The sequence below is a fragment of the Camellia sinensis genome, chromosome 5 (genome assembly GCF_055761805.1).
Source record: "Camellia sinensis isolate YWXY chromosome 5, ASM5576180v1, whole genome shotgun sequence".
Classification (NCBI taxonomy): Eukaryota; Viridiplantae; Streptophyta; class Magnoliopsida; order Ericales; family Theaceae; genus Camellia; species Camellia sinensis.
Window position 1 is genome coordinate 146271947 of NC_138965.1, and position 72089 is coordinate 146344035.

Here is a 72089-nt window from a genome sequence, read left to right on the forward strand (position 1 = left end):
GAAATAAATTGTCCAAATTAATATCAATTAATATTGAAATAAATTGTGCGATTTATATCAATTAATATTGAAATTAATATTGACACAAATTAATTTATAATGAAATATCACTAAAAAAAATATTTCAATTAATATTGAAATAAATTGTATTTCCATTAATTGACACTATTTAATTTATAATGAAGAAAAAGATTAAAAAAATGAAATAAAACAGAAAAAAAAGTATTGATGCTAATAAACCCATTAATTGACATTAATTAATTTATAATGAAGAAAAAGATTTTAAAAATGAAATAAATGCTAATTAACCCATTAATTGACATTAATTAATTTATAATGAAGAAAAAGATTAAAAAAAAAGGTATTGATGCTAATTAAGCCATTAATTATAATGAAAAAATGAAATAACTTTACACTAATTGATACTATTAATGAAAATAATAATTTTTGTAATACTAATTCTATTAACTTTTATTAATGAAATATTTTTTTTAAAATTAAAATTGAAAAAAAATGGTAAAATAATTATTTTTATATCATATAAGAGCAAAAATGACAATTATATAACAAAAAGTTATTTTACAGCTTATCAACCAAACACTACTCTACTGTTTAAATCCATAATCCCACAGCTACACCAAACAGGTTAGCAGCTTATGTTTAAAGGTATAATCTATAATCTGTTAAGTTATAATCTATAATCACTTTCTCACAACTCTACCAAACGGGGCAATTAAGCACAACTTTTTTTGCAAGGTAGGAAAATTGCCAGCTGCCTTTGAGCCTGGCCAATCGAAGTTCACGGGATCTGCTTCAAGGTTTTAGGGTGTGTTTGGTTTGTGTTTTGAAATATATTTTTGGAAAAAAAATTTCTATAAACATGTTTAGTTATAAATTTTTTCAAAAAAATTTCAAAATTAGTTCTCTCTATTACACATCAATCAATTATTTTTTCTCTCATACACATCAACTCAATTACAACAAAATATCAAATCATCCCAAACTCCAAAACTATTTTCAAAATATACAACAAAACAAATCAAAAAAAAAATTTAAACTCTCTCTCCATTTATTTTTTTTAAAAATTTATCTCAAAACACAAACCAAATACATCCTTAATGTTTTATTTTAATTTTTTAGGCACTCACTCAGGCTTAGTTTGAAAATAAGTTATTTTAATATTTTTTTTTTGTTTTTTTTTTACTAATATGAGATAAAAAAAATTAGTATTTTTATAATGATTTTTTAATTTTTTTATAAAAAGACGTATAAAAAGTAGATAGAAAAAAAAATATTTGCATTTTTTGTATAATTTGTTTTTGTTTTCTTTTAATAAATTTTTGATTTTTAAGCTAAAAAGTAATGTTCTCAAACGAAATATCAATCTATGTAAAATCATGCAAAAAATATAAAAATCGGATATAAAATGAGACACAAAAAATCAATCAAAATTTTTTTATAAAATTTATTTCTAAAAAATCTTGTCTATTTATTTATTTTCGGACAAATTATATCAGTGGTTCTTACATTTTGATACTTATATTATTTTAGTCCTTACAATTTTAATTTACTCAATTTAAGTCTTAATTTTAATTTTGTTGTCACTTTGATCCAATTAATAATATCGTTAAGATTTTTGATAGAAAATTTTCATTAAATTTGTTGAGATTAAATCACTAAATTGATTAATTTTAGAATTTTACTCCTAAAAATATGGCACATGTCGTTCATGCGTATTTATCATAAAAAAGTGCTAATAAATAGAATTAATTAGATTAATTTAAGACAAAATAAAAAATTCAGAATTCAAATCAATCTAAATGAAATTAAAAGAACTAGACAGAAATGCCAACATATAGGAACTTTTTATTTTTTCTGTATATGATTTTATATTTAGTTTTCGTATTCCTAGATTTATTTTTCTATATAACACCTTAATCGTCTACAACAATTTTACCACCTCATTTCTTTCCTTCTTCTTCAACACAAACCATAGAGAGAGAGAGAGAGAGAGAGAGACCAAAAAAAAAATGGAGTCCTCTAAGTTCACCACCCTCCTTCTCATTTCCATGCTCTTCATCTTCTTAACCACCCCAATCCTTGGTTGTGACGACTGTTCAAAACCCTCTCCAAGTTGTGGCGACTGTTCAAAACCCTCTCCAAGTTGTGACCACTGTTCAAAACCCCCTCCAAGTTGTGACCACTGTTTAAAACCCTCTCCAAGTTGTGACCACTGTTCAAAACCCCCTCCAAGTTGTGACCACTGTTTAAAACCCTCTCCAAGTTGTGACCACTGTTCAAAACCCTCTCCAAAACACAAAAAACCCATTACCCTCCCACCCATTGTTAAACCACCCATCAACCTCCCTCCGGTGACTAACCCACTAACCACCACCAAGCCTTGCCCGCCGCCACCGGATGCTCAGACATGCCCAATTGACACACTCAAACTTGGAGCTTGTGTGGATCTTCTTGGTGGGTCGGTCCACATTGGGCTTGGTGGGTTGGTCAACATTGGGCTTGGTGGGTTGGTCCATATTGGGCTCGGCGACCCGGTGGCGGACCATTGTTGCCCTGTGTTGCAAGGGCTGGTGGAGATTGAGGCTGCAGTGTGTTTGTGTACTACTTTGCAGCTTAAGGTTCTTAACCTTAATATTTTTGTTCCACTGGCTCTTCAACTTCTTGTCACTTGTGGGAAGACACCCCCTCCTGGCTTCACTTGCTCTCTCTAGATCTAAGTTAAGTACACTCACTTCTTCTTAAAACCCTAATCTCAAACCCTAATCATGAAATTAAATAATAGCATCAGAATATGGATTAATATTATTGATACTATTATATATCAGCTAATATCAATCAATATATCAATGAATATTAATGTAAAAAATTCAAAATCGTTGTATCAGCCAATATTTAGCACTCTCGCTCTAACCCTATTCTTGTGCTTTTCTAGTTTGATTTTTTTTTCTTCTTCTCTTGTTATTTCAAAGTTAACCCTACACTTTTGCTTTTGTAGGGTTTTTTTTCTCCTGTTATTTTAAGTGGGTAGTTATATACAAACAAAAAGTTTATATAAAATTTTCAATCAGAATAATATGACCTTTTATCTTTATTTCAAAACACGTTACATTACATAATTTCAACATTGTGATTGAATTTTTTGAAAAAAGAATTATTTTTGTAAATCAATTTTCATTTTGAGTTTAGCTTATGCATCCATTCAAAAAAAAAAAAAAAGTTTAGCTTATGGATCCACATGGATGTTACTGTTTAGTATATTTGGATATGAAAGGTTAGTATTTGCTTTTAGCCAAAGGTTAAAGCTACATGCTTTTTCCTATTCATGTTCCCCCTTTTCTTGGTTTAGGAGAAAGCTCGATTTGACTTCTGGATCTTGATCCTCCGTTCTATGATTAGGGCATCATATGAATTTGTCTCAGGACTAACAAATAATTTTTCATGATATACGTCTTTTCAGGTTGCTAGCTTGATGGATGTATGAAGAAATCGACATGAGAGGATGTTGACTCTCTCTTTCTCTCTCTCTCTCTCTCTATATATATATATATATATATATTCTTGATTGGAATTGATGTGTTGATATTTGGTTTTATTGTACACATTTGTTTATGTGAGACTACTATTTTGGATGTGTGTGTCTTTTTTATACTCAAGCTAGAAGGCAATGAAGGATGTCTTTGTGTTTCTCATCATTTGCAATATTCTCTCTCTCTCTCTCTTAAGCATATAACTCTGTGTTCAATTATGCACCAAATGTTTTACATTTTTATCTCTCGAACAGTCTTTTTCAATTAAGTTTTAAGTGTTTTTAACTTTGAACTCCCAACTTGAAAGTCGAAATCATGTACCGTTTGTTTTCATAAATTTAAGGGCCAATTACACTAATAGTTGCTGTAGTTTAAGATTTGTATTATTTTGGTTCTTGATTTTTCAATTATAATGCATTTGATCATAAATTTTGAATCTTATTTCAAATAAAGACAATCGCCCCCAAATCTCTCATATCTAGAGATTTTGTGGGACCATGGCAAAGGCCCTCGAATGAAAATAAAAGGGAATTAAGGGATATGGAATCAGAGGATAGCTCAATCGAGTGTGATTGTATCGATCGATGTTTGTGTGGAAATCTTGGTACACCACAGTTGCAAATGAACGTGGAAATGCAAGCCTCAACTGAGCAATCATCAAAGCAGCACCAAATACCTAATGCATGGAACACACCAACTAGAGTGCTAACTGATCTTGAGCATTGGCCAAAATTGGCCATTGTTTCCCCACTGGCGGCAAATGAAATGATAATGTCAAATAAACTTGGCTCACCCAATGCTGATCAAAGGAGAGAAGTAATTGGTACCAAGCAACGGAAGAGTGTTGAAAATGTGCGAGCTTGTAGTAATGAAGATTTTGTTGAACTACATATGGAAGACACACAATCTGGCAAGGATGAATGTCTTGATGGTGATACAACTACTATATCAAGTAAGCCTCTACAAGCTTGGAGCTCTTTACTTAAAGAAGAGATTAACAAGGTGTCAAAAATGAAGTATAAAATAGGTGCCCATAAGATTGAGAACCTAGTAGATGGCATGTACAATGTCCCTATAGAGATCTCAAAAAAAGGCTTTTCTCATTGGGAAAATGCCTTGGTTGGATACTTCATTGATAAAAGATTCTCTTTCCATTATGTGAAAACTTGGGCAGAGAAACTTTGGGGAAATTTTCTTGAGGATGTTGTCTCCATTGATAATGGGTTTTTTATTTTTAAAGTAAAAAGTGAAGAGGCTATAGAAAAAATTTTGGAAGATGGCCTCTATTACGTTGGGGCTAGATTGATTGTTGTTAAAAAATGGCAACCTGGACTAAAACTAACAAAGTGTGAATTTTCGAGTGTGCCGTTGTGGGTGAAGTTGTATAATGTTCCTTTGGAGCTTTGGACTGAAGAAGGTTTGGGCTACATTGCTAGCATCATGGGAACTCCTCTTTATTTGGATGTGCCTATATTCAAGAGAAGCAGACTTACATTTGTGAGAATATGTATTGAAGTGCCAGCAAATAAAGAGATCCCTAAGTCTTTCAAAATAAATATTGGTTATGGTGACCCCTATGAGATTCATGTTGAGGTTCCATGGAAGCCTCAAAGGTGTGATGGTTGTAAGACTTTTGGTCATGCCACTAATTTGTGTCCTCAGAAGCCAAAGACCTTGAACCCTCCATCTTCCAAACAAGAGTGGAGAGTCAAGGAGACTAACATACAAGTTCCAACCAAATGGAAGTGGTGAAGAAAAAAAGGAGAGATGGTGGGCAAAGTTCAACGATAGTGATAAACAAAGAGGGAGAGATGCAGTGTTTCACCCCATCAATATCTAATGCTTTTGATGTCCTTGAATCATGTGATATGGGAGAGTTGGGAAATGGAGAATTAAATGAAGAGTTGTTGTGTCAAACAAAGAGCCTACAAAGTAGAGGGGCTCCATCTCCAAGTGATCCCATTAATGAGGAGACTACAAAGGAGGATAACAGAAGAATACTCAAGCGAAACTTCATTACTTGAAGAGTGCTAGAGGGAAATTTTGAATCCTTTGTTGTGTTTGGTGTATTTATCGTCTATAGGCTTAGTTTGTTTCTTTTGAGGGAGTAGTTTATTTCTTTGTTTATGTTTGTTCTCCCTACAAAGGATGTGTATTAAACTTCATTGTATATCTATCTTTTTTGGTTATAATATGACTTACTTAACCAAAAAAGAAAAAAGATGTTTTCTTTATAAATGGTCAATTTTAAAGGCAAAGTGGTCATACAAACTTATTTTATGTTGATTAACTTGTATGTTGTTTGAAATGTAATGACCTTTTTTTAAATGAATAATGCTGAAATTTTTTTGGTAACAAAATTCAGTTTGATTTGGTTTTTAGAATCTATTTTCAGAGAAAAAAAATTCTAGGAAATTAAAAATTAAATTGGTGAAAAAAAAATTAAAAACACATCATTTTTATATAATTTTATCTTTTGGAAGGGTAGGAATAATTTTTTAAAATAATTTTTTTCATATTTATTTTCATTCAATTTTTTCAAAAGTAAAATATGGCGACAACTTTGATATCATTATTAAATAAATCCATTACACCAAAAAAATTCAAAACTAAAAGCATTTCATATATTAAACATATCGATTACACATTAAAAGCTTAATAACCATCCATTACATGATAATCATAAAAAAAATATCTATTAACAACAAATATAACCATATATTACATTATAATCATCTAAAAACATCAACAAAAATAACCACATGTTACATGATCATCATCTAAATACATACTATAATTAATTTGATAAAAAAAAATAAAAATAAAATAAAAATATAAAAGATTTATTATTTTTACCCAATTATTAACATGATCCTATTAATAAAAGTATTTATTGAAAAATTGAAAAAACATAAAGTTTAAATTAATAATTCTATTCATGAAACATTATTTAACTAATGACTTATAAAACACATACCAAGTTAAAGAGAAACTCAGGAGGATGGAAGGAGGATGAAAGCCAGTGTTTCGGAGAAGAATAAGAAGAGCTAGAGCATCACCAAACATCTATACAGTGTTTGTTGATGATATACCTGATTCAATGAGTCCTAAAGGACTTTATACTTTGTTCGCTAATTTTGGGGTAGTGAAGGATGTCTTCATACCACACAAGAGGTGAAAAGCAACACCGTCCATGTTTGGTTTTGTTCGATATGACTGCCCTATAGCTGTTGGGGTTGTTGTGAAAAAAGCTAATGGAGTGTGGTGTGAAGACAAGACATTGAAGGTCAAAAAGGCAGATTATGGAAAGGAGCAAGCTGGTAAGGAAAAGGTTCAAGTAAAAGAGGGGCCAAACAGGCCACAAACAGAAGGTGTAGGAAGGTTTATACCTAATGGAAACACAAAAAGAGACACCTATGCTGAGGTGGTCAAAGGGCCAAGTGGTAGAGATGGAAGTGATGTGCGAGTTAAGGCAGAGGAGTATGGAATTAGTTGGTTATATGATAGTGCAATAGCCAAGATGCGAGTGAAATGTAGTTTTGCAGAATTAAAAAAGGAATTTCAGAACAGAGGTTTGGAGGATGTGAAAGTAAGAGAAGGTGGAGGAAGATTTGTGTACATGACTTTCAGGTTAGGAGAGGAAATGAAGACAAAAATGCTAGAGATGGGAGAATGGATTCATGATTGGTGTGAGGTGTGTTAGTTGGAAAAAAGAGTTGAGAGTGGAAAATGAACAATTACTATGGCTTAATTGCTATGGTGTACCTCCCATTCTGTGGAATAGCCAAAACTTCCAGAAAATAGGAAAAGTGTGGGGGGAAAATTGTGGAGATTGATGAAGCCACCTTAAACATGGACTCTCTAAAATGTGGTAGTGTTAGAATCTGTTCCTCTCAGCTAGAGCGAGTGGATAAAATGATTATTCTGGAAAACAAAGGTAGTGTGTACCTAATTCGTGTGGTCGAAGATTGCAGCTGTGGTAATGGAGAACATCTCAACTATTGTAATCATAATGAAAAGCCAAGTTGGAAGGATTCAGTGGAGGAACAACAATAGAGAAGAGCAGAGTGTTGCATTTGGCCATGGCAAGATGGAAGAAGATGAGGACGTGGCATGCAAAGTAGCTGAGGTGGAGGCTCAAGATGCTATGGAAACCAATGAGATGATCAATGCTGGAATGGAGGGATTGGATGATGGGAACACTATTCTCTCCACAACTGTATCCATCATAAATGAATCTAACACAAGGTTTGCGGCTCGAAGAGTTTGACAGACACCATTAACAGATTGTACAAGACTCAAGGGAGGCATGCGTGAAGCGGCATGACAGATCTAAGGTGGGGTCTGATGGGCTTATAAGAAGTTTAGATGAGAATGAATTACTAAGGCCCAATATTAATTTAGAGGTGGTCTTGGATACAGCCCAACTTCTGTCAATGAGACCAATGAACTGTTGACTGGGCTGAGAGGTAGGTTAGTCCATATGGTGAAAGATGGTAAACAACCCACTGAGGTTTTAAGGATTAACCAGATGGAGACCCAAGTGGAGAAAGAATACAACTTAGTAAGCCATGGAAATAATATAAGTAGAGTGTAATCTGATGTGAGTGAGAATGTTGAGCAGCGAAGGAAAGAAAAATGGTATCATTAGAGGAAAAAAAAGGAAGAAAAGGGGTAATTTTTAGAGGAGGATTTCAGAGAGGGGCTTTATTTTGTGAGGTAGTAGCTGCGATTTCAGCTTCGATGCCTGTCAGTAAACCTCTCTGGCATTCAAAGGAAATTAATGAATGAAGCCTAAGATACAATTACGATGGGAAAGGTATTGGGGTTGGATTTTGAAGGAAATGAAGCTGAAGCAATTAACAAGATCATCCAAATGGAAGAAGATGATGAAGCAAGGCTAGTAGGAGAGATGAAAAAAGGAAGTGTTTAAACTAACATTCCAGGGTGAAATTAAGAGAAATTTGCTGCTAAATGAAGATTCTATCATGGAATGTGAGAGGGCTTGGAAGGGTAGAGAAAAGATAAAGAATCAAGGAAGTATTAAAAGAAAAAAAAGGTGGATATGGTTATGCTACAAGAGACAAAAAAATCAGAGGTTAATGATAGATTTGTTAGGTCACTCTGGCCTAATGAATCAATGGAGTTCATGTGGGTGGATGCGGAAGATAGTACGGGTGGTTTTCTTTGCATATGGAATCCAGATGTCTTTGCTTTAAAAGATTGCTGCAGCTCCAGGAGGTTTATTCTACTTGCAGGTATTTTTCATTCTAGCATTGATTGTGTTATTGGTAATATTTATGCTCCTAATGAGGAGGCTGTTAGGAGGCAATTATGGGGGGTGTTGTCTAAATTAAAAGAAAACTTTCCTAAACCATGGTGCTTAGGAGAGGATTTCAATGAAATTACTTCAATTGTTGAGAGAAAAGGTTGTCTAAGGAAAGATAAGGGTATGGCTGAGTTTGGGAGCTTTATTAATGAGTTGGAATTGGTGGACATTTCTATGCTTGGGAGACAATACACATGGGGCAATTCCCAAAGTTGGAGTAGAATTGACAGATTCTTAGTTAACCCAAAATGGTTAGAATGGTTCAAATTCAAGGTGTGGGGGTTACCTAGAATGCTATCTGATCATTGCCCAATTTTATTGAAAGAAGATAAGAGAGATTGGAGACCTAAACCTTTTAGGTTCATAAATGTGTGGGTCCTGCATCCTATGTTCATGAAGGAGCTAAAAAAGGCTTGGGAAGGTTTGAATGTAAGGGGATGGGTAGGGTATATTGTTATGAGTAAGTTAAGATCATTCAAAATGGCTCTGAAAAAATGGAACAGTGAGGTGTTCGAAAATGTGGAATCAAAACTTAAAGAGGTTGAAGATGAGCTGCACAAGTTACACTTAAAGGCAGAATCCACAAACCTTAATGAGATGGAAATCACAAGAAGAAAAGAGGTGTTAGGGTTGGTTTGGTAAATTTGAAAAAGAAAGGAATGGTTGTGGCTACAAAAGTCAAGACTAGATTGGGCATTAAAAGGGGACAAGAACACAAGGTTTTTCCATATAATGGCATCTATGAGGCAAAACAGAAATATGATTAACTCAATGAAGATTGATGAAGTTATTTGTGACGCCCCAAAATTTAAGGACATCATATTAAGATTTAGAATTTAAAATCAATATTGCCACAAGTATTACCAACATCTATTAATGAACAACCCAGAAATTTAAAGTTCTTAAATTACAACTTAGTCTTAGTACATAAAAAATAACACAAATATTAAAAAGAAAACTAGAAAATTTAGAAAATAGCTCATGGAACTTGGGCACTCTTCAAGCTAACCAAGGTTGAATGTCGCCTTGCAAGGCCTTGGTGTTCCCTTCTGTTTCTTCGGTACCTCGCACAAAACGCTAAGGCAACGGGAATGCAAATGGGCGACAAGCTCAATACAATATTACAACCCGAAAATACCCACCCCGATAATAATACTCACAATTAATGAATAATGTGTAGTAACAAAATAACTAGTAGCATTTAATAAGAATAACAAGAATGCTATCAGTTGAAATAATAACAATCGATAATAATAAATAAATAAATAAAATGGCAAACGGAAGCAGTATTTCATCATATGAAAAATGCCCACCTTTCTTTTTAAATTCTCATAGATTTAGTTTATTAGATAAATTTAAGTAACTCTCCACGAAGCACTATTTTCACTCAACCGCTAAGTAATGGCCACGGGCAATTCTGACTCCCCCTTGATCAAATATTCAAATGTTACTTGCTGTAATTACCAATGATGCCCACGCACCAGGGTTACGTACCCGAGTCGTGACATCACGGTCTGCCCTAACGGAACGATCTATGTTGTGACACCCGCACCACCAACCTTATATCGCCTACACCGATAAGAGCCGAAATACCATCCCGTGCCATATTAGGGTTCGCAACTCACTTGTGCAAGATTGTAAACCGGGCTCACCCCCTCACTTTTTATAACGATCCCGATTTTTCCTTCATTGTTTATTGTATTCCGGACTCGGTTCCGTTGATGTGTTATTGTCTTATTCCCGTTTCCGTCCTTTACTCTTTGTATTTGATGTCTTGGGTTGGATTGAGCAGGTTTGAAACAGGTTGGTTGTGTTTGAAAACCAAGGGTTGATGCCTAGATTTTGGCCTTCACGCTCGAGCAGGGCTTTAGACGCTCGAGCGGGCCCTTTGCTTTTGTTTCTCCGCTAGAGCGGGATTTTTCATCTCTCAGTATTTTGTTCTACAGGTCATCGGACGCTCAAGCGTCCACTTTCATGCTCGAGTGGGGACCTTCATCTGCAAAACTTCTGGAAGTGTGCATTCGATGCTCGAGTGGCATTTTTCACGTTCGAGCGTGAGTTTGTGTCAGACGCTCGAGTAGGGAGTTCCACGCTCAAGCAGACCTGTTTGTATATCAATCCGAAAAATAGCTTTTTAGATCACTTTTTTGGGCCATTCTCTCTCTCTAACTTTTCAAAACCCAAACTTGAGAGCTTCTCACTCTAGACTACAATTTCTCTCTACGAAATCATCTAGCTTGAGTGATCTTCTACCATAGTTCCTTTGCATAAAGTGTAGAGCTTGGTGTGGGCTACATATCAATCCGAAAATCTATGGGTTTTGAGCATTTCGAGTTTCATCATCTTCTCCATTTGGTCTCTCCATTTGAGATAGGGATAACTACTCATTTTTATGAGCTTTAACATTGATGTTGGGCACTTTGTATAAATGGTTTGATTTGGGGAGGTTAGGGTTTGAGATTTGAAATATTGAAAAGTGGGGTTTTGTTCTTTTGACCAATACATGTGTGTTTTGGGTCTTAAAAGATGTTATTGATGTTTATTGTTAATATTTGAACCTTTGGGGTCAATGTTGAGAAAGGGGGAGAAAAGCCCTAATTTATTATTATGAATTAGTTTGTATAATTACTTTGGGAAAGTTATGGAAATATGGAATTGGGTTGGAATTAATGAAATCGGCTTATTATGAGATTGAATGGTAGAGTTGAATTTATTAATCACCCACCTTTAAAAATATTGATAATTTATCTGTTGGATGTAATTATTATCTGTTTAGAAATAATTGCTTTGGGCTATCGGTGGAGGATAGTCTTGATTGCTGTAGACACTGCATGATGATTAGGTGAATTAAAACTAATCAATTGAGCATGTCATTGAATATGATGGATGGAATAACACATTGAATATGTGCGTTGCTTGATTATTTTATATGATAAGTGTTTAATACATCGTATATGTATGTTGTTTGGGAGGAGATAGGAGATGTACTCCACGGTTTGCGAGGAGATAGGGGATGAACTCCTAAACCGGATGTTTGGGAGGAGATAGGGGATGGACTCCATTAATACAGCAAATATGTGTATTAATTGAAGTATGGAAGTGTTTTTTATATGAGTTGTTATCTCATTTGAAATTAAAGTATTGTTGATACGAGTTGTTATCTCATTTGAAATTGAAGTATTGTTGGTATGAGTTATTATCTCAATTGAAATTGAAGTATTGTTGTTATGGCATGTTGTCTCATTTAATTGTTTGGCCAGGTTCTGGGCCATGTTTATGAAAGGAATTGGTTAAGTAAAGGAAAGAGGAATGAAACATATACATATTCGGAATGAAACTGACATGTGTTATAAGTTGATTTATATGAGTTAAACATTTATCAAGTGTGAATGTTTTAGTTATTGTTCATATTATGTTTAGCATATCTCTACTGGGCATTGGCTTACCCTATATGGACATCATTTTCAGGTTCAGGTGACATGCCACCTCCAAGGACGTAGCTTGGGAGGTTTAGAGGCTGAGAGATCTTTTTGTGATACCTTTCTGTATTACATGTATATCAAGCCAAGGGCTTATTTTTGTGTAAAGAGAGTTAGGACTCTACTTTTGTTGAGCCCAGGTGTTGACTTGGAAAGTTGTAAGCCTATAGGGCATTTACTTTTGTTGTCAACATGTAATATCTCTTGTAAGAATACTCTGATGCTGGTAATATGATATCTTTTTTTTTTGTACCATGAATGTATGATTATGGGTTTTTTATGTGGGCGTTACAACTTGGTATCAGAGCGTACCGGGTTTCAATACTTTGGGTACATGGGAAGTGGTTAGTACCACAGTGGGTTTGCCTTACTTGTTAGTGACTTAGATTTAAGGTTATGTGCTTATGTGATAACATGTTTATGTGACTACTTGAGTATGGGATTTAGTTTCTAGGATGTTGATTGGATCCTTGGGTTTCTGGGAGTCTTGTTGGAAAGGCAGTTGATCACTGCTGTTTCTAACTGGAACTCTAGCAACTCCTCGGGGCTGTCATTATCCATAAATGAAATTCGTAAGTGCTTATGTGATTATGTGCTTACGTGGAGTGAATTACTATTGTCCCATGTATTAGGATGCGAGTGAAATAGCTTCGGCATATTTGTGAATGTGCTAATGTTTTTGTTACCTTTATTAGGATGTCAGGACGAGGACGTGGTGGTAGGCGAGGTAGGCCTAGGAGGTAGGAGGTGCCTATACCGGATGATATTTCGAAGCAGCATGAGGGTGTTGGCCAGGCCAATGTGGCCGAGCCAATAGGTTAACAGGCCATGGGCGCCTTAGCCTGCGAGATGGCAGGAGCGTTGAGGGAATCCAAGGACATTCTCAGAGCTGAGAATCAGGTCCAGGCCCATGTTGCTGAGGCAGGGCCTTCTTTTCTGAAGAGGGAGTTCTTCCGGTCGAATCCGGACGAGTTTGTGGGAGATTTGAAAGAGCGACTTAAGGCTGATGAGTGGCTTGAGTAGATGATGAAGATGTTTGAGATGCTCGGCATCAAAGACAGGGCTTTGAAGGTGACCTTGGCGTCTTTCCAGTTGAAGAGAGACGCGGGTCAATGGTGGAAGTTTGTTTGGGGGAGTGATGGGAATAAAGCTCCAGGGCCTGATGGTTTCAGTATGATGTGCTTTTAGAAGGGTTAGAAGGTGATGAAAGAAGATATAATGAATTTCATGAAGGAATTCCATAAAAACAGTAGATTGGGTTATGGTATAAACTGCTCTTTTGTCACCCTTATTCCAAAGAGAGACATCTCATCATCCATTATGGAGTATAGACCAATTAGTTTGATCTATTCTGTGCACAAAATCTTACCTAAAGTGTTAGCTAACAGATTGAAACAAGTATTACCAAATGTAATTGATAAAGTCCAATCAGCATTCTTGAGGGGGAGAAACATTTTGGATGGGGTTCTCATTACAAATGAGGTAGTAGATTGGTGGAAGAAATCTAAAAAGAGAGAACTAATCCTTAAACTAGATTTTGAGAAAGCCTATGATTTGATGAATTGGAATTTTCTTCTTCAGATGTTGGCAAACTTTAGGTTTGGACCAAGATGGTCAGATTGGGTAAAGAGTGCATTACCTTACCTAGAGTATCTATTTTAGTGAATGGATCTTTATCTGAAGAGTTTTGTCCTCATAGAGGGTTAAGGCAAGGTGATCCACTTTCACATCTTTTGTTCAATGTTGTAGCTGAAGGGCTTAGTATATTGTTGAATAGAGCAAAGGAATTGGGGATTATCAATGGGGTGGAAGTGGGCAGTGGTGGGTTCTGTGTGTCTCATCTTCAGTACGCAGATGACACAATAATCATGTGCAATGCGTAATGGTCTGATGTGGTTGCTATTAAAAGAATTTTGAGGAGCTTTGAAGTGGTATCTGGGCTTAGGATAAATTTCCACAAAAGTGTGGTATGTGGGGTTGGTGAGGCTGATGATCTAATTCTAGAGTTTGCAACAAAACTTAATTGTTTAAGTAAAAAATTGCCATTCACGTACCTTGGTCTTTCACTTGAAGCTAACCCAAGCAGAAAATATTCTTGGAAACTTGTCATTGACAACTTTAAAAAGAAGCTCTCAGGTTAGAAAAGAAGACTACTGTCATTCGCAAGGAGAGTTGTTCTTATTAAATCTGTTTTGTCCTCTTTGCCAATTTATTACATGTCACTTTTTAAGATTCCTGAAAATGTTGCTAAGGAACTTGATAGCCTGTAAGAAAATTTTCTGTGGAGAGGTTCAGAAGTTAGGAAGAAAATTCATTTAGTAAAATGGAAGGAGATTACAATGGAAAAGCAAAAAGGAGGTCTAGGGATAAGAGATATCAGGCTCACAAACCAGTGCATGCTATTCAAATGGTGGTGCAGGTATGCAATTGAAGATGATGCATTATGAAAAGCAATAGTTTGCTGCAAGTATGGATCTGCTGGAGGGAAATGGTTGTTGTCTACTAATATAGCAGGATATCGGTAACATTATAATCAAATTAATTTTGTATCAGTAAAAATAAACGATGAGAACTATTGCCACAATCACTATCATCACTACCATCACTACCACCATAATTACTACTAACACTATTAGCACTATCACCATCACGACTATTGACACAATTGTCACCACTGTCATCGTCACTACCATCATGACTACTGATACAACCACTATCACTACTACCCTATTGTTACCCTTACCCTTACCCTCACCCCTGCCACTGCTGTTGCTACTATCATCGCTACAATTATAACCACCACCTCCTTCACCATTGTTACCTCATCATTATAATACAAAAATTTGAAGAGAATTTAAAAATAATAAATTTCAAATTTCATCAAATACAAATCAAATGCTAACAACTAAAAGTTAAAGGGAAAATTGCAAATTAGGTTTAATTTTAAAAATTAATTATATATTCATTAAAAAAATTATGATTTTAATAATTAAAATTTACAAACTATATAATGAATTTGAATTTTTTTTCAACCAACACATTGATTGGTTATTTTTGCAAAAGTTAAATGCTTGTCACTTTGTTTTTGGTGGTGGTAAATCAAATTTTAAGAATAGAAAATGATTATTCATTCAATTTTTCAAGACAATCTCAAATATATATATTTCAACCAAACTTAACTCAAAGATTTTTATACATTAAAGATTTGCAAATTTCAAAATAGATTCAAATTTTGTTTATTTACATAATCAATACATCTAAAACAAAATTTTATCAAGTCAAGCTCGAATAAAAACTCTTAAACTGTGTTTAGATTATGAATTTAAATAAAAATTTAAAAAGAAAAAAAGAAAAAGTGAGTAAAATATAAAGAGAAATACAATCACTCTGTTTGTTTTCAGTTTTCAAAATTCATTTTTTTAAAAATTCTACTTTTTCTGTTTCCACAATTTTTTTTTTAATGTTTTAAGTAATTTTTTTAATTTTTAAACAAACTTAACATAAATACACTTAAAAAAGTGTAAAATTTGTTAAAAAAATAATTAAAAAATTCACTAAATACCAAAAATACAAAAAAAAAATGAAAATTCAGTATAGTTTTCATATTTTTGTGCATTTATTAATTTTTAAAATGTTTTTTCACAAATAATTTACTATTTAAATACATCTAAGTAAAATCCATCTAAAAAAAATTAAAAAAAAAATTACTTAAAATCTAAAAAATATTCACTAAAAATAAAAAAAAAAATACGAAAAACTTAATTTTTAGAAAACTGAAACCAAACACATTGAATATAACCATTTTACACTTTTTTTTTTTCTTCTTTTTCTATCAAAATCACAATAGAGCTCCGCATGCCACATTACACTATATCTATAGGATAGGGCATTGACAAAATAAAAATAAAAGACTAACCCTGCATTATCATCTGGAAGTAATGAATTTTCTTTCAGAGTTCATTTTCTCGAGAAAATAGCATGACCTCTATAATCTTTGAATGCCAACCTGATTTAGCCACTAAAACAACGGAAAAAAATATTCTGTATCTGAACTACATCTCAAATGATATAGGGTAGGGGCATTTCATGACCAACCAAAACAATTTTACCCACCACCAACCCTTGAACCCCACAACAAAATGAAAAATATTAAAACATAAAATTGTAAATAAAAGAAAAAAAAATCTTATTCCCCGGGTTGAAACTATATATATGTTACAAAATCCTCGTCAAAAAAAGGATTTTTTGACCTACCTCCTAAAACTCAACAGTGCTAAAATCCACCAACACAACACCGATCAACAAGCGTTTTTTAGCATTGAACTTCCCGAGAGAAACCTAACGCGACTACACTGTTTCAACTTGGCGAGCGCTTCTTGTGTCTTCCCGATCATGAGATCCACATAAATGGCGGTAACAATTGCTTCTGGGGGGTATTGACAATAAAGCTTGAAACACAGACCAATGACGATGAGCCTGCTCGAGCTCTCCCTGCAAAGCAAAAATCGCAGCTTGGTTGCGTAAAGAGTTCCACGTGCCTCTTCGGGGTTGAGAAACATGACATCTTGTGATTCATCAAGCGAAGAGTTCTTTGAAAACCCGCCATTCGACTCCTCATAATCCAAGTTTTTAATTACTCGCCATTGTTCGCAGTCCTCTTTGCTGTATGGTAATTCAACGTTGTTATCACCGGACAAATAGATCAATAATTGCTCAGCGACTTCCTTTGGCCGGTTTAGCAAGCAGAGAGACTCGGCTGCATACACGTTGCCTAGAAAAATGTATATTCTAGAGCATTCTGGAAGTTCTAAGCGACATCGTGCCGTTGACAGTGCCTTCAAAGGATTTCCTAATTCCAACTCGACGTATGCCAAGTCAGCAAGAAGAGCTTGCTTGATCATCAGATTCTCTCTTTCACAAATCTCTTCATAATCCGATATCGAACTCTGTAAGGCGACATTCGGACTGTTTCCATTTCCACTCTTCTGTTCTTTAGCATCCCCGTTTCCATTGATTTGACCCGTGCCGACCATCAGAGTAGATGCCTTGGAATCACCACCAAACCCACTTCTGTAATTAGTATTATTCGACGATGTGACCTCTCCTGATTCGTTTTCCTTCAAGGTGGAACTACGTGGGGAATCAGAATTTGAACACTTCGACTCAGAACGGTTCAACAAGTACAGGGCATTGAACATACACTGCCGGGCAAGTGACAGTGAGAGATTAGACTGTTTATCATCACCCAAAAAGCAATCGTCCATTCCAACAAAATCCACCTTCCCATTACGTGAAACCCCATCTTCCACGGCAAGTTGTCTCCATTTTCCCATTCCGACCACATGAACTTTAACATCAAATCCATTCAATTGGGCAGGACCGGACTTCAAAAGTCCCTTCTCTAAAGCCATTAGACAACATTCAGTGATTCGGAACCACAAGAGAGGCCGGTTGTAGAAAATTAAACTCGCCTTGTGGAAACAACGAGCGGCAAGTATTGGTTTCCCACAAGCCAAGTACTGAACACCACAGTTGTATATGATTTGGAGTGATTTGTCCTGTGAGAAAGTCGAGAGCTTTAACGATTTTTCCTTCCGAAGAGATGAACTATTACTCAAAGCCTCGGAAAAGAAGATCGTTGACGTATGATATTTTCCGAGTCGATAATAGATACACCCTAAATTGTTGTTGTATATGCTTGAAATCCCCATTTCTGTCCGATTACTCGATGCCATCAAGAGCTTGATGGCTTTACGTTAATTTCCACATGCATACTCGAGCTGGGACTTCAAGAGGAGAGCCATGGAAGAATCTTTCCCCCGTGCTACATTCATAGCCATAGCCATCTTAACTTCACGCTTTGCTGCCTTGAGGTTCCTAGTGAGAAGCAAAAGCCGAACCTTGTAAAGTTGCAACTTTAATCTCAGATCACTGGTTGAAATTGAATGATCAGCTGGAGTTCTTGAAAAATCATTGGTCGATACGCCTGATGGTCTTGCTAGGTTCTGTCCGCTCATGTCGATACTTGAAATTAGGCTTTCGAGATTTTCCTCTGATAAAGTTCTAGATAAAGGACATTCTGAGGAATTTGAATTAGCAACTGAATCAGAATTAGGAACATCTGTATCACGACCCCAACCCGCCCCTAGTAGGATGGTGCCGTGATGGCTAGTAATCCGAGATTACCGAAGGCCAACTTTCAAAATTCACACACAATCAGAGTATAGATATAGGGGGCTCACAAGTGCGGAAACAATAATCTAAAATACAGGTGGTCCATAAGAGCAGTGCATAAGTCAAATGAAATGGCATATATCTTTACATAGCTTTACAACATGAATACAAATAGAATGAAGTACGAAAATACATAATTACATCTCGGTAAAAGGCTTCTCAAGCCGACATGTTCAAAATACACGAAATACAAGTCAAGAAAGATAATCTTCAAGATTGCCGATATAAATATTGCCGACATAACATGCATCCAAAACATCTTGCAAAACACACATCTCGGCGTAGCCGACTTCTTGCTTGTTACCTACATATATACATAGAGAGGGTGAGCTTGGATACTCAGTGAATGGTACAAGTAATAAAGGGGTTAAATGAATGATACCCGAGATCTTTTCAAAACAATACATAGTATATCCTTGTCAAAACCATACATAATATAGCTTAGCTTGACTTGAAATAAAACGTCAATCGAACCTTGGTCTTTCAAAACTTACTTTCATACATAACATACGTCAAAACTTAAAACATGTGGTGATGACATCCCGGCAAAACAAAACATAACCTCGGCATCGAGCACACTCGTTCATAGTCCATCGAGTACCTGTGGTTCAACCAAGAAGAAGCGAGAGATCCCCAGCACCATCAGGCACGATATTGTATGTACGGTTCATTTGAAGCTGGTGCGACCAGACGAATCACGCAGGTATCGTATCTTCTTCGTGTGAGACGCGACGAGAATTGAATAATTCTCTGCATTCTTAACTACATGAAATATAGTTGTTGCTTTGCGTTCTTGCTTAAAACTGTTGCATCTATTGTGAATATGTACTTCATTACAGCTTGCTGCATTCACTACAAGAAATTGCACTTTTGGCGACTACTTTTGGCGACGACGTCAATTTTTCATAGGCAAAACTATGTTTTTGGCGACACAGTGATCAATTTCATTGGCAAAAGTAGACCTTTACCGACGCAATTTACAATCGTCGCTAAAAAAGTATAACATTTACTAGGTGCCAAAATTATTGGTTGGCGCCAAAATTTCAAAACTTTTAGCTACGAGGCTTATTTTTTAGCAACACAATAAGCATCGCTATTAGTGTGCTTACTTTTGGCGACGACTAGTTGGCGTGGGCAAAGAGTTAAACATTTAGCGACGATAATACTATTCGTTGGTAAAAACTTTGCTAGTGAAATAAGGTAATTTAGTGATTTGTGTTTTTATTATGACTTTTCAAAGAGTTTTAAATATTCTAGTTATTGAATTGTAAAATTAAAGTGATCATCGAATTAGATCACAAAATGAACTCATCAAGCCCAAACACACTCTTAAGCTGAGATGGCTAATTTGAGATAATCTAAACTTTTCAAAGAATGTTAGATTATTAATTTTAATATATTTGGTTTTATTTTCAGAAACTTGTTTCAGATTTTTTTTTTCCCCTAAAAAACTTTAAAAAAATTTGGTGAAAAAATAAAAAAATACTTATTGTTTTTATATAATTCTATCTTTTAGGTGGTCATAAATAATTTAAAAATATATTTCTAATATTTATAGTTCTCAACTTAGTTTTAACTTTTTTTTTTAAATAATTAAAAATTATTTTATTTTTATTTTTTTTCTTTTGGTGATTTGTCTTTAAAAATTGAGCCTGTCAAAATTTTCTCGTCCTTTCTAGGAGGTAAACCCCTCGTTACTCTCAAAATTTCCCCTTTTAATTTTCACAATGCACAATTTATGTAGTGAATGATATTAAATAAAAAAAAAAAAAAAAAAGCGCCAATGACCAAAAATGTATTACGTACTGTGGCTTCTAATTGGGTTCTAAGAGGAAGTGTCTTTTGGGTGAATACTAAAAGGAAGTTAGAAAGCTGTAAATTAGATAACCTAGAAGAGAAGGGAGAAGAGAGAAGGTTCGAAGGGGAGAGTGGTTCAGCGGCGCCAGATTTCGAAGGGGAACAATCGACGGCGGCAGCGATAGACGGTTCGGCGAGACCGGTTCGGCGGCAGCAACACTTGACAATTCGAGAGTGGTTCGACGGCGAGACTGGTTCTTCTCTTCGATCTGTAAAACATCTCAGGTATGTTCAGATTCCCCCCTCTCTCTCTCTCTCACACACACACACACACACACACACACACACATTCATGTAAAGCACTATGTAAACATTTGGGGTTGTAGTCTCTTATGGTGGAGGATCAACAATTGACGATTGCGATATTTCATACGATCTCATGTTGTATAGGACAACTTCTGAGATTTTTGAATGACATAAGAATATGACTAGATACACTTGGGAATTCAGTAGATTTCATATGCCTTGTGTAAGTGGATCCTAATCATGTTATGGACATAACACAATATGATCTCATCTTGTATAGGAACATCTGTGGGATTTTAGAGTCAAATAAGCATATGATTAGATCACGTGGGAAATTAAACATTGGGTTTCATATACCTTGATTAAGTAGATATTAGTCATGGATGTCTGAAAAGCATTAATTGTAACCATTTATACTAAATCGTAAGTCTGCTGTTGATTCATGAATAACTTTCTGAGATGTGTTACTTTGCAACCGAAGATCATGAATGTGCTTGCGCAGGACAAGGATTGTATAATTTCAGGGTATATTTATTAGAAATCCTGAATTAGAACAGATTAGATATGACTATTCAGTTAGGAAGGTTTATATGGTGTTGGAATATAGTATGAAGTATAGCAGAAAAGAGATAAGTTTTTGCAAAATGCAGTTGATGTCCAGTTTCTGGTCTATGAAATTCAGAATAAGAGAGAAATGTGTGTAATATTCTGATTGCTTTTGGATTGGCTTATCAATCCAGGAAAATCATCCTTAACCATGTTCCATGACATAAAGTTGAAAAGAATATCAGTGTTTCCGATTCAAGTCTACTGCAATACATATTGTTATGGTGCCACAATGATATTGACTGACTTATATAGATTGTTCTGTATCGCTATATCATTAGTGAGAGATATTTTTGAAAGTGTTGAATAATGAACTACAATTTGGATAACTTTTACTACATAATGTTGTGATAAATAACAATGGGATTGGAACCAAACATTGCCTAAAGTTTTTGAAGTCTATTGCTAATCGTTTCCATATCCTAAGATTGATTGACAACCACAAAAAGAATCAAAACCTGACATATTAAAGCTGCACTTGAATCAGCAAAGAACATAAAAAGAAAAGGAGAAGAAAGAAATAAAATTAAAAAGCTACTGTCGTCCTTGTATGCAATAATTGCTCTTTCATTAGTCTGCTATAAATTCTTGAGAAAAAACATCAATATAGTTCAAAATGATGACACAATGTAAATTGTAAGGTGGATGTTTCTGGTCCTTGTACATAGGGTGGTTGCATCCAAGCATAAAAGTGAAGCCACGTGAGAAAACAAATATACCTTAATGATTATCAATGTTCTAATTATCAATGTTCTTCTATTTTCAAATTTTCTTTGCATAGACTGTAACCCTTGTTGTTTGGCTTTAAGAGAAAAGAGTTACCTTTATGAAGTTTATTAAACCTTGCCCTCTAGTGTTACTGCAACAACAAACAACAAAACTAAAGGGCTTTTTTTAATAGCTGTTTTGAAGGATTCAAGTGAAGAAAATGTTTAGGTTGTCTCTCCTTTTATAATTGTTTGGAGAGACAAAGTTTTATTTTAATGATGCATATAAACTACACTAGATGTACAAATTTCATGTTGGCTTTTTGCCAAACAAGGAAATTGTAAAGGTTGAGAGAGGAAGACAATAAGTAGACCATGATTTTGTGTTCACTGGCTGCCCAACTATATAACGATGGCAACTTGTATTTAGTGAGTGAGTCAGTAACTAGTATTAGATTAGAGAGTAGTATATTATAGTATAACTTACCCTAAAACGTTTCTCCATAGTCACAGATCCATACCCACCATAGCTTCCCACCTGCCCTACAGCAACCATTCCAGGTGATGAAGATGAAGATGAAGATGACAATGGAACCGCTGAAAAATCACACACACCACCAAACTAATATTAAAAAAAAAAAAAATTAAAAATATCAAATTACATTTTTTTTTCGATTGTCAAAATTAGTGAGTTAGTTAATTAGTTAGTAGTAAGTTAAATTACTACTTATAAACATTCAATGGTTCACCATAAATTCAAACTCAGAATCTCCCCCAATTTATTTCTTAGAAATCAAGGAGTATAATCACTTGAATGTTTGAAGAAAAAAAAAATAAATAAAACCCAAGGATCTCAACTACTTGACCTAAACTTAAGTTCTTCATAAAACTATCAATTGATCCATATTAAAAATAGAAAAACAGTTTAGTCTTTAGCATAATTTGAACAAAGTGACAAATGTAAAGCAATAAATATATACATATTGTAAGTACATCTACAAAAACATTTTGTTTATGCCCATTATTCAATATTCTACCTAAGTATGTAATATGATAGGGGATGGGTAGTGGCAGAAGAAAGATCGGTCTTTAGGTTTGATGTGTGGGGATAGTTTCTTCGTTCTTCGGTACCTTATTTTTTCTTTTGTTCACATCCCTAGTTATTTTCTTGTTTACTTTAGGCCTTGAGTGTGGGTTTTTAATGGGGTTGATGCTGGATGTCTTACCTGTGGCTCCTTTTGGTTACATAATAGTATATATGTTGAGCAACAGTGGACTTGCTTCTTGTGAGTTAGAATATCTGCAAGGAGACATCAAATGGACCGGAATCTCAATTGAAGGGATGTTCATCCATCATTCATTTCGTGCTGGATTCCATTACCTTCAGGAAGGCTCCTAATATGCTTCATCGTGACATTTCTTCCTTTCAGCTAATGGAAATTTATGTTGATTACAAGGCGAAATTGACCCTTCATGGTCTTGTACAGGTATTGCTTTGGAAGGTTGGTTTTTGGTCTTTACCTTATTTTTAACCATTATCTTACCTCTCAATTTTAGGTTTTCCTCTTTTGTTAGGTTTTCCCCTTTTCTGACATCTGTGGTCGTTAGTTCTTCCTTAACTTCATCTCTGTTAAGATGCTGAGCATTTTTTACTTCCATCCGGTCAGGCTGAGGATCTCTTTCACCGTTTTTTGATTTTCTTAGTGCTCCACCCAAGGTGATACTCTTCTTTGACTCTGGTAATTTCGCTATCAGTAGCGGTTGTCTTAGAGCTCATTTTCCCCAATCAATGGTTTTGTCAAACGTTTAACTATTATGTATTTTTTTTATATTTATTTTGTGCAGTTGTGGAAAGTGTTTGCCTTTTGAGCTTCTCATGTGGCATTGTGCTTGAGTTTATTTGATTATATTTCTATTGTTACTAATGCAGGTAATATTATCGCCAGATGTAGATCCACCAGTTGTCAGAATAATGGATTACAAGTACGACATGTACTCACAAACATTCTTCTGCTTTCTTTTTTTAATGGTGGATGCACTTTGATGCTTCGATAAAATCCTGCTCTGAGATCACGTTGGTATTAATTTCTTGATGGATACATATTACATTCTACTAATATGGGGCTAATCTTTAGGAAATTTCATGGTGCATATTTTATGAAGATTTATGTGATCTTCACATTATTATTGCAATTGACTAATTTACTTTAGGCTACTATTTTGGACAATTGCTTATAGTTAAGGGCATTGAAAAAAAACATTAAATTTAAGGCTTGGGGGTGAGACAACGGTTGAAAATATAGATGTCGAAGTTGATGTTCTATCCCTTACCTATATTTTGTATGTTGCTTATCTGTCTTGTGAATGGTTAGACTTGATGCATATTGATATCTAATTTTACTTCCCTTGCAGTAAATATAGATATGAACTACAAAAGAAGAAAAGGGAACAACAGAAGAAAAGTATTGGTGAATGTCTCCTCTGTTTGTAGTTTGCTGTTTTTCTCTTATTTATGCATTAATGATCAGTTATGAGGAAAGATACTAATAAAATTATGCACCTGAATGATAGCCAACAGGGTGGATTTGAAGGAGCTCAAGATGGGGTAATTAACTTGGCCTTCGAAGCTCGCTTTCACTTATAATCTTCCTATTAAAATTTGCATATTGTTTTCCATTACCTTCTTGTCTTCTAATTTCCCAATGACTGCATCTCCTTTGTAATTCGTGGATGTGCCTTTGAATGTTGAAATGCACATAGAACATGGGAAGTGTAGTTTCAATTAAAAAAGTGTCAAATTTACCAAAACAATCTGATATACTACTGATTGGTATTCGAACTTGCCCAATCTGAAACTTGGGATATTAACATCTTGCTACATTTGGGAATGAGCAATTGTTCTTACTGTTCTTTCTTATTTTTGACTGAAATAAATGGTGGAAATTGGATTTTAATGAATGACATCATTCTGTTTTACCAATTAAAGGTGTACATAGGGAAAATGTAGGCCAACTTTGTGATGTCGTCAGCGTGGATGTTGAATTGTCGATACGTAGCTGTTAAACCTGATCATCCATTGTACTGACACATCATAAGATTGATCACAGTTAGGACCAGCCATGAAATACCCAGTTGGAGGGGAAATATACACCTCAACCTTGTGTCTTTTGTGCACTTGTTTTTATTTATAATTTATTTGTGTTGGTAATCTACCCTTTTATTGGGATGTTTCATTTCATATCTACTGTGTTGAATCGCTTGACTTCTAAACTCATGGGGTAATGTTCAAGTGTATTGTTGACCAGTTGAATTTTATATAAAATATTTTGGATTTACACATATGTTCAATTCAATGTACAAAGTCATGTCAAGGATAGGAGGGTACTATACACCTCTTTTTGGCAGATGATGTAGTTGTGTGTGTGAGATTTGAGTACTTCTATCAGATCTCAAAAAAGAAAAAAAAAAACAAAGAAGAGAACTGTACACCTCACTTCTACTATTGGGCTTACTTATTTATAATTTTTATGTTTCAGCAACCCACCCTTTTATTTGTTTTTTCAAATGTACTACATTGAATACTACACTTCTAATCGTAGGATTTGAAATTTCACTTAATATTTATTATCTATCATAGATTAGTTGAATTTTTATCAACTGTTTTGGATTCAACATAAATGCATTTAATGAATAAAGTACCAGCAATGACTTGATTAGCTTGTAGTGATTTGGGTTCCAGTTCTTTTGAGGTTATGTAACCAATGTTTTTATTAGAATTTGTATATCATGGTTTGGTAAAAATCTTGCATGCTTAAAACCCCTTTCTGCAATGTTGAACACTAAATGAGGTAAATGTTTATTTATTTATTTGTATATGGCTTTATATTTGTAAATTTAACTTTTCTTCCATTTTTTAAGCTTCTCTCCATTTTAATGCACATTTTTGGGGGTCTGTATACAACTTAAAATCTTGTTTTGATAAACAAGTATAGAACTTTTTGTTACTAAATGCATTTCTGTTTATTGTACTCATTTCTATTGATTCGGTTGACAGTTACAACATCGATGTGCGTTTGAAAGCTGCACGGAAGTTTCTGAATGATGGGGACAAGGTGGTTTTGAATTTTTTTTTTTTGTGGTGCCACCATATTCATACTGACACACTAATTTATGAATGATTTTGCATTCCTTTTACTATATTGATATCTAGTCAATTCCTACAGGTTAAGATTATAGTGAACTTGAAGGGCCGTGAAAATGAGTTCAGAAATAATACTAGTGAGCTTATTAGGTGTTTTCAGAATGATGTTGGGGAGGTACTTGTATCTATCTTGTTGTTCAAAATCTTTCATACTTCTATCCCGGTGCCAACGTTTTTAGACATTCAACATAAGTCATAAAAATGAATATCGTACAGTGATAATGAATTTTTAATTGTTGGATTGAAGTGTATAGGAAAATTTATGATCTGAAGTTACTATTTAATTATTTAATGTCATAGTATTCATTGTGAATAATTAGTCAACAATATTTCTGTTCTATTGTACCTATGATTTAGGATCAACTGTGGTATCCTTCTTCCATTTTAGCCTTGGCGATTATGTTTACTTAATGTTTCTAAAACCATAAGAAGTAGAAATCTGCTATATTTGCTATTAGTTCCTTCACTGAACTAGAAGTGCAAGTGCTTGTGCTGCTATATATAGCAGATTTCACCTCTCCACATAAAATCAGATGCTTCAGTCTCTCTTTTGCTTCCTTGGATGTGTAACCAAACAATTAGAGAGGACTTCACCTCTCCACATAAAATTCACAATGGCCAGGATATACAGTTATTGTTTTCTGTATCTATTTCAGTTATAATTTGGTCCATCTGCATCAAAGTTGTGTCCAATGAGCTTGTCTTTTAACCATCATTTGTTTTTGCAGAGTTACAATCGGGGTCTTTTCTTATTTCTCTACTTCCTTCTCATCATAGTTTCAGCAATTACTTCTTTCAAGATTCATCATGATAAGTCACCAATCTCAGGAAAATCCATATTGTATCTGAACAGGCATCAAACTGAAGAGTGGAAAGGTTGGATGCAGGTTAGTCAGTTTTTAAGATGACATGTCTATTTCTTAGAATTGTCTAATTTTTAGAATTGTCTAATTTATTGTTACTGGTTTTCAGTGTAAAAGAAACAATTTATTTCTTTTGTGCTTGTTTCTAGTGTCTTTTGTGATTTGTTTGGAAGTTTGAGCTCTAATCAATATAATTCCCTCCCACTCCTTTCAGTGTTTCTCTACCTGGAAACACTTCCTGTCTTGTCTGCATCGTGTAGTCAATCCTTAGAAAATATATTGGTAGTTGATAAAGAGAAGTAACTTTGAGATGGGAAATTGCAGTTGGAAATGGTTAGAGAGAGAGAGAGAGAGAGAGTCAACAAGTTGCTGAAAGTTTATTTATTACCCTGCTCTATAATTGGAACTAGGAGCAGTTTGTGAAGGGCCCGGGAATGTTGCCTTCAAGTTTAATTGAGGTGGGATGCTGATCAAATCTTTTGGTTATAGGACCTCCAAACTACACTCTGTCTGAAGTCATTAATCCTGTGAATAAATTAAAGCTCTTTCAGCCATAAGAATTTTGTTTTCACTTCCTAATCAGATGAAACATCTAGAATAACTTTTCCATGCTTAAATTCAGCATTAACTTGCCATTCCTTGATGTCCATTCTTTTTTTTTTTCTTCTAATTATCATGCAAGGATTAGCAAAGAACTTGGCTTGAGTAGCTCCTATTAAAATGCCTTTACATGTTGGTCATCTCTTCTGAAATGCCCCCAGGAATGTCAAATAATGCAGCTGGCCTGGAGGTTGCAGATGCACCAAGCTCATCTGAGATGCATGAATCAGATTCGGCTGCTGCAGCTGCTGCTGCTGGTTTGTTGCTGCCGCCACCCTTGTGGTTGATGCTTGCTCGGCTGCTGCTGCAATGTTGCTGTGAGGCGGCTGCTACTAGATGTTGGTCTGCTGGATAAGTTTGTGGATACTTTTCGTGTCGTTTTGCCTATCTTTGTTAGTTTCATGTTTTCATTTTGTTATCTGTTGTTTGTAATGTGGGTTCACAATTTGGATGTATTTGGGTATTTTAGTGAGTTTACCCTTTTAGGTTTTATACACTACTTCTAAAAGCAGTATCAGCAGTGTTTTTTTTGCTTACACATCAACTTTAGGTGATTTCATATCAATGTTATTAGTTTGTAATAGTGGTGCCTGAGGGATGCCTCTTGTAAATCTGTAAATCTTATAAAAATATATAAATTATTTTCAATTGTTTTTGTTGGTAAATGTGTCGCCAAAAGTTTATTTTTGCCCACTCATATTGTGTTGCTAGAAGTGTATTTTTAGCCAATGCCAATTTGTCGTTGCCAAACATAAACCTTTATCGACAACAAATCGTCGGCAATTGGCAATATTTACCGATGTAAATGTGTTGTCAAAAGTTTACTTTTGCCTACTCATATTGTGTTACTAAAAGTGTATTTTTTTGCCAATGCTAATTTTTCGTTGCCAAAAGTGAAGCTTTATCGACAAACAAATCGTAGGCAAATGGCAACATTTACCGACGTAAATGTGTCGCCAAAAGTTTACTTTTGCCGACGCATATTTTGTTGCTAAAAGTATATTTTTTGCCCATGCAAATTTGTGTCGCGAAAAGTGTCACACAATCATCATATTTGAATGACTTTTACCGACGCAAGGTAAATTGCCGACGATGGATGAAGGCTTTTAACGACGACTATGTTCGTCGCTAAAGGCATTACTTTTACCAACGCAATGATAAGTTCGTTGGCAAAAACTTTTACCGACTCACCTTTACCTACGGGTTGCCAACGTAGCTTTGTGTGTCGGCAAAACTTTTTGCCAACGAATTTTCCCTTTTAGCAACATATTTTGTTACGTTGCGAAAAATGCAATTTCTTGTAGTGATTTGCATGACCTTGAGTTACCTTTGGCTTCTTGCATTATCAGTTGCATTTTGCCCCTGCCTGCGGGCATGCCTGCGGGCACATCTCTGTTTATCACGCCTGTTTGTCTAAGTCTTCGGCCTTGTCAAAAATGGGTCGTCTCTGGGCTTTGACATTCACTCCCGTCACTTATGACTTTCGAGTTCTGTCAAAGAGGGGCAACTGTAGACACCCCATTTTTGACCGAACTTAAGACTCAGACGTCACCGATTGAGCGCTTGGTGATGTTGCATATCGTGCTCGTCCAGAGGTTTCAGAGTCTCGGCTGCGAGCCTTGCCTCCGGACTTTCGGACTCTTTTGTGCTTTGCCTCGGTTTGCGAACCAGGCTCTGTTTTCTGTGCTTTCTCTTTCCGAAGGGAGGGAGAGGTCTCGTAGATCATCTCTCAGTGGCCGTGGGCTACGTTTCGTGGTCGTAGGCCATTTTTGCCCGTTTGGAGTCCGGTTCCCGGTTTTTCAGAACCGTTGGCCGTGTGCCTCGGTTCGGGACCGCATAACCACCTCCATTTGCTCCGATTTTTGGTATACTTATTATTTGCTCCCTTTCGAGGGACACTGTGGCCCGGGAAACCGACTTCGTGGTTGAACATCACTCCCGGTGCCTAACAGTCAGTTTTCGGGGCCTCGAGCTGCGCGTTTCGGCCCCCGAACCTTCATTTTGCATCGGTTTGGGCTCATTTTTGGTGGAGACCTTATTTTCACTGTTAGAAAGCTTGTAGGAGGGTGGGAGGCCAGTAATTTTGCTGAAAATCCAACTTCTTTTTGGTCAAAAGTGGTTCAGCATGAATCCGGGAAGGAGAAAAATCTGCGCGGCTTCACCGAAACGGGCGTAACTCTTTGCACAAGAGGAATTAAGATATGAGGCCACCACCATTGGAAAGCTTACTTTCGAGGCTTCATTTTTCACTCAAGAATCTCCTAAGTCCAAGTCCGGGGAGGGGGGAGATGTGGTTGGTTGAAGTCCGGTTGGACCGAATCTGCGCGGCTTCACGGAAAAGGGCATAACGTTTTCTACAGGAGGAATTTTAATGCAAGGTTTGCGCCATTGGAAAGCTAACTTCTGGGGCTTCATCCTAGTGGGTGACCGGCCAATTTTCCCCTTTGACCTGGCCGGCCGGCCACTTACCTGGTGGATGACTTTTTTTCCCATTTTAAACTGGCCGGCCATTTTTGCCCCTGTGAGTGCATTCCAGTCATGTATTTTTTTTTTACACTTCACCCATGTCCGAGGATTTGGCACTTTTGGAGGGAAACTTGACACATTTTCCCTCCATTTCCCCCCCATTTTTCCCCCTCTTTGGCCTATATATCAGCAGCTCCAGCTGCTGGTTTAGGGTTACCAAAATTCCCCTTGAAGCTCCCTTCTTGTATCTCTCTTTCTCTATACTCCCAAGCCCAAAACCTCCAAGTTCCTACACCCTTTTCTTCACTACCACCTAGCACCATACCTCCAACCTCCATTGCAGCAGTTTGAAGTTGTTTTCCAGAGCTAAAGAGTCACCAAACTCAAGCCAAGAGTTGCCTAAAGTTTGGTCTTCAAGGGTAAGCACCATTTTCTCTCTTTTTAGATTATTTTTGCATCCTATCTAAGCCATTCTTTCTTGCTATTTTGGGCTCCGACCCTAACTGGAACTAGGCTTATTTTGAGATATTTTTCATATTTGTTTAAGGGTATTTACCTGTTTGAGGTCCCCTTGTTGCACTTGCTTCATTATCCCTCTTGTATGCATATTCCTTGTGTAGTATTTTTGGCCTACGTTTAGACTGTTTTGAGGCATGTCATAAACTGTAAAGTTGCTTATTTTGAGCCCTTCTTCAACATTGTTGAAGGACTCATTACTGTTTGAGGCTTCCATTTATCAGTTGCCTTTATATCTCTCTTTTGGCCATATTTTTGCATGATTTGTTAGCCTCTTTTGCTTATGTTTTTGGGCTGTGGTCCAAACTTAAAACAGCCTTATTTTGACCCATTCTTTATGTTTCATTAATGGTCTTTCATGATTTGAGGCATCTTTTATATACCTTGTGTTATATCTCTCTTTTTGGCCTCATTTTGCATGGCATCTTAGGCTTGCATGCATACTGTTTTGGGTCCAGCCATCAACTGTAAAATGAATTATTTTTGGCCCCTATTCAACATTGTTGAAGGGCCCCTTTGTGTTTAAGGCCATCAATCACCACTTGCTTCTTTGGCCCTCTTTTGGCCCATTTCTTGCATGAGAGCTTAGCCATACCTGTGTTGGTTTTTGGGGTTTGTTGTAAACTGTAAAAGGTCATATTTTGGGTCCCTCTTCAACATTTTTGAAGGGCCCTAATCTGTTTGGGGTCAGAAGATGTGAGTTTCTTCTTTATCTCACATTTAGGGCCATTTTTGCATGCTAGTTTTGCCCTATTTATGTTTGCTGTTTAGCCTTGCTTAAAACTGTAAACATGCTTATTTTGGGACTGCCTTGAATCTGTCTTCACATGTCATAATCAAATAATGCATGCTTGATGTAGCTACAAGTCATTTCATGTGCTTAATCTTGCATTTCGGGACCATTTCATGCATCGGGTGCTATTTTGCCATCTTTCGGGGCTGTTTTGCATCACTTACTGCCTCTGAAATTTTCATGTTTGCATATCATATTTCATGCCTTGCCATGTCTTGTTAGAGTGGCATTTTGTGCCTTAGGTACGGTCCTCGGTTTGCTTGCATGTGTGCACGTATTCCGAGTTGTCTCATTTTCATCTTATGGCCTCTTATGTGAGTGTGGCTGAGGTCCACTTGTGTTAGTGTAAGTCCATTTGTGCATTGTGTATGCCATTTCATTTCATAGCATTGTGTATGCTAGGTTGTATGTTAGCGCATTGTGTATGCCATGTTATCTCGTGCATCGTGTATGCCATTTCATAGCATTGTGTATGCTAGGTTGTATCTTAATCGCATTTCATGCATGTCATGCATATTGCATTGTGCTTGGGGTAGGAGTTAGTCCGAGCACGGGAAACGAGGTACGTTTCGTACTCCGAGTGACGGAACGTGTCTCAATTCCCCAGTCACCGACACTCTAGATTATCCATGATGGAGTTAGGTTTTTGTTTTGTTTTCATGCGCATTCATTCCATATTGAGTTGTGCAATTCGACTCCTCGGCCATCATGCATTGATATGCGTGATTGGTGGCACAAGGATTGAGGCATGCATACATTTGTGAAAATACATTGCTATGCCCATTTCCTGCTCTCTATTGCAGCAAATCAAAAATTAGCAACCTTCCGGAGCTTGGCACGCTTTCCAAGAAAAATTACAAAACAGAGGCTAATCGGGGCATCCCAGTGGATTTCCGCGCAAGGCAGCCCAGATATGCATCATTCATCAGAGTCAAGGCAGTCCCTGGCTTGCATGCCAGTTTCTAGCTTTCTTAGTTAATTTGTAAATTAATTAGGAATTTGTATATATTTGGACTGTATTATTTATTCGGACCCTCTATGCGAGGGCACAACTGTAATAAGTGTGTGTGTGTGTGTTGTATGTCTTCCAACCCCACGTCTTTCTCTCTTTTATTTACCCGCTTATGATGGTTAGATTAGGGCATGTTTCAATTAGCATACAGTATGATACATGTTTGCATTCATTCATCTGTTTTGCATGCACCGGGCTCGGCGCATCATACTAACTGCATTGTATTTTCAATTCCAAATTGAATACATGTTAGCTGTAGCATTTCATATGCCATGTTTAGAATAGTTGAGCCTGCTATAGTTGCATTTTTGCATGTGTTGCATTAGGCATTTCTGTATAATTAGGATCATGCATGGATTTCTAATTAGCTTCTTTTTTGGCTTGGAGTACTCGGTAAGTTTTATGCTTTAGCATCCTTGCATGCATGTGAGTGACTGTCATGAATAGCATGCTTACCATGAGGCTAATTGCTTATGTGATATAACTGCCTGAATGCCTGTGGGTGAAGGTTGGGTTATTTGGATTGGGACAAATCATCAACTGTGAGTTTTAAGCCCACTAGATAGTGGCAAAACCATCTTTTCTAAGCCCACCCGAGGGTGGCAAAATATGCATTTTAAGCCTACTTGCGAGTAGCAAACCACCTTTCAAAAAACAAACATGAAATGTTTTGTTCCAATTCAGGCGACCCAGTCTATACTTGTATGCTGTGCGCATCACATAGTAATCTAGGCTAATAACTAGAATAAGAACACATAAAGTTTTCAAAACTAGATATCATGGTTAGTAGAGGCCGATCTTTGATCGGGCGAGCGGGGGGTGCGCACGAAGTGACCTTCCCCAATCGTACCCAAGTTCCCGAGTCGAGGCAACTTTGGTGATGACGGACACGTGGCCTTGGGCAAACGAGTCAGGGTTTCCTAAATTTCCCAAAATAAAATATTTAGATGGCAACTCTGTATCTGGCAAAGCAGTCCATGTTTGGCACTTCTTTTCTAAAAATCTGTTTTTCTCAAAACGATTTGCCAGATTTGGACTCTTTGGTTCAGATTGAGAACCGTGACAATTTGAGAGTCCTGAGCTGTAGTGACCCCAAATAAACAGAACGGGGGGACTCGTTCCTCCCAGGGCGTTCGGGGACGTCTACACAAAGCATACTGAATGCACTTCTCAAAACAAGTCTTACATGCATGCAAATGATCTCGGGAAAACATGTTGGAAGTCAAAACACAGTTTTACATGTCAGGAAGACATGCTGGGTACCAACCAGGTCTTTGCCGAGGTCTCACACCTCCTGGCCGAGGTGTGGCTAACTAGGCTTCGGCGTGCGGCTGCATGCCGAGGTGCGCACAAGGCAAACTAAAGGTGTGAGTGATCATGCAAGGTAGGCAAGGTGAGATATGATGCTTGGCCTAAGTGTGTGATCTAGGCAAGAGTGATCTCGGCGACTACACTTAGGAAAGTGAGGTCTGGAGATCTAGGTTTCCACCCGTGAAGAACTTGAAGAACATGAACATGAAGATCATGAAGAACATGAATGCTAAAATCATAACTTCTTTATTACAAAATCTGGGGTTTCATGCTATGAGTTCGAAAACATGGACCCAGGTACCCATACTTGAAAATCATGTGAAAACAAACACAAAAACATGGATCTTGGCATGAGGTTTCGGATCAAAACATGACTTTTCTTGAAGAACACATGAATGCTATTTTCTCTTTCTAAAACCGAACTTCAAAGCAATGCATGGCTTACAAATCATATTTAATCGTGCAATGCAATAACATAAACATAAAGAACGACAAGAGCAGATCAAGGATCTAACCTTAGAACACGGATCTAACGGTTCGACCTCTAGGAATCAAGCTTAGAAATCTACTCTCCCTCAAGAACTCTTCTTCCTCTCTTAGAGCTTCTCACTCCTCTTCAAAACAAGTATAGAAACAAATGATGGGTTTCTCTCTCTGCCGGCTGACTTAACACTCAGCTCGGATACGTGGCAATGGCTGGTTGGTTTTCCCCAAAAAGGTGATAGATTGATAAGACAAGGCTATGACAAAGTGTATCTAACAAGCTACTCAGTAAGGCACTCCAGCAAGTGATGACATCGGCTAAGTACAAAGCTTCGGCAACTAAGGTGACAATGACCTCGGCTAGGAAGGACAACACTTGACTAAGCTGTGCCACACCCTGGCCTAGATGTGCCACACCTCGGTCTAGGTCATACCACTCCAGGACAAGATCACTTGGGTGCAAAAGTAACATCTCGGCCTAGATAATACACATCTCGGCCTTGGTGATGAACACCTCGGCCTAGATAATGACATCTCGCCCAATATGTCAAGGCGAAGGGGGAGGTCAAACAAAGGGGTTCCAAGATAGTTCTAGACTGAAGATGACCTCGGCTTGGAATGATCTAGGCTTAACATAACTTAGGCTTGACATCAAGGAAGAAACAAAGCATGCAAGCAATATTTATGCAACCAAGACAAGATTCATGAATGCAACTTAACAAGACAAGGTTATGTAAATGAACATGAACTTGACCATTAAATGAATATGGGGCGTTACAGCATCTTAACATGGCAAAACATACAAATGCATGCAAGCATGACTAGGACATAAAATGTGGGTTGTTACATCCTTCCCCCCTTAAAGAAGTTTGGTCCCCAAACTTCACTTACCTTGTTCCCAAAATGACTCCGGATGTCAAGTTCTCATCTCTTCTTATCTTCCTTAGCTTTTACCTTGGGACAATCCTTAATGCGATGACCCATCTCACCGCATCCGAAACATGCTCTAGTTGCCCGAAGACAAACCCCAAAATGTAGCTTCCCGCAACTCGCACATGTTAGCCTGGTGCCACCTTCCTGATTCGCGTTGTTGCGACTGTCCTCCTTTGTCTTCTCCTCGGCGTCATTCGGGTCTGCCTCTTCCTCGCGATTGTCATAGGTCTGCCTCTTCTTCTAATTCTTCCCCGAACTTTGACTTCAGTTTAGGTTGGCTTCTACAAGATGGCTTTATCTAACACTCCAGCATACGTCGGCATATTGAGCAAATTAACCTGGTCTTGTATTGGTCCTCGAAGTCCACTTTCAAACTTGCGTGCTTTCCTGTATTCGTTGTCGACCATGTGAGGCGTATACCTTGCCAACTCGGTGAAAGCACGATCATACTCTACCACTGTTTTGCTACCCTGTGTCAACATCTGAAATTCCGTGGTCTTGCGATCTCGGACACTGAGTGGGAAATGCTTGTCATAGAACAGCTCCAAAAATCTGGCCCAAGTCAAGTCTGGGTTACCTTCTCGAATCATCATCCATCATCTACGAGCGTCGTCTTCCAGTGTAAATGTTGCCAGTGACACTTTCTGGGCGTCGGTGCTAGGAAAAACCTCGAACAACTTCTCCATCTCAAGAACCCATGCTTCTGCCTTCATCGGCTCTATACCTCCATGGAACTTCGGCGATTTCATTTTCTTGAATTCTCTGATCAGGGTCAATGTGTCATCTCCATACAAAGCTGGCTGCGGAGGCACTTGTGGTACTGGCGATGGTGGAACTGCATGTCGGCCATCTGTCTGCTCGGCCTGGGTGGAGGTGGTACCGGTGTTCTGCTGTCTTGCTTGTCTTAACTCATCGGCCAAACTTTTAACCAATCTTTCCAATCTGTCTATTCTTTCTTCGGACTGATCTCGGCCAACTGGGGGTCTACCTCTTCTCATGATGCTAGGAGTATGCAGGATGTGACTCTTAGAACGCAATGAACAAATGAGCATGTATGCAAGTGAACATGATCATGCCAATGTAACAATGCTCATACCGAGATGAGGCACACCTTGTCAAGTAGCAAGCAACATGAGGCAATCCTAAGATCATTCTAAGGGACATCCTATGCTCTTTAGGACTCAAAGTGTGTGAATAACGTACTATAAGGAACTTGTGCTCTGGTACCATTCTATCACGACCCCAACCTGCCCCTAGTAGGATGGTGCCATGATGGCCAGTAATCCGAGATTACCGAAGGCCAACTTTCAAAATTCACACACAATCAGAGTATAGATATAGGGGGCTCACAAGTGCGGAAACAATAATCTAAAATATAGGTGGTCCATAAGAGCAGTGCATAAGTCAAATGAAATGGCATACATCTTTACATAGCTTTACAACTTGAATACAAATAGAATGAAGTACGAAAATACATAATTACATCTCGGTAAAAGGCTTCTCAAGCCGACATGTTCAAAATACACGAAATACAAGTCAAGAAAGATAATCTTCAAGATTGTCGACATAAATATTGCCGACATAACATGCATCCAAAACATCTTGCAAAACACACATCTCGGCGTAGCCGACTTCTTGCTTGTTACCTACATATATACATAGAGAGGGTGAGCTTGGATACTCAGTGAATGGTACAAGTAATAAAGGGGTTAAATGAATGATACCCGAGATCTTTTCGAAACAATACATAGTATATCCTTGTCAAAACCATACATAATATAGCTTAGCTTGACTTGAAATAAAACGTCAATCGAACCTTGGTCTTTCAAAACTTACTTTCGTACATAACATACGTCAAAACTTAAAACATGGGGTGATGACATCCCGGCAAAACAAAACATAACCTCGGCATCGAGCACACCCGTTCATAGTCCGTCGGTGGCCGATATCTAACAAGGGTGCTACTTAGGCTTAATGCCCCCTAGCACGAAAGGACGGTGCTACCTAGGCTTAAAGTCCCCTAGCACGGAAGGACTATGCTACATAGGCTTAAAGTCCCCTAGCACGGAAGGACTTGTGCCACAAATGCTTAAAGTCCCCTGGCACGCACGGACTATGTTACATAGGCTTAACGTCCCCTAACACGAAAGGACGGTGTTACTTAGGCTTAACGTCCCCTAACACGAAAGGACGGCGTTACTTAGGCTTAACGTCCCCTAACACGGAAGGACGGTTCCAAGAATGTCATCCAAAACAAAGCTTATACTTGATACATAAAATAGGGATATCATTCATGCTTAACAAATACCTTTTCAAAACAAAGCAAAGCAAAGCCTTTATCAAAACGTATAACATAGCTTTATTAGAAATACCACTCACCTAGTTCTTGGGACGTCGGGATCAAGGCAAAGGTCCAAGTCCTACAAATACATGGCAAAGCATACTGAATGCACTCTCAAAACAAGTCTTACATGCATGCAAATGATCTCGGGAAAACATGTTGGAAGTCAAAACACAGTTTTACATGTCAGGAAGACATTCTGGGTACCAACCAGGTCTTTGCTGAGGTCCCACACCTCCTGGCCGAGGTGTGGCTACCTAGGCTTCGGCGTGCGGCTGCATGCCGAGGTGCACACAAGGCAAACTAAAGGTGTGAGTGATCATGCAAGGTAGGCAAGGTCAGATATGATGCTTGGCCTAAGTGTGTGATCTAGGCAAGAGTGATCTCGGCGACTACACTTAGGAAAGTGAGGTCTGGAGATCTGGGTTTCCACCCATAAAGAACTTGAAGAACATGAACATGAAGATCATGAAGAACATGAATGCTAAAATCATAACTTATTTATTACAAAATCTGGGGTTTCATGCTATGAGTTCGAAAACATGGACCCAGGTACCCATACTTGAAAATCATGTGAAAACAAACACAAAAACATGGATCTTGGCATGAGGTTTCGGATCAAAACATGACTTTTCTTGAAGAACACATGAATGCTATTTTCTCTTTCTAAAACCGAACTTCAAAGCAATGCATGGCTTACAAATCATATTTAATCGTGCAATGCAATAACATAAACATAAAGAACGACAGGAGCAGATCAAGGATCTAACCTTAGAACACAGATCTAACGGTTCGACCTTTAGGAATCAAGCTTAGAAATCTACTCTCCCTCAAGAACTCTTCTTCCTCTCTTAGAGCTTCTCACTCCTCTTCAAAACAAGTATAGAAACAAATGATGGGTTTCTCTCTCTGCCGGATGACTTAACACTCAGCTCGGACACGTGGCAACGGCTAGTTGGTTTTCCCCAAAAAGGTGAGAGATTGATAAGACAAGGCTATGACAATGTGTATCTAACAAGCTACTAGGTAAGGCACTCCGGCAAGTGATGACATCGGCTAAGGACAAAGCTTCGGCAACTAAGGTGACAATGACCTCGGCTAGGAAGGACAACACTTGACTAAGCTGTGCCACACCCTGGCCTAGATGTGCCACACCTCGGTCTAAGTCATACCACTCCAGGACAAGATCACTTGGGTGCAAAAGTAACATCTCGGCCTAGATAATACACATCTCGGCCTTGGTGATGAACATCTCGGCCTAGATAATGACATCTCGCCCAATATGTCAAGGCGAAGGGGGAGGTCAAACAAAGGGGTTCCAAGATAGTTCTAGACTGAAGATGACCTCGGCTTGGAATGATCTAGGCTTAACATAACTTAGGCTTGACATCAAGGAAGAAACAAAGCATGCAAGCAATACTTAAGCAACCAAGACAAGATTCATGAATGCAACTTAACAAGACAAGGTTATGTAAATGAACATGAACTTGACCATTAAATGAATATGGGGCGTTACAGCATCTTAACATGGCAAAACATACAAATGCATGCAAGCATGACTAGGACATAAAATGTGGGTTGTTACAATCTGTGGCGTTAGAATTGCTTGGAAGCGAAGAAGATTTCACCACTAGGTAAGAAGATTGTTGTGTCGTGGAGCTTCCATTGTCACTTTGACTGATCAAATTACTAAAACAATTAGCTTTCTCCACATAATTAATTACATCCTGGATAAAAAAGAACCACGAAAAAATTATTCCGGCACCTAAGCATGAATTTAAAACATACAAACAGAAAAAAGGATATGTAAAATTTCAATCCTGCTGTCAATAAATGTGAAGACTAAAACACTGCATAGAAATTCCAAAAATATGTGAAAAAATAAAAATAATAATCACTATGATGCATTGACCATTGTATAACGTGATTCTTGAATCTCATACATGACCAAAAAAATGCACAAACTACTAGTGGGCTTTCAGACCTAATTGAAGCAAAGTAACTGTGAGAATCCGAATATACAAAATCAAGTAAATAATTAAATAATAATAATATTACAATCTCAAAATATTTTGGTGATGAATCTTAAAGTGCAAATTAAATATTTGGAAGGTCTTTTAATTAATTTTTAAACCTAAAATAAAATTATGGTGAAAGTCTTTAATTTAGAGGCAAAATTTATTATTTAAAAATAAATAAATAAATAAATAAATAAATTTAAGTGCCAAATTAGTAGGCATATGTTGATCTAATAATATTTGTATTTTATTTAAATTAATGGAGAGAAAAAAATAATATAAAACAAAGGATAATTATTTAGAGTTTTGTTTATATATATATATAACAACCCTAGGGTTCCTAATCAACACTATAGCAGCAGCAGTGGTAGAAACGTGAGAGAGGAAGAGAGAGCAAGAGATAGAAAAGAGAGAGGGAGAGAAAGCACCCTTGTGTCTCAACAACTCTCTAAGGTATTAATCAATCTATTCTTGTTCTATTATAATATGTTGTTTACATAGTTATGGTGCTTGTGGGTGTTGTGAGTTGGTGGAAGAAAAAGGAATGGATTGGTTGATTGGGATAATATTTTAGAAATTTTAATTGAATTCATAATGTTACTTCTAAGAATATTAATCTGCCAGCAAACTTTAGAAATCATGAAACCATATCAAACGAATGAATTTTGAACTGAAATTTTTGCAGTAGATCAATTACATATTGAATTGCATATTTGAATTTTTTCATAATTTTTGGGAGTCAAAATCCATATAAACTGATGCGTTCAAATTTGTTCAGTAAACTGGTTTAAATAGTAAATTCGGGAGTGTTGTTCTCTTTGGGTATAAATTTGAAAATTATTAAATCAGCGTCATTAGAACCAGTTATGAGTCTAGTTTCTTATAGTTTTGGCATTGCATTGATTGCTCCTGTATACTAAGAGAACCATTAATTTATTTAAAGTGCTGCAAAAAACAACCTGTTTGGGCATAATTAATTATAAATAATTATTTTGATAAGCAAATCAAGTAAAACCAATTGGGTTTGAAACTTAGGATATATTAGTTGATATCTGGAGGGTTTTGGAATTTTTCAAATGGTGTAGAGTGCGCTTTTAATTTTCAGAGTTAGTGAACAGTTCGGGAAAACCTATCAAAACTTATATTTTATCTCAAAGTCACATTTAATTAAGTTTCGACCGGAACCCATGTCTTGGGTGATTTTAGACCTTGAAGAACATGAATTTAGATAATATTTAAGAGTAACAGTGAGTTGGGTTGAGCCGTGTTAGTCCGTTGTAGTTGAGGTTACTTAATTCTTATTCTTTAGTATTTTTAAATTAGTAGTGACGTGTAGTTTTTATACTTGGTTCAGTGCACTAGTTGGACGTTTATACTATATTCAAGGATTACATTATTTCATTTCCAGGTGAGTAGTTTCATGCTATATATTTTTATAAATGTTCCCCTACCCTGAACTATTGGAAAATTAAATTGTTGTTTCATGACTAAACTGTTTTAATAAATTATTATATTATCAATGGAATCAAATTATTTCTAAAACATGTGTGAACTTGGCATACTGTAAACTATTTATTTTGGTCTCATATTTATAATGATGAACTACCATGTTTTGCGAAACTGATGTGTATTGATAATTGGGACCATCTGTGTATTTAGTCCAGGGAAATTATTCCACTGTGTGTGGTGACTCTAGCCACTAGGGAACAGATCCGGGTTGGGCCGTGATGACTCTAGTGCTCAACGATTGTAAGGAAAAGACCTAGGTTAAGCTAGGTGACCTTCAATCAGATCGTGTTTGAGAAAAGGCCCAGGTTGCCACCCTGAGGATGACTCTTAGTTCGGTATTGGATCCAACGGGGCTTATAGCCTTGAGAACTGTGTGGCATATTACTTCTTATTTTCTTGGTACCCAAAAAATTATTGGCATTCATGTTGTAATCTGTTTTAAGTGAAAAATGTCATTTATCATGTTCTCAAGAGACATGAGTATTTTAACTGTTGAACTGTGGAACCTTCTTTTTGAAACAGATTCTCTTTACCAAACTATATGCCAATCTAGTTTCTGTGATATATATATATATATATATATACTAGAGATTGCCCGCGCCTAAAGGCACTATCTAATAAAATTCTAATATTACAATTTATGTGTTGCAAAAATGTTAACGACCATAAAAATATTTTATGAAAAATGTCTCAAAGTTGTGATCAAACAACCAAAAATGTTTAGGATCAATCAATCGACCTAGATGATTTTTCATAAAACTACTTAAGAGAAATTATGTAGTATACCCAAACAAATATAGCTTGAAATAGTATATCAAAAAAAAAAAAAAAAACAAAAAACAAAATCAAGTAGTGTGGTTTAACTTTGTTACGGTCGAATTCACATGTGAAGTGAAATTAAAACATACATTACTTTTATTAACATTTGTTTTGTGTTTGAACTCTTGATCTATATATTATTTTTCTTAGTATTTTTTTTTATGTATGAAGTAGCTAACATTACTTGTTACTTTTTTTTTTATCAGCAAAAGATAAATTTTATTGATGGAAGAAAAAATACAAACGAAAAAACTTACGACAATAAAAAAGGGGATTGGTCAGGATCCAATCAACAGACTACAGAAAACCACAAACAAAGAAACACAATGAACAATTAGCCACTACATATCAGCAGCAGCTAAAGAACCCCCCTTCAGAGTACTCCCAATGAACATAACCCCCCTCCACGCAAGTAACCAGCAACCTCAAAAATCAGAACAGCTTCAGAACAGCAGCATCCCCCATTAACTCCATATCACAAAATCATCCAATTAGACAAATAAGCAGCCACTCACATAAATAGCATGGATCAACTTCAAAACTAAAGTTCCATTGTGTTCGGCCAAGCCAATTTTTTTGTTAATAAAAATAAATAAATAATTCTTTTATTATTCAAGGAAACAAAATCTCAACAACAACTATGAGTGGAACGAATTAGAAAAATATTGTTGTTGATAAGCTTTTATAGCAAATAAAGTGAACTCCAGTGAGACTTTAAAGGAAGAAGTGATCACCTTAATAGAAAAAGGACACATTAAAAACACCAAAAATGAAAGAAAATGCTTCAAGTGGTTCAGCATGAAATGGCGTCATGATGCATTAATTTCACCTTCTTACCTTTCACTGGGGATAGTTGTATTCCCGACTTGATCTTTAGCAGTATCTTGTTGACCTTCTGCATCATATAAATAAAATGCTACATCACAAAGGAGGAATTGAAGTAAATAGAGCATTAAAATGTTAACAACATTAGATTTTGCATCTGTGAGTCTGTCCATTACAGAATGAAAATACACTTATTTAGATCATCTGTGAGTCTGTTCATTAGAGATTTCACATCTGTGAGTCTAATCCAGAAAATGAAAGGGTATTTTAGAAAATTTCGCATTAAAATGTTAACAGCATTAGATTTCTAACTTTGGTCCAAACTTCAATGATTAAATGCACATTTTCTTACTCCAAACTTTATACATTTTTGGGCCTAAACACAGGGCAAAGTATAGTTAATCCTACTCTATAAACTGTCAAAAGAAAAATTTCCAATTTTTAGTTCTTCTGTCTCGGGCAAAAAAGGAAAAAAAAACCAAATCTCTAATTTAACCCTGAGGTACTTAATAAACCCATATTCCAAGGGCTAGTATATGTAACTAATTACAAATTATTTAATTTGACAGTTCTTCTGGGTTTAGCATTCTAGTAGCTTCATTATCAAATATTTCAAACAAAAATAAATCATAAGTTAGATCATCTCCAAACCTTTAATCATACCTATATCAATTTCAAATTTCAAATTTTCATAAAAATCACTCAAAACACCCTCCAATCCTTGACCCAAACTTATACCAAATTGAGTTTCACTCAAATTTTTACCCAAATCAAGGGAAGGGACACCCAAATGTTTACTCAAAATTTCAAAGGCTATTTTGTGGCTCTCAATCTACCACATTAGTGAAAATTTTACTCAACTTTACCATTCAAACAAACACTTAATGGATGTGAAGCCCTGGACTGAAAAAGAAGATTAGAATAAGAGAAAGAGAAGCAGAAAAGTGATAATCAAACAACAGAGCAATTGAAGCAATGGGTACGGAACTGTTTGTCGTTGATGTGTATCTAATCTGACTCTTTCATTGCTCATATCAGAAGGTAGACTTTTGGATTAACAAAAGTCTATTCTTTAGAAAAATATGTTTACAAATTGTTGAGTTCTAAATCCATATTTAAATATTAACTTTAAATTGGAATTTATGATTCTAAAGGGTGAGAAGAACAGTTGTGATAGAGATTGCCATACTAATTTGAGTATTGCTGCTACAGCTATTAAAGGTGGGTACCTTGAAGGAATCACCTTGTGAAATTGCTTGTTCCCAAAACCAAGCACATATAGACCGATCAACCCGATGTCGATTGAGCTGTTTCTCAAGCATTACCTCCCTGCACAATACCCAAATCACCAAAAATTTTCCCTTCTTATATTCTTTCAACTCAAAATCCATTAATGATCAAGAACAAAAGAGAATTCAACAGTAACCCCAACACAAAATTATGCAGTAAAGACAAATAAATAAAATTACATGAAATAAAAAAGTTTAGTGGAAATCCCGAGATTACAGGAATTCTTTTGATTTGCCAGGATTTCTCAGCGACCAAACATAGCATAACGCAGTACAGATTTTGAACAAAGAGTATCGGGACAATCATGATATGCAGATCATGAAGTGGAATTGAGGATCGAGGTTGTTAATTTTTTTTTTCAAATTAATCGAATGGGAGAAGATCGCAAGAGAAGTGAATGAAGATTTGGAATTGAGTATCGGAACTGTTTGTCGTTACTCATATCAGTATGTTTAGAAATTGTTGAGTTCTAAATCCATATTTAAATATTAACTTTAAATTGGAATTTCTGATTCTAAAGGGTGAGAAGAACAGTTGTGATAGAGAATAATACCTGAGCGGTTGAAGCACAGCTAGACGGAACCGAATCTGTGGTTGAAGAAGATCAATTCAAAGTAAAGTGAAGTAAAACAGTTTCGGAAAGAAGAAGAAGAGGAAGCGAGAGAGAGAGATAAAGAGGGATGGAGGGGAGACGTGGGTAAATATACACACACCTGAGCGGTTGAGAAACAGAGGAAGTAAACTGATGGAGACGAAACTGAATCTGTGGTTGAAAGAGAGCAGTTTCGGAAAGAAGAAGAACAGGGAGAGAGAGAGAGATAAAGAAGGATGGAGGGGAGACGTGATTTGGTTGGAGATCAGAGAGATAAAGATAGAAGGTAGGGGGAGACGTGGGTAAGCAGGAGGCTACGGGAAGATAGAGGGATGGAGGAGAGACGTGATTTGGCTGGAGAGCAGAGAAGGGTGGGGGAGACGTGGGTAAGGAGGAGGCTTAATGTTTGGGCGGGAAGATATATATTTAGGAATGACATAAACTTAAGGGGGTTATCTGAGCCATCCATGTGAATATACAAATGAATCATGACCCTTAAAATGTCCTAGTAGGACAAATGTCTCTAGGATAAATTCAAAAACCGTTCTGCTTTATTATATATATATATATATATATCTTATTTTGGAATTGATCCCTGTTTTTAAAACTATATATACTATCCATGTTGCTACACACTGAGCTATCAACTAACTTAGTTGTGTACCATTTCCAGATGTTAGAAGGACTTAGAGTGAACTCATGGCGTAGCAGGGACTCAATTGCATGGACCTCTAGGACATTCATCTATATTGTTTTAGATTGTTATGTCAAGTTTGTACATATTTCTTTGAGGTTCAATTAGGATTATTTTAATATGTGGGTTGTTTATATCCCAAAAGTTTGGATGATATTGATTACGGTTGGTTTTGCCGTTTATATTTGTGGCATGACACTGGATTGAGTTTTGGTTAATTATTAATGGACTATTTTATAGTTATTCAATGTGTATGGATTCATATTTAGGCTTACATGTGCCTTAGGCTAAGGCCCTGTGGGCCACGGCCGGTCATACCTGGATTTGGGGTGTGAGAATAACAATAAGAAATGAATTCAGAAAAATGAAATGGGCAAACCCTACAGTGTTTGGAACCAAATCCTTTTATTAGAAATGGAATTTTAAAATGGGAAAGGAAAATAACAGAGTTCTAAGGATGTCCCTTTACTAATTGGAATTAAAAGGAAAAAATTCCATTTTCTGTTTGGTTTGATGAGGAATTGGAAAGGAAACAAAATTGATGACAATGATGCCCCTAGGAGAGACATTAGTTAGTAGAGAAAGACAAAAGAATGGGATTTCAAGGTGGTTTTTCTTTTCTTTTTCCCCCTTTCAAATCTCACCAAATCCAAAACCCATTTTAAGCTCCATCCATTCCGAGCATATCAAATTCCATTTTCAACTATAGTTCCACCAAATCCCTTCATTCCAAACACACTAGGCACAAAGTCTACAGAATGGTTACAATTACAAGAGAAAATAGCTTTACTCAAAATAGAAGAAGTAAAGAACCCACAAATGGTTATTTGAGCTTTTGGCACCATAATCCACAATTTACAACAATCCCCAGTCATGCACAAAACTGGGCATCCCATAAAATAACTAAAAGTAACCACTTCAGCCTTCCAAACAACCAAGCTAAAGGAAAACTAGAAAAGTACAACAACAAAAAAAAAAGAAAAAAAAAAGAAAACAGAAAAGTAAAGCTATAATACATCTCTACTTAAAAAGAATTTAAATGAAAGACAATTCACAAGCCCAATCTCTCTCTTTTGAACATGCATTTCAATTGGAAGAACAATCCTCAGCTTACTAAATGTAAAATAACTAATATTTAGCTAAAAAGAAAGTCCAGAATCAAAGAAACAGAAGTCCTCTAAACAGACCAATAGCAGAACTTCACAACAACTACCTGATCTAGCATAGCGTTAAAACATTTCACGCAGAAGGCTTTATTTTGGAGATTTCCATATCAATACAACCTCCCTATATCCCTACATACTCACAATATACATTTTCTGAAAAAAGAATTTAGTTACCATTAACTACCTGTCATGAATATATATACATATATATATAACCACACAATTACCCACCACTCACCCATTTCACATACAACACTAAATCGCGCAAGTAATATCTTTGAGATGCAGTTTATCATTAAACTTGGAAAAGACGGTAGATTTGAAAAAGGCACTGCCTCTACGATGGAGTCTCTTAGATCCAAACCCTTTTAAAAGGAATGACGGCACCTTGAAACCTGAGGCATTGTTTCATTAAGGAAGATTTGACACAGAAATGAAATGGGTTAGATATCCATTCATCAACCTCTTTATAGTATGGCACCTACTTAGATGGATTTTAGCTTCATTATCTTCTTTAATGCATATTAGTATTGCCAGACAAGGCCAATGTCCTACCAATTTACATTTTGGAACACAATTTCTGAGACATGATACACTTCTATTCTATAAAATGCTGGATTCAGCCATCCAAAGAGATTCCAAAATTTATTTCTATTCTCTTAAAAATCTAATAGGAGGAAAAGATCAAATATAATGAACTAAGTCTCCATAGAGTGGAGTTTTGGAAGGACATAAAGCTTCCAGAATTATGCTTTACATGATCAATTTACTCAACAAATTAATAAGTAGCCAAATTCTAACGGTGCAATTAGTACAAGCCTACTACCCCTAATATCATAGCACATTTTGAAGCATGTGGCATACCAAGTTCTTGTTCTCATTCCCGTTACTAGAACGACCCGTGTTCCAAGTAACACACATGCAAATACCAGCTATGGACTTACTAGGGCTACTAAGCATCCTAGAATTGGGGGAAGGCATCTAGATGCCTAAAAGGAGGACAATTAGAAAGATTCGACCAATGAGACACGAGCAAGGTTTTCTTAATTAGTTTTGGAAGGGTCCATATTTACCTTAGCTTCCTTCTCATTGTTTTTTAGTGTTTATTTCTATTCTGTTTCTAGGGCAATAAGCATGCATGTGTGCATGGATGGGTGTGTGGAGAGCCCATCGGGTGGTAGCTAACTTCAATATTGTAGCATTGCACCTTTCTTTTTCATCTGTGAAAGGTATAGCTCATCCTTCTTGTCTATACTTCTTCATTGCCTTCATTAATAAATTTTTCTACAAAAGACAATTCATCTTCTACATTTCCATTGCACATGCAACTTTTCTTTCACAATGTTTGTTAGACTCGCACTTTTAAATTCTCAAAAGAAAAAAACTAATAATGAGTAATGATTACTAGAACCAATGACCAAATGCCAAAAAAAAAAAAAAAAAATCAACCTTCAATCAAGGAGAGACCAATCACACTATCCCAGAGTTTGGAATCAGCAAAACACTGTCTAGCTTCTTGAAACCAGACTCCAAAGCAATACAAGTGTAAAGCAGGAGTGACCAAAACATAACCCAAACAATTCATAATTTTATCCATAAATTTTTTTTCCCTCACTGTGTTGCCTTGTCAAGAAAAACATTTCCTGCCAATAATCAAGTAGCTTTTGAATTGGATTGTGTTAGAATAGTTATTTATGTTCTATTGTTAATATTTACTAAAGTGGATGGTACGATGGTCATATTGCAATATTAGCGTTTGTATATATACATTGCTAATGTACTAATGTAGCGTTGAGCACAACATTATAAGATATATAAAAAATTCATTCCTCTTCTCTTATCTCTTCTTCTTCCTAACCCTAAATTTCTTCATTTTACATTCTAACTAATTGGATGTGTGGTTAACACAAAAAACATGGTTCCATTTTTTTCCCTAAAAGCTAGACAAGACCAAACAGTTGTGTTGAAGAAAATTGGCATTGTTTTGTGGTTCCTGCCAAATAGAAAAGGTGCTCGCTTACATATTAGTATAGATATCAAGCTATGAAGCATGGGCACTCCAAAAATGTTGCTGTACAAGTACCAGATACTTACCGGGTACGCGTGCGCGTACCGGGTACGACAAAAACACACCGGATACATTTTATACGATTTGTAGATGCCTTGTATGCCATGGGTACTCCATGGATTCGTTGTTGGGTATGCGGGGTAAAAAACAAGATTTTCAACAATTATAAGGGTACCGGAGCAATTTTTTCTTGTTGATTTTAAAAAATTAAATAACTTTAGGGTTCTTTTGTAATAATAAAAACATAAAACAAATTGAAATTAGGTTTATTGTTTTGGTTCAATTCTCTCTACGCGAAGAGCATAGTTGACGAGTTCGAAGAAAGAACACAGTCGGCAATTGAACTCTTTTTCGAAGACGACGGTACTAGTCGACGGCAAAACTCGATATTCCAGTTCTAATCGGCAGCAAAACTCGATATTCCAGTGAGTTTCTCTTAGTTCCTCTGCTTCAATTCTTGCTTTTCTTCTTTGATTCTTCTTCCTCTTTCTTTGAATCTTTTTTTTCTAAATTTTCTTTTTTTTTTTTTTGTTTTTTTAGCAAACAAGCAGATCTGTCCAACATCTGATTTTTCTTGTTTCTGGTGAGTTTTCTTACCTCCTCTTGTAGCCAATCTACTCTTTTTCTTTTTTTTTTCCTTCTTTTTTTTCTTTTTTTTTTTCATGAATAGCCAATCTACTCTTCTTTGACTATCTTTTTTGATATCCCCAACATCTAATATATTTTTTTCTGATATAGTTAGTAAACACAATCAGAATTATATAAAATAAAAGATAGAAAAATTTAAAATCTACAAAAGAAGGAAACATTTAAATTTAGGGTTCATAATTTATCAAAAAAACAAAAACATTGGGTTCATAAACTGATTCTGATGTATTTATTTCATTGTAATTACTTTCATAGTATTGATGGTTTTAATTTATTATTTTAATATTTGAAAAATTATATACTCGAATGAAGTGAAAGAATTCACAAATTATTTTGATTTTGTAATTTCTCTTTTTAATTATGATATTAAATTTTGATTTGTATGTTGGATGTTTAACTATAAATTATAATAAATAAATAAATAATAATAATAAAAATAATTGGCGTACCCCAGTCGTACCCGTACCGTACTTTTTAAAGAATTTGCCATATCGGCGTATCTGTATCGTACCCGTATCCATATCCGTACATGCACCCCTTGCTTCCTAGATATCAAGCCTTGTATCATATGAATCAACTATCTAAGAACAAAAGTTACTCTATACACTAACAGTGTTTCCTGATTCTCGTTATCCTTAGCAGACTGTATGGAATTTGTACTTTCTTATACTTTCTAGGAGGGGTATAGCACCTTTTTTTTTTTTTTGATACATTCTAGAAAGGGTATAGCTTTTGTTTAGTCGAATACACTTTTTCGCATATGAGGGACCTCATTTGGCATTTGTAATGATATTCTTACCTATAAGATGGAAAATCATAAAAAATAAAATAATAATCCCTACAAATTTGTATTTTTTACATCTCCTTGATGCTTAGTTTTCTATAAATTTTTATTTATCAAAAAAAAAAAATTAATAATCCCTGCAATGGAAAAACACCTATAGAACATTTAGACTAGAAAATACATGCAATATATCATATCTACCAATCTCTATTGAAGAGAACAAACAAACACAATTACCCTACAAATCAGGAAATGTAATACCTTTCTAGCTTGGTCTCTAATTGTACCGAAATCTAAAATTTAATATGATTTAAAAGGATATATGATCCAGATGTCAAAATAGATTTGATTCAAGGTTCAATTATTTTCAAATAAATAAATAAGATATGGTAAAGGTACATTTACATAAAACATGGATATCTATAGTACATAAAATAGGAACAGAACATAATGCACAAGTTACCAGAAAATTTCCTGATGGAGATTAGCCTCATTTATATCACTCAAATCATAATGTAATAAACTAGATCCCACAGGGAGCAAGCATGCAGCAATTAAACATATGGAACGAAGATTTTTTGTACCACTATTGTAAACGTACAAGTTTCACATGTTTTCCAAATTTATTTTGAAAATTTTAAAAAGATATGGAAACTAGACAAGCAGGTTCAACATACATCAATATATTAAAGCTAATAAGAAGAGGGGATGAAAGAGAGCCAATTCTTAAGAAACAAATAATATGTATCTAGTAAAGCTCAATGCTTAATCAATTATATAAGTTGGAGACCATCTATTGAGATCTTAAAAGAATAAGGATTGTATATATCAGATTCCAAGGAAATATATCCGCCTAGTACTTTTGAAAGGGTAAAGGTAAATAAATCTTGACACAATTTTGCCTATGCTATGTCCAAAAATCTGGTGATGGAAACCTAGAGAACCAACAGATCATATATCCAGGAGTGATTTTCACGAAGTGAGTGATTTCCATAATTAGACACGATTTCCGAAGGTTTGAGAGAGTTATCTAGAATGTTCCCGGTGAGCAGGGAGGACGGGCCACAACGATGGATTCTTTTCCTTGGGGGTCAATCCTTTGAGTTTCAGGAGGCATCACTGGACTCCCGAGGCCATCGACGGCTAGGGATTGTGGAATGTGGATTAGGTTTACGGCGAGAAGTGTTATTAGTCGGCTTTGAAGTAGTTTGGATTGTGAAGAAGTTACAGGAGGCTTTGAGCCTCATTGGAATCGTATCATTTATAGGTCGTTTGGATGGGAATCATCGGGGTGTGGCAGTTTGGATCTGTGGCGAGAAAGATGATGGGGCTTCGTTTCAAGTTGTGGTCACGTTGGATGGTAAATAGTTCCAGACTTTTATCCCTACATCAGAGTTTGGGGATGGGTGAAAGGATCTGGCTTTGGTCATCGAGGTTTCTGCTATGGGGGAGGGTTGGGTTTTGAAGATTGGCGCTACGAATGGGGCATCAGTGGTGCATGGGGTCATTTCGGTGCGGGACGGAGGTTTGGCTCCCATTGGAGACGATGGCCAGTTGGTTTAGGGCGTGGCGGAGGAGGGGTGGTTTGGTTTGTTGAATAGGGCTTTTGGTGGGAATTGTGGGACAGGTCTTGGGTGCATTAAGAAGTATGCCTGGGGACAAGGCCCCGAGACTAGATGGTTTTTCAGCTGCTTTTCTTCAGCATTGCTGGGGGGTGGTCAAAGGGGAGGTGTTGGATGTGTTTAAGCAGTTTCATCAAACTGGGCAATTTGAGAGGAGTCTGAATGCAACTTTTATTGCTTTGATTCCCAAGAAAGAGGGGGCCAGATATTTGAGACTCCCGGCCTATTAGTCTTTTGGGCAACATTTACAAATTACTGGCCAAGGTTTTGACTAATAGGCTTCGGGGGGTGTTAGAGGGAGTGGTCTCAGAATGCTTTTGTGGGTGGGTGACAGATTTTGGATGTTGTTTTGGTGGCTAATGAGTGCGTAGATTCGCAGCTTCGGCAAGGTAAAAGGGGAATTATATGTTAGTTGGATATTGAGAAAACTTATGATAATGTCAATTGGAACTTTCTGTTATAGATGTTGGAGAGGTTAGGTTTTGGGGCCCGGTGGAGGCGGTGGATACATTTTTATATTTCCATTGTTCAGATGTCAGTCCTAGTTAATAGGACACCGGCGGGTTTTTTTCCCACTTGGAGAGGTTTATGGCAGGGAGAACCACTATCTCCCTTGTTGTTTATTTTGGTTATGGAAGCATTGAGTTGTCTGATTTATAGGGCGGTCCAGGGAGATTTATTATCGGATTTTGTGGTGGGGAAGGGATTAGCCTCTTTAATGGTCTCTCATCTGTTCTATGCTAAAGATGCGTTGATTTTTTGTGATGCGGAGGCTACTCAGATTGATCACTTGCGATGTGTTTTGCTATGTTTTGAGGCGGTGTCCAGGCTACGGGTTAATTTGTCAAAATTAGAATTGATACCTGTGGGTCATGTGGCTAGTTTACTGGTGTTGGCAGCCGTTATGGGCTATAAAGTGGCTAGGTTGCTAGCTTCTTATTTGGGACTTCCCTTGGGGGCTTCTTTTCAAGAGACTCGAGTGTGGGATGGGGTAGTGAACAAAGTGCAACGGCGGTTGGTAGGGTGGAAGCGCCAATACTTGTCCAAAGGGGGGGGGGGACGGATTACTTTGATCAAGAGTGTTCTTTCCAGCATTCTAACATACTTTATGTCTGTGCATGTGGTCCCTGTAGGGGTGGCAAAGAGGTTAGAGAAGTTGCAGCGGGAGTTTTTGTGGAGTGGGGGTGGGAAGGGTTTTCATTATCATTTGGTGGCTTGGAAGAGGGTTTGTACTTTGAAGGATGGGGGGCTGGGTGTGCGAAAATTTGGGGTGTTTAATCGGGCTTTATTGGGTAAGTGGTTGTGGCGTTTTGTGGGGGAACGGGACAGGTTATGGAAGAGGCTGGTGGTGGCCAAGTATAGAGAGGAGAGGGGGGGTTGGTGTTCGCAAAGAGTGGCTCAACCTCATGGTCGTGGTTTGTGAAAGGGGATTTGGTTGGGGAGGGCGGGATTTTGGGAGAGAGTTCGATTTAAAGTGGGGGTTTGTGATCGGGGTCGCTTCTGGCGAAATTGGTGGTGTGATGATTTGACTTTGGCCACCTTGTTTACTTTGATTTATGCTATTGTTGCTGATGGGGAGGAGTTGGTTGCTTCGGTTAAGGCGACACACGGGGACACAGTTGTCTAGAATGTTCGTCTTTGTCGTTATATACAGGATTGAGAGGTAGACCAATTGGTGGTTCTTCTAGGCTTTCTATATGGCTTGTGGAATGGGGGGGATGGGTTCGATTCTTTAGTTTGGGAAGTCCGGAGCTCTAAAGGTGTTTTCTTCGTGTCTTCTCTGTGTCTTCATTTTATGGGGTGCTTGTAGGAGGTGTTAGTGGTGTGTTTCCTTGGAAATGTGTTTGGGCCACGAGTTCTCCTTCTAGGGTCGCTTTTTTTGTTTGGGCCACTACTTTGGGACGTATCCTCACTATTGATAATCTCATCCGACAGCGGCATGTGTTAGTGAATTGGTGTTGCATGTGTTCCAGGGATGCGAAAACGGTGAATCATTTGCTTCATTACCGGGTTGTGTCCAGACTTTGGAATTTCCTTGTTGCTTTGTTTGGCTTAGTGTGGGTACAACCGGGGTCTTTATTGGGAGTGTTACAGTGTTGGGGGTGGGGTTAGGATGGGGAAGAGGTGCTGAAAGGCTTGGGTGCTTGCTTCCCATTGTTTGCTTTGGTAGATTTGGTTAGAATGGAATAGGCGAGTGTTTCAGGATGAATGCCCTTCAGTTTTATAGTTAGAGAATAGGTTGTTGTTGGTGCTACATAGTTGGGTTACTGGTACAGTCGATCCCACTGTCTTGGTCTTTGTTGACTTTGTGGAGGATTTGATTAGTTAGTTTTGTTTAGTCCTTTTGTAGGTGGCTTGTTTGTATTCTTTGCATTGTCTTGATGCTTTCTAATAAAGTTCTATTATTTATCAAAAAAAAAAAAAAAAGCTCAATGCTTATCTTTCCACATTAACAAATATTCCAGAAACATAATTTCATGCTCTACCCAACTACCTTATGAGAGAGAGACAGTGATAAATTGGATGACTACAAATTCAAATCCTGAAACAAAAGTTTGCAACATATCAATTAGACTGAAGCGCAATGATTCCCTGTCCAAAAGCACAGACCAATAAACCTCACCCACTCTCTAAATCAGAAGTCTCCTAATAATGGAGTTGTGACAATGGTAGAAAAGGCAAGAGAACGAATATAGCACAAAATGTCAGGCTGAAGACTCAAGACACATCATTTAAAATAATAAATCTCAAGTAAAACTTTGAATGAAGACAATTAGTCAAGCTCCTAGAAATTGAACTTACAACAAATTTCCACGGATCATGGGAAGCTAATGCAGCATCCAGGAACAAAAGGCAAATATGAAGAGCTATTGCTTGCAAATACATAATTACAAAAACATCACACAGAGGAATTTGAATAACATTGTCTCATCATTGTTTCTTTTTTCTTGGGTGGAGGGTTATAAGGCACCATAGCATAACCCTTGCAGCTTATTCAATCATACCTCATCTATTGGTTCAATCTTTTGATATAAAGAATCAAGAATGGAATAGGCCTTCGCATATTCATGAAGATGAAACCAGATAACTGTCTGTGTAGAGCCATTTTGAAACAAACATCAATCCAAATTAAGCGTCAGAAAAAAAAGAAAAAGGTGGGGGGGGGGAGGAATCAAAAATCAAAACCATTACAACAAGCCACCAATAAATTAACTAGACACAGTATCAATTGAACATACTATATTTAACATTGTCACAGAAGTGTCAAATTCATTGCCATAAACATGTGAACTATTTGCTCTGGAAAATTGATGTGCCTCACTATTGGTTCCTTTAGATCCCAATGCAGTTTTGTTGCCCAAATTGCGAACAGCGTCTACATTTTCGCCGGATGCATCAGCAAGCTCATCACTTCATTTCTAAATCAAATTAAAGAATACAAAACAAAATGTGAGAACAAAGGAAAATTTTGAGTCAATTGATAATCTAACGTGATAACATAACTATGATTCCTATTATTTCTATGATTATACATTCAATTTATTTTTTCCAATATTGTGAAAAAATATTAAACTTGACAGAAAGAAGTGTACATAATAAGGGTTTAAAGCTGATTAGTGGGTATGTTCTACACATTATTATTTAGTGTTTAACTCGCTTCCCGTTTGTGTAGTTTACTGACTTAGGAATGACTTTTGAAAATTGCTTCTTAGGATGGCCCAAAAGACAATGGTTAGAATGATTTCTTGATTATTAAAAAAAAAATTATATAAACTATATTGAATTCCAAAAACAAATCTATTTATTTTAAAAAAAAAATCTATAAAAAAATAGACCTCAATAAATTATGATATCCTGCCAGGCTAACGTGAATTTTTGCATCTACGGTCTCTTATTGAATTATGCTTTGTGGGCTTATATTTTAGGACAAATTACCTTCATAGTCTTTGTTGTTTGTCTTTTGTGTCAAATTGGTTCTTCTTGTTCTAATTGTATTAGTTTTATCTTTGAATTATTCACATTATGTTTAAAAATTGAACTAAAATCGAAGAGTAAAATGATTCATTCATTGCTTATTTTGAAAATAAGGTTAAAAGTTAACTTTTTGACTTTTTTTGAAAAAATGTGTAAAAAAGTGAAGAGAAAATGTGACCTTAAAAAGTTAAAAAGCCAAAAGTTGGCATTTAACCCAATTGCCAAAGTGGTTGAGGGATTGATTTTCAATTTGAAATGTTCCAATCTTTTTTGAATGGTTCATTGTTACCTTTGATTTTATTTTCCAATTTCTTAAAAGATATTATCAATTGCACTAAATTATCACAAAAATCGAATAATTTGCCCTAATTTTAATTACCATATTTCTAACTACCAAATCCCAATATTTCAAACATGATTGCCCCTCCAAATTGAGTAAAATGAGTATAAATTTAAATTTGTCTATGATGATGTTATTTATAATTTGCCCCGGTGGCGAACCAGTGTTGCCCTGTGTTGCAAGGGCTGGTAGAGATTGAGGTTGCAGTGTGTTTGTGTACTACTTTGAAGCTTAACGTTCTAAACCTTAATATTTTTGTTCCACTGGCTCTTCAACTTCTTGTCACTTGTGGGAAGACACCCCCTCCTGGCTTCACTTGCTCTCTCTATATCTAAGTTAAGTACACTCACTTCTTCTCAAAACCCTAATCTCAAAACCTAATCATGAAATTAAATAATAGCATCAGAATATGGATTAATATTATTGATACTATTATATATCAGCTAATATCAATCAATATATCAATAAATATTAATGTAAAAAATTCAAAATCGTTGTAAGTATTAGCCAATATTTAGCACTCTCGCTCTAACCCTATTCTTGTGCTTTTCTAGTTTGATTTTTTTTCTTCTTCTCTTGTTATTTCAAAGTTAACCCTACTCTTTTGCTTTTGTAGGGTTTTTTTCTCCTGTTATTTCAAGTGGGTAATTATATACAAACAAAAATTTTATATAAAATTTTCAATCAAAATGATATGACCTTTTATCTTTATTTCAAAACACGTTTCATTACATAACTTCAACATTATGATTGAATTTTTTTTGAAAAAAGAACTGTTTTTGTAAATCAATTTTCATTTTGAGTTTAGCTTATGCATCCATTCAAAAAAAATAAAAAGTTTAGCTTATGGATCACATGGATGTTACTGTTTAGTATATTTGGATATGAAAGGTTATTATTTGCTTTTAGCCAAAGGTTAAAGCTGCATCCTTGTTCCTATTCATGTTCCTCCTTTTCTTGGTTTAGGAGAAAGCTCGATTTGACTTCTGGATCTTGATCTCCTCCGTTCTATGATTAGGGCATCATATGAATTAGTCTCAGGACTAATAAATAATTTTTCATGATATACGTCTTTTCAGGTTCCTAGCTTGATGGATGTATGAAGAAATCGACATGAGAGGATGTCGACTCTCTCTCTCTCTCCTCTCTCTATAATTTTCTTGATTGGAATTGCTGGGCTGATATTTGGTTTTATTGTACACATTTGTTTCTGTGAGACTACTATTTTGGATGTGTGTGTCTTTTTTATATTCAAGCTAGAAGGCAATGAAGGATGTCTTTGTGTTTCTCATCATTTGCAATATTCTCTCTCTCTCTCTCTCTCTCTCTCTTAAGCATATAACTCTGTGTTCAATTATGCACCAAATGTTTTACATTTTTATCTCTTGAACAGTCTTTTTCAATTAAGTTTCAAGCGTTTTTAACTTTGAACTCCCAACCTGAAAATCTAAATCATGTACCGTTTGTTTTTCATAAATTTAAGGGCCAATTACACTAATAGTTGCTGTAGTTTAGGATTTGTATTATTTTGGTTCTTGATTTTTCAATTATAATGCATTTGATCATAATTTTGAATCTTGTTTCAAATAAAGATAATCAAAGATGTTTTCTTTATAAATGGTCAATTTTACAGGCAAAGTAGTCATACAAACTTATTTTATGTTGATTAACTTGTATGTTGTTTGAAATGTAATGACCTTTTTTTAAATGAATAATGCTGAAATTTTTTTGGTTACAAAATTTAGTTTGATTTGGTTTTTAGAATCTATTTTCAGAAGAAAAAAAAATTCTAGGAAATTAAAAATTAAATTGGTGAAAAAAAATTAAAAACACGTCATTTTTATATAATTTTATCTTCTGGGAGGGTAGGAATAATTTTTTTAAATAATTTTTTTCATATTTATTTTCATTCAATTTTTTCGAAAGTCAAATATGGCGACAACTTTGATGTCATTATTAAATCAATCCATTAAATCAAAAAATTTAAAACTAAAAACATTTCATATATTAAACATATCGATTACATATTAAAAGCTTAATAACCATCCATTACGTGGTAATCATAAAAAAATATCTATTAACAACAAATATAACCATATATTACATTGTAATCATCTAAAAACATCAACAAAAATAACCACATATTACATGATCATCTAAATACATACTATAATTAATTTGATAAAAAAATAAAAAATAAATAAAAATATAAAAGATTTATTATTTTTACCAAATTATTAACATGATCCTATTAATAAAGGCATTTATTGAAAAATTGAAAATCTTAAAACATAAAGTTTAAATTAATAATTCCATTCATGAAACATTATTTAACTAATGACTTATAAAACACATACTAAGTTAAAGACAAACTCAGAAGGATCGAAGGAGGATGGAAGCCAGTGTTTAGGAGAAGAATAGGAAGAGCTGGAGCATCACCAAACATCCATACAGTGTTTGTTGATGGTATACCTGATTCAATTAGTCCTAAAGGACTTTATACTTTTTTCGCTAATTTTGGGGTAGTGAAGGATGTCTTCATACCACACAAGAGGTGAAAAGCAACACAATCCATGTTTGGTTTTGTTCGATATGACTGTCTTATAGCTGTTGGGGTTGCTGTGAAAAAAACTAATGGAGTGTAGTGTGAAGACAAGACATTGAAGGTCAAAAAGGCAGATTATGAAAAGGAGCAGGCTGGTAAGGAAAAGGTTCAAGTAAAAGAGGGTCCAAACAAGCAACAAATAGAAGGTGTAGGAAGGTTTATACCTAATGGAAACACAAAAAGAGACACCTATGCTGAGGTGGTCAAAGGGCCATGCGGTAGAGGTGGAAGTGATGTGCGAGTTAAGGCAGAGGAGTATGGAATTAGTTGGCTATATGATAGTGCAATAGCCAAGATGTGAGTGAAATGCAGTTTTACAGAATTAAAAAAGGAATTTCAGAACAGAGGTTTGGTGGATGTGAAAGTTAGAGAATGTGGAGGAAGATTTGTGTACACGACTTTCAGGTCAGGAGAAGAAATGAAGACTAAAATGCTAGAGATGTGAGAATGGATTCATGACTGGTGTGAGGTATGTGTTAGTTGGAAAAAAGAGTTGAGAGTGGAAAATGAACGATTACTATGGCTTAATTGCTATGGGGTACCTCTCAATCTGTGGAATAACCAAAACTTCTAGAAAATAGGAAAAGTGTGGAGGGAAATTGTGCAGATTAATGAAGCCACCTTAAACATGAACTCTCTGAAATGTGGTAGAGTTATAATCTGTTCCTCTCAGCTAGAGCGAGTGGATAAAATGATTATTTTGGAAAACAAAGGTAGCATGTACCCAATTCGTGTGGTCGAAGATTGCAGCTATGGTAATGGAGCACATCTTAACTATTGTAATCACAATGAAAAGCCAAGTTGGAAGGATTCAGTAGGGAACATCAATAGATAAGAGCAGAGTGTTGCGTTTGGCCATGGCAAGATGGAAGAAGATGAGGATGTGGCATGCAAAGTGGCTGAGGAGGAGGCTCAAGATGATGTGGAAACCAATGAGAGGATCAATGCTGAAAAGGAGGGATTGGATGATGGGAACACTATTCTCTCCACAACTATATCCATCATAAATGAATTTGACACAGGGTTTATGGCTCAAAGAGTTGGACAGACACCATTAACTGGTTGTACAAGACTCAAGGGAGGCATGTGTGAAGCAGCATGACGGATCTAAGGTGGGGTCTGATGGGCTTATAAGAAGTTTAGATGAGAATGAATTAAGGAGGCCCAATATTAATTTAGAGGTGGTCTTGGATGCAGCCCAGATATGTAATGGGCAGAATGGTTTGAAGACAATCAGTGCCGGCCCTATTGTATTTGAAAAACCTAAGTGATTCATGATTAGATCAAGATTTAATTATTCCAATTCCTAATCATTCAAAACACACAATCTAAATCATCAAGCGCTTCCGAACGTGATTTAGATTGTTGTTTTCGAAAAACAATAACTCGACACAAACGATTTTTATGTGAAAAAATCACAATTGAAGCACCTTCAATTGTGATAAAAAAACCATGGGCGAAATGCCACTAATCAATCCACTACTGAAGAAAGAAAGATTACAAGGATAACGAACAAATTACCCAAACCCTTCCAATTTGTCTTCAGATCTTCTGTATATCTTTCACCGCAACCTTCGTCTCGGAATTAATTAACCTGAAGTTGAATCCACAACCTCACTTGTCGAATCAACGACTACGCACAGTATCAAACTCCTTTGACACTCCACGTTTGAATCTCCAGATTCCACCGAAGAAGAACACTCTTGAATATAACCAATCAACCTCCTTGATATGTGCTTATCAAAACATGAGTTTAATACTCACTCAAATCATCAAGGAAAACTCACAAAAAACTCCAAAAGAAACCTCAAGAAACCTTAAAGTGGATCTCAAAACGTAATCCTAGTTTTGGACTAAAACCAGTACTTATAGAAATCTGGAACAGCGAAGCTCGCTCGAGCAAAGACTCTCTCACTCAAGCGAGGAACTTATCTCGGATGTTTTTCCTAAGTGGCTTCGCTCGAGCGTACATTCATCCTTCTCAGGTTTTTTACAGACACAACCTTCGCTCGAGCGTGGACTCCTTCGCTCAAGCGAGAAATACAAAACAGCAAGGAAATTTACAACTCAATAACTCAAGTTTGTTCGTTGGATTGACAAGACTAAGGGACCTAACAATCTCCCCCTTTGTCAATTCCCGGACAAAACTTTCTAACACAATTTCCTAGAAGACAAATGTACTAACTAAACAAACCAACTCAATAAAAAAAACAACTACCAAAACAATCTTGATAGAAATCTGCAAAACTGAAAAGAGTGAGAATTGTGAAATATAAGAAACCATCAAGACATAATAAATTAGAAGCCCAAACGAATATCCCATACAAAACAATAGTCCAATGCTACCTGCAAAATCCATCATGAGTAGTCAACATATATCCCATATATCAGATATCCCATATATACCCCCAAAAAATTAACCAATACTCCCCCTTTTTGTCCGGGAGAGACAAAAGCAACTGTTATATACAAACCATAATAAAAACTATCCAAGAAAATAACAAAAACTGTCTAAAAACCAAAGGCCAAATATGGTCAAAAACTAAGAGTCTGATGGAGGTGGCTGCTACATCTAAAGCAATGAAAGAATATGGGCTAGCATCGTGCTCTACTGATCAAGGCGACCATCCAGTGTATCCAGGCGAGCATCCAACAGATCAAGTTGATGCATGACCGACTGCTCGAACTGTTGCAGCTTGGCCACAAAATGAACGCGGACGCAGTTCAGGCATCTTTGGTGCACCACCAGTAGCTGCATCATACTCAGCCTCCTCAGCTAAAGGATCATCACCTGTATTAGTACCCCCGACTCCCGATGGACCCCCTCGAATATGAACTTGACTTTAGGACACGGTCAACTTAGTAATTGGTTTAACAGGAGAGGCAAATTCATCATCCTCAAAGACGGGAACACCAAGAAAAATAAGGAATCTAGTGAGAAAGCAACCATAAGGAAGACCTAAGGACTTACGTCTGTCAAAAACAGAGATCATTTTGGTGACAATCATCGCGGGCAAGTCAATGAGAAGACAGTGATCAATGCAATATAACACATACCCCTGATCTTGGGTAATGTGGGAGGAATGAGTGGTTACATGAATATTGGCACAGACAATGATGTTAAAAAGGCGAAAACGAGGAAGAAGCTCATTTTGTTGAATGAGCGCCCCGGCAATCCAAGTCCAGGAAATACCACAAAGTTCAGTGGCAACTCTATCAAAATCAACACCAGTACGAGTAAGGAGAGGAAAATGAAAATTCAGGACTTCTGGAAGACCAAGAAACAACTGAAAAACATCGCTAGTGATGTCTAAAGATTTCTTCCTAACCCAAGCGCTAAAAGATAAAGGAATTTCTTTGCGAATATAATACATGTCACAATAAAACTCATGGCCCAGACTGAGATTTTGAGGCCCTGAGAAAAGCAGCACTTGATCACCCCCTAAGGAATCAAACAACGAACAAATGGGGAGCAACTCAAACACACTAGGAAGGACATTTCTTTCAAGGTGGACTTTCCTAGAGGCATAAAATTCCCCAAACAGATTGGATTTTTCTTTGGATTAAAACTTTTCAATGTTGAAATTGGAGTGGGAAACAATTGATTTATGGCTTTTTGAAGGCTCACCCATAACTGACTACTGAAGAAGTGAAGACACTCACAAGAAACCACACAACCAACCACAACACAAGATACCCAATGACAATATTAGAACCCCCGAAGGAAAAAAAAAAAACAGAAGTAACCATCAAATTATGGTAAGAAAAATTAAACACAATCACAAAACCATAGCATAATTGTAGACGTCCCCGAACGTCCCGGGAGGGAAATCCCGTTTTGTTCATTTGGGGCTCACTACAGTTCAGGACTCAAATGTCACGGTCCTGTATCTAATCTCATAGAGTGCAATGCAAGACCAATGAATCATCAAAGAGTCCAAATCTAGCAAATCGTTTTTGAAAACAGATTTTTTGAAAGAAGTGCCAAACATGAACTGCTTTGCCAGATACAGAGTCGCCACCTAAATATTTTATTTCGGGGAATTTAGGAAACCCTGACTCGTTTGCCTCAGGCCACGTGTCCGTCATCACCAAAGTTGCCTCGGCTCAGGAACTTGGGTACCATCGGGGAAGGTCACTTCGTGACTACCCCCACTCGCTCGATCAAAGATCGGCCTCTACTAACCATGATATCGAGTTTTTAAAACATTATGTGCTCTTATTCCAGTTATTAGCCTAGATTTACTACGTGATGCACATAGCATACAAGTATAGATTGGATCGCCTGAATTGGAACAAAACATCTCATGTTCGTTTTGAAAAACGGTTTGAAGGTGCTACTCGCAAGTAGGTTAAAATGCGAATTTGCCACCCTTAGGTGGGCATAGAAAACAAGATGATTTGCCACTCTCAAGTGGGTTTAAAACTCATAGTCAATGCATTATTCCAATTAAGATAATCTAACCTTCACCCACAGGCATTCAGGCAGGTATATCACATAAGCAGTTCGCCTCATGGTAAACATGCTATCATGGCAGTCACTCACACGCATGCAAGGATGCTAAAGCATAAACACTTACCGAGTACTCCAAGCCAAAACAGAAACTAGTTAGTAATCAATGCATGATCCTAGTTCATGTTAAGATGGCTAATGCAACATATGCAGGAATGCAACTACAATAGGCTCGGCTATTCTAAAGATGGCATGTGAAATGCTACAACTAACAAGTATTCAACACGGAATTGGAATACAATGCAGTTAGTATGATGCGCCGAGCTCGGTGCATGCAATACAGATGAATGATGCAAACATGCTATCATAAGTATGCTAATTGAAACATATCCTAAATTAACCATCATAAGCTGGTAAATAAAAGGGAGAAAGACGTGGGGTTGGAAGACATACATCACACACACGCACACTTATTACAATTGTGCCCTCGTTTGGTGGGTCTGAATAAATAATACAGTCCGAATAAATAATTAACTACTTTAGCTAATTAAATATTACAAAACCCTAATTAATCAACAAATTAACTAGAAAAGCAAATAAATTAGCATGCAAGCTATATGGACCGCCTCAGCTCTATTCCGAATGATGAAAGGTGTATGCATGCTCGAGTCGCCTTGTCGGTAAATTCCATCGCGATGCCTCGCCTCACCCTTGTTTGCAATTGATCTCAGAAACTTGCACAAAGCTCCAGAAGGCTGAAACTCCACCTTGGGAAGGCCATCGACCAGTTATTAACATGGGAGACCACCTACCGACCACCCTTTGTGGTGGGGACCAAAGAGGGTGGTCGGCCTGCCAGTCGACCAGTTTCCACCTCTGGTTTCTGGTTTTTTCTACAATAAAGGCAAGAGAGGGAAAAGGCAATGTATTTTCAACAAATGTGTGCATGACCACTCTCCCTATCATTGCACAAGCTCAAAGGAGTGTAGTCCTCGATCCTCGTGCCACCAATCACGCATCTCGATGCATGATGGCCGAGAAGTCAAATTGCACGACTCGATGTGAAATGAATACACATATAAGCAAGTAAAGCCAACATCTCTATCATGGACAGTCAAGAGTGTCGGTGACCGAGAATCGAGGAACGATTTGTCACTTGGAGGACGAAACGTCCCTCGTTTCCCATGTTTGGACTAAACCCTACTCCAAACACAATGCGACTAACGTGCAACCCTAAATACAATGCAACCTAATCATGTTGGCATGCGAGGGATGATATGCACACATTCAACCTAGCATACGCAATGCTATGGACTAAAATGGCATACACAATGCACATGAGCTATATGGCATACACAATGCACACATACGAAGATGGACATACACAAAGGCATAATCAAAGCATATACAATGCGATGGTCAGACATGCAACAACATGAACCAAATGGCATACACAATGCAAGGTAGACTTAAACCAATATGAGTGGACCTCAGCCACACCAAATCAGTGGCCATATGATGAAAATGAGACAACCGAAATACATGCAAACATGCACGAATGCAAAGAACCGATCCTAAGACACAACATGCAACTCTAACAAAGCATGGCAAAGGATGAAATATGGCATAGAATGGCACATGATCCAGCTCTGAAATATGATGCACAATGGTCCCGAATCATGCAAACACTTCAGTATATGCATGCAATGGACCTCAAATCTCAAAGCTAGGCAAGGGTATTGAACTGCAAGCATGCAAAACAAGCATCATTCGACCATGAGACCCAAAAACAGAGCTAGGGCAGTCCAAAATATGCACAAAATCAGTTTAAGGCAAGGCCAAAAAGTGCTAAAATCAAGGGTCAACAAAGCATGCAAAATAAGCTAGTGAACCATGATTTGCACTACAACTATATGAAGCACATGAGAGCTCACCAAACCAGACAAAAAAAAAAGTATTCCATGCCAAATAATGCCCAAAAACCCACTGAAACTCAGTCAATGCATGCAAGAATGATGTGTCCCTTTGAAAGGCCAATAAGAGGGTTGTTCTACACATGCAAGATAGACATACAAAATGGAAAAACCACCTCTGGAAAGAGGCCATGTAGGTCACAAAACTAATCAAAAATGGCCTGGAGCATGGCTTTGAAACATGCAAATAGGGGCTCCTTCGTAAGGCCAACAAAGCTAGTAAAGAGAACAAGGGGTGAGAGGGTCACCCCTCTCTGATTTTGAGGCTCAAAGACACATGTTAGCCACTGAAAATCCACTGGATTTCAGTGGCTAAAAGGCCAAACCATGGCCGACACAAAGGCTCTAAAGCATAGCTCAAAACATGAGAAAATGAAGCATGCAAGGGGGTAGATGACCCCCAACAGAAAAAAGGTCTTAAACAAACATGTCTAAAGGTCAAAACAAGACTTTTTTCAGTTTATGATGAAGCCCAAAAATGCTTGCAAATAGAGCTAAGATATGAAGCAAAATAATGTCAAAAAGAGGGAAATGGAGTGTTACCCTTGTAGAGAAGAGGGCCAGCAGCTTTTGGACCAATGTAGCAAGCTTTCAACCTCTGAAAATTAGCTCCAAGGTGTTTAGAGTGGAAGTGGAGGTGTTGTGCTTGGAGGTGTAGGGCAATGGGGCCAAGAACTTCAACTTTTGAAGCTAAATGAGAGAGATACAAAGAGATGTGTATGCATGAGCCTTAAACAAAATTCTGAACCCTAGCAATGGAAGAGGGCCCTTCCCTTTATAGAGGAGAAGATCTAAAGCTTCTCATAGAAGCTTAAAAGCTAGCTTAAACATCCTCCATACACGTGTATGGAGGATGCATTCTGAGGCTTCCTGCTGGCACAGCTGGCTTCAACTCATTGAGACAAAAAAGCAGAAGGCTGGCCGACCAGTTCAGGTGGTCGGCCGACCACTCCCCCTGGTCGGCTGACTAGGAGTGAAAAGGTTCAAGCTAAAAAGGTGGTCGGCCTACCCATATTGGTGGTCTCCCAGGTGAATCCAGCTCAGTGGTGATATGGGAGACTAGAAATTGTGGCCCAAAAGTGAGGGAGACCAGCTCTCTAACAAAAAAATCGGGCAGGGAAGAGAAAGGTGGTCTCCCACCATAGTACCACCTTCCTAGCAAAGAAACTAGGGTCCGTGCCAAAAATGAACCCACACCGATGCAAAACGAAGGTTCGGGGGCCAAAACGCGCAGCCAAGTGCCCCGAAAACAGGCTGTTAGGCATCGGAGGTGGCGTGTGACCACAAAGGTGGTCTCCCAGGCCACAGTGTCCCTCTAAGGAAAGGAAACAAGGTGTGTGCCCAAAATCGGAGCAAATAGAGGTAGTTAAGCGGTCCCGAACCGAGGTACACGACCGACGGCTCTGAAAACCAGAAACTGGTCTCCAAACGGGAAAAATGGCCTACGGCCACGAAATGTAGCCTACGGCCACTAAGAGATGGCCTACGAGACATCCCCCTCCCTTTAGGAGGAGAAAACAGAGAAAACAGGGCCTGGTTCGCGAACCGAGGCAAGGCACGAAAGGGTTCCGAAGCCCGGAGGCAAGGCTCTCAGCCGAGACTTTGCAACCTCAGAACGAGCACAGTATGCAACATCGCCGAGTGCTCAGTTGGTGACGTCTGAGTCTTAAGGTCGGTCAAAAATGGGGTGTCTACAGTTGCCCCTCTTTGACAAAACTCGAAAGTCATAAGTGACGGGAGTGAATGTCAAAGCTCAGAGACGACCCATTTTTTACAAGGCCGAAGACTTAGACAAACATGCAAGATAAAAAATGTGCCCGCAGGCAGAGGGCAAAATGCAAAATGATATGCAAAAAGATTTTGACAATTGGACTTATACGCTACGCGAAGCCGATTTGAAAATTAGACTTATACGCTACGCGAAGCCGGTTTGATAATTCAGGATTTATGCAATGTAATAGCTAGGAAGTGAAGGTACCGTACAGGGGCAATTGGCAATGACGTACCTCATGCTGCTGGGGATCTATCGCTTCTTCTCAGTTGAACCGCAGGTACTACTTTTCTCCCTGACTATGGTCGCAGCTTTCCCTATTCTCCAACAGGGTGACAGACTAGGTTGGTTCAGTATCCAGAATTGAGGTGCATGTATATGCTATCTCAATCTATGGGGCTGCCATACAGATTTCAAGTCAAGGACATACCTCTGGGTATTTAAACCAAACTTTAGTCTCGGAAATCCCGAACCTTTGCGTTCTAGGTATAAGCCATTCGAACTCTAGTTTCCACCATCTCAGTTGATCTCCTAGGAACTCACCGCTAACACAGGCAGGTGGCTATACCAGACCACCAGAAGTCGTTCAGGCACGACAAACACCAAAGAAATTGCACTTTTAGAGGATTTAAGGTCTCCTAGACCGGAGGGTGCACAAGACAGTGCGAATAAAGACGCAGGATTTAAGGTCTCCTAGACCAAAGGATTTAAGGTTTCCCAGACCAAAAAGTGCACAAAACAGTGCGAATGATACAAAAATACAATGTGCACAAGACAATGCGAATGCGCAAAACAGTGCTAAACAGATGCACAAAATAGTGTGATGCTAAAGGTGTACAAAACAGTACGAGCAGGGTAAATGCACAAAACAGTGCGATACAGATAAGGTGCGCAAGATAGCGCGATACAATGCACTAACAAGCGCAGGCAAGGTGCGCAAGATAGTGCGAAGCAATGCACTAACAAGTGCAGGTAAGGTGCGCAAGATAGCGCGATGTGATATGAAAAGCACAAGACAGTGCGATTGAGGTGCGCAAAATAGCGCGAATGAATGCAATGCACAGGACAGTGCGATGTGCAAAATAGCGCGAATGTAAACTGCACAAAACAGAACGATTGAGGTGCGCTAAATAGCGCGAATGATAAACTGTACAAAACAGTGCGATGCGCAAAATAGCGCGAATGTAAACTGCACAAAACAGTGCAATGAGGTGCGCAAAATAGCGCGAATGATAAACTACACAAAACAGTGCGATGCGCAAAATAGCGCGAATGTAAACTGCACAAAACAGTGCGATGCGCAAAATAGCGCGAATGTAAACTGCACAAAACAGTGCAATGCACAAAATAGCGCGAATGTAAACTGCACAAAACAGTGCGATGCGCAAAATAGCGCGAATGTAAACTGCACAAAACAGTGCCATGCGCAAAATAGCGCGAATGTAAATTGCACAAAACAGTGCAATGCGCAAAACAGCGCAATGCGTTAGGCAACGCGAGTGCACAAGACAGTGCGAGTGAAATACAATGCACAAAAAGTGTGAGGAAGGTGCACAAAACAAGTGCGATAAAATGCATGAACAATGCAAGTAAAGTGCACAAAACAGTACGATGCGCAAAATAGCCCGATAAAATGTACACACAATGCAAGTAATGGCACACGGCTTACGACATAACACTCCATTCATTCGGCACACAGCTCACTACACAACACTTTTTTTGTTTGGCACGGGCTCACAACACAATATTCTGTTCATTTGGCACGCAGCTCGAAACACAGCACTCTGTTTATCTGGGCACGCAGCTCATTTTGGGCACACAGCTTATTTCGGGCACACAGCTCATTTTGGGGGCACACAGCTCATTTCGGGCACACAGCTCATTTTTCGGGCACGCAGCAAATCTCGGGCACACAGCTCGTTTGGAGGCACACAGCTCGTTTGGAGGCGCACAACTCATTTTTTGGGCACACAGCTCATTTTTCGGGCACACGGCTCATTTCGAGCACACTGCTCATTTCAGGGCACACAGCTCATTTTTCGGGCACACAACTCGTTTGGGGGCACGCAGCTTATTTTTGGGCACACGGCTCATTTTTCGGGCACACAGCTCGTTTGGGGGCACATAGCTCATTTTTGGACACACAGCTCATTTTTCGGGCACACAACTCGTTTTTCGGGCACACGACTCATTTTTCAGGCACACAGCTCGTTTCGGGTGCACAGCTCATTTTTCGGGCACACGGCAGATCTCGGGCACACAGCTCGTTTTGGGGCACACAGCTCATTTTTTGGGCACACGGCTCATTTTTCGGGCACACAGCTCGTTTGGGGGCACGCAGTTCATTTTTGGGCACCCGGCTCATTTTTCGGGCACACAGCTCGCTTTTGGGGGCATACGGCAGATCTCGGGCACATAGCTTGTTTGGGGGCACACAGCTCATTTTTGGACACACGGCTCATTTTTCGGGCACACAGCTCGTTTTTCGAGCACACAGCTCATTTTTCGGGCACATAGCTCGTTTCGGGTGCACAGCTCATTTTTCGGGCACACGGCAAATCCCGGGCACACATCTCGTTTTGGGGCACACAGCTTATTTTTGGACACACGACTCATTTTTCGGGCACACAGCTCGTTTGGGGGCACGCCGCTCATTTTTGGGCACACGGCTCATTTTTCGGGCACACAGCTCGTTTTTTTGGGCACACGACAGATCTCGGGCACACAGCTCGTTTGGGGGCACACAGCTCGTTTTTGGGCACACGACTCATTTTTCGGGCACACGGTTTGTTTTTCGGGCACACGGCTCATTTTTCGGGCACACAGCTCGTTTCGGGCGCACAGCTCATTTTTCGGGCACACAGCTCGTTTCGGGCACACAGTTCGTTTTCAGGCACACAGCTCATATTTCTGGCACACAGCTCATTTTTCGGGCACACAGCTCACTTTTTGGGCACACAACTCGTTCTTTGGGCACACAACTCATTCTTTGGGCACACAGCTTGTTTTGGGCGCACAGCTCGTTCTTTGGGCACACGGCTCATTTTTCGGGCATATAGCTCATAACACTGCTCAATCTGAACACTCAGTCCATAACACAGCATTCGGTTTGCATTTTGAACACATAGCTCAAGCACTCGAACTTCTGAACACGCAGCTCAAACTTTTGTCGTGAACATGCAGCTCACATTTTTGAAATCTAAACACATAGCTCAAACTTTTGTCGTGAACACGCAGCCCACATTTTCTTGGAATCCGAACACACATCTCAAACTCTTGCAGTGAACACGCGGCCCACACTTTCTTGAAATCTGAACACACAGCTCAAACTTGTTGTCGTGAACACACAGCCCATAGTTTTTGAAAGTTGAACACGCAGCTCACAGTTTTTGAATGTTGAACACGCAGCCCAAACTCTTGATGGTGAACACACAGCCCACACTTGTTGAAAGTTGAACACGTAGTCTACAGTTTTTGAAATTTGAACACGCAGCCCAAACTCTTGATGGTGAACACACAGCCACACTCTTGTAGTGAACACGCAGCCCACAGTTTTTGAAAGTTGAACACGCAGCTCACAGTTTTTGAAAGTTGAACACGTAGCCCAAACTCTTTAATTTCTGAACACGCAGCCCATTTTTGATTGTGAACACACAGGACACACTTGTTGAAAGTTGAACACGCAGCCCAAAATTTTGAATTTTTTCTGAACACGCATCCCATTCATTTCATTTGCACATAGCTCATTCTTAATTCTGAACACGCAGCTCATAAATTTTCATGTCTGAACACACAGCTCATTCACTTCACTTTGAACATGCAGCTCACACATTTCAATTCTGAACATGCAGCTCATATATTTTCAATTGCACGCAGCTCATTCTTAATTCTGAACACGCAGCTCATAAATTTTCATGTCTGAACACACAGCTCATTCACTTCACTTTGAACATGCAGCTCACACATTTCAATTCTGAACACGCAGCTCATTCTTAATTCTGAACACGCAGCTCATAAATTTTCATGTCTGAACACACAGTTCATTCACTTCATTTTGAACACACAGCTCACACATTTCAATTCTGAACATACAGCTCATACATTTTCAATTTTGAACACACAGCTCACAACACGACACTGCTCGATCTGAACACACAGGTCGTAACACAGTAGTGTTTTAATTTTGAACACACAACTCATTCTGAACATACAAGATGCGACGGCGGAACTTGCAGAAGTTGAAACCAACTCAAATGCCCGACATTTTTCTTTTTTTCTTTTGCTTTGAAGTTTGGAACCTATATAGCTCCAGATAGGTCCTGGTTATACTGTTCCCGCATGACCTGGGTTGAACCCTGCGATTTTATGAAAGAACAAATTTTATTTTGCACAAATGTGGAGAATGGCACGATACTCTGAGCACAAAATGATTTTTTAAAAGTGAAATGGGAAAAGGGTTCTCAACCGGGTATTGAGCCTATAACTGACCACAGCCAAAACGACTCCATAACGGGAAACAAAGGTAGAACAACCTAAACACAACACAACAAAGGAAAAATAAGGTAAAATAACCTAAACACATCTATAGGCACCCGAAACGACTCAAAACGAGAATCGAGGCAAACAAAACGACTGACACGACACATAGACATGTTCCAATGGCAAGAGACCTCTCAATGCACGAGGAGCCAGTTTCTCCGAGTATTGTTTCCCACCCTTTCTCATTTGTGATTTTCGCATCACTCGGCCCTCAGGCTCTATTTTTCTGAAAATGCCCTTTTCCTCACTTTTTCTCTCAGCGCACATCTCTCTATTCTTCAATCTCTCATTTTTTATCCCTCCCCTAAGTGGTTGATGGGTAAACAAGAAGTTGCGGGTTCTTGCCCCTAGCATTCTGCTAGATTCTCTTTCTTCTGCTCACAACAGTGAACTTCCCCCACAGAGGGGTTGTGATGTGGCTAGATGTGCAGCAGATCTACAATTGACATCGGTTGATGATGCTCTGCTGGGGAGATCAGACGTGATAACATTTGTCTAGATGAGGGAATGGAATATCTTGCTCCATTCCAGTTTGTGCTTCACACTTGGCTTGACACCTCGCTACTTGGAGGATGAGATAGCTTTTCGGCCTTTTGTTATTAGCTTCAGTTGTGCCCTTTTCTGGCAGGCAGAGTACCCTTTCTGGCAAGTATGTTGACAATGGGGAAAAGACAGAACACCTGACTTAACTGTGCTCCTAGTTCATTATTTTGACCATTTTTTTTTTTTTGGTTTCGATTTTCTACTAAAGCAATTTTGACCAACATGAGAGTTAGATTAACATGCTTGTTCAATTTTCTGATTTGAAATCATGCAAGTTAGGTGATGAACACTGAAAATTTTCCTTTTTGGGTCCAAGAAATGGTCCAGTTT

At 37.5% G+C, this 72089-nt stretch overlaps 1 protein-coding gene and 1 pseudogene across 1 annotated transcript; one reads left to right on the forward strand and one right to left on the reverse strand.

Moving 5' to 3' along the window:
* Positions 1-16435: 16435 nt before the first annotated feature.
* LOC114313196 (uncharacterized) lies at positions 16436-59249 on the reverse strand (annotated as a pseudogene).
* LOC114274304 (uncharacterized) lies at positions 20374-28335 on the forward strand. The gene is made up of 7 exons (XM_082868108.1): positions 20374-20672; positions 24419-24468; positions 24578-24611; positions 26061-26118; positions 26230-26322; positions 26936-27094; positions 27832-28335. The coding sequence occupies exons 1-7, from the start codon at positions 20374-20376 to the stop codon at positions 27955-27957; spliced, it is 819 nt and encodes a 272-aa protein (XP_082724234.1). The 3' UTR covers positions 27958-28335.
* Positions 59250-72089: the final 12840 nt, after the last annotated feature.

Coding starts and splice junctions, on each gene's coding strand:
- LOC114274304 (XM_082868108.1), top strand. CDS start 20,374: ATGACCAAAAATGTATTACGTACTGTGGCTTCTAATTGGGTTCTAAGA. Junction 24,469..24,577: donor AAGGGAACAACAGAAGAAAA/GTATTGGTGAAT, acceptor CCTGAATGATAG/CCAACAGGGTGGATTTGAAG. Junction 24,612..26,060: donor TTGAAGGAGCTCAAGATGGG/GTAATTAACTTG, acceptor TTCGGTTGACAG/TTACAACATCGATGTGCGTT.